The 68,411-nt window shown below is 48.7% G+C and overlaps 1 protein-coding gene across 1 annotated transcript; it reads right to left on the bottom strand.

Moving 5' to 3' along the window:
* Positions 1-14,256: 14,256 nt before the first annotated feature.
* LOC125943506 (uncharacterized) lies at positions 14,257-52,711 on the bottom strand. Its single transcript, XM_049662856.1, has 4 exons — positions 52,551-52,711; positions 21,545-21,652; positions 17,338-17,366; positions 14,257-14,620 (listed from the first exon to the last, which is right to left on the bottom strand). Exons 1-4 carry the CDS (start codon positions 52,709-52,711, stop codon positions 14,457-14,459), a joined length of 462 nt encoding a protein of 153 aa, XP_049518813.1. The 3' UTR covers positions 14,257-14,456.
* Between the last annotated feature and the right edge of the window lie 15,700 nt (positions 52,712-68,411).

The raw sequence follows: 68,411 nt of genomic DNA, 5'->3' as shown, positions 1-68,411 counted from the left end.
TCCTATCTGCCGATACCAGCTGCTCAAGAGATTACCCTGCACGTGCATTCGGACTATGTTTCTCAACACGACGCCAACTAGACTGCACGGAACTACGGTCTCGCCCAGAATTCTGAGTTATGTTCATATAGTACGTAGAACAAACCAATCAGAAGTAATTTATATGAGTTCTATTTATTCACCTGCGCTAATACCACAGACAATAACATCGTAATACGTGCTTGCACCATATACACTAAAATATTATTAAGGAAGGTTAGTTCGAACGTACAGAGGCGAGCACTCAGAGCGATTTGAAATTACGACATCATAACCTAAACGTGTGGTCTAAAGCATAGACTTTAGAGCAAGTCATATTAGGCTAGGCTCGGCATGATCGCAAAGAATATTTTGATGGCAGTGATAGCCAGTGATTCATTACTAGAACTAAAAATTCCTTTGTGTCGCCGGGTTTTTGTTTTTGTAGGGTTACGTTTACTGAATTATGTTACGTAAACTGATATCTATATATTTCATTCATAAACAAGTTGGTGATGTGTGAGTGGTCGATAGTGAGAGAGAGCTTTAGTTTTCTGGCCAACGCAGGTTGGCTAATAAGAAAGTTCATCTATTTATATGAAAAGCAATATTCGAATCAAAAGGGAAAAGGAGGCAATGTGTCGACTAAATGTCGCTTTATTTCGGCACCCGACCACGGCAGGGTCCGCCAGGTAGCTCGGCCCTCAACTACAGCGAGCCCGGGCTCCGCCCCGTTTAATAGGGTCGGGACCGGTGACGTCGGGACGTGGCCCGCCGGTCGATCCGCAGCGCCCGGCGAGAGGCCACCGTGATGGCCCGCTCCGCTCCGCTTGACGGCCCCGTCGCTCGAGCTGATCTCTCGTGTAACGCGCGCCATCCACGCGCACTCCCGCGCTCTTCGGCCCCGCACATCGAACACAAGCACTGAAATGCGCGCGCATTTCACTACTCCACCCCGCACACCGACCACAAACATCTAAAGGGCATCCTCCGACCACACTGTCCCATACATCAGAGTAATTCAAGGGTGTTTTCTTACACATTTCTAATTGACAATACGCACGGATAAGTACGTGGTATACTGTACAATGAATTGCTTCAGCTGCAGTTTCACCTTGAAGATATTTGTTGTATACTTGCGAGTTTCTGTGAAGCTATAGTTTATAGATTTCGACAAGAGGTACTTTATGACAATATTGGGAGAAACATAGCGAACTATATTGCAATAATTTTAGGCTGCATTTGCCTCTAACAACTTTATATTGTAGAAGTTGTCACTGAGCCTCCGCGGCCCTCGTGCAGTTATGAAAGCGAAATTGGATTCTTGAACACAAATTTTTTAATGTAATCTGAATTTGTGGTTTTCGAACTGGGGTGGATGTGCTACCAATCGTGCACGTACGCATTGCACAGAAAATGAACTCTGTGTATCTTTAATCATAAGTCTCGCTATATCACTCTTGTTTCCGTTACCATTACATTACCCGGTAGCACGTGACGAACACCAGCCTCTCAACGTTTACCCCATTGACATTACCCTGGTAACTTTAGGTAAAGCACTTGATTAGTTTATGTAAGAGCATAGCTTTCAAATTGTCGTTAAAAGGCTCCAGAACTATCAGCATATTGCTGCGCATCGGCCACAACTTTGACGTGAATAGGGTTGCACAAGTGGGCGACCAAGCGGAATATGAACAAGTGCGTTGCCTCTCACACATGGCAACCCTGTTGCTTCCTGATACCTTTCAATGAATTTATTTATTTCGTACCGTCTTGCTTAGAAACTTGCTGCACAATTCTCGAAGCCTCGTTTTTGACAGGCCAATACTTAAATGAAGGGCTCCTTAGGTTTAGAATGGGACTTCAAGACAGTCAATTCGTCCAATATTGAGGGGAAAAAAGGAAGAAATAACGCGTCTTTACACCATAACGCCTGTGCATGATTTTCATTTAATGGGGAATACGTCCAAGAGCAAAAAAGAATACTCGGTAGTACGGCAGTACTCTCATCTTGAGAGTGTCAGTTCCAAAGCCGAAGCTAGCTCTTGTCCATGCACGTTGTCCTTGAACGCCACCATGAAGAGTAAAGCGGCATTCCAGGAGAGTTTTTTCCATCAAAGAACACAATTGCAGCAAAGTTACAAAATGTAGAAGAACATTTCAATGTTTTCCTTCATACCATTTTTTGTGCAGGCACTAGCTCCATCAATAACGGTGAACACGAAACACAACAAGAAATTTGCGCCTGCCGACATGTAAACCAAGTTTTCTGAAAAATGCAACGATAGCATAAGGGCCTCCTATTTTACGTACAGATGACAATTCACGGAGCGTCTATAGATTACACCAGTCAGTTTGGCGACAACATCTTCACATTTAGGCAAACTTTTTCATCGTGACCACTAGTGATGGCGAACAGATTGAGCAACTAGTTCATTTCATTTATGTGAAACAATTTAATTTTTCAACAATATCACTGAATTCCTCTTACATGATTGTGTTTCTCGCTAAAGAGCTGCAGCCGAACGCAAGCACATTATTCAGTTGACAATGACTACGGGAGTTCCGTAACTTTTCCTTTGACACACCTCTCGCTAAAGGCCACATTACTTTTTCCACAGGGAACAGGAATCTGGGAAATGATTGTCAGTTGGCAAGACACATAGCTGTTTATACAGTTCGCTTCACACCCTACATGGCTCATGGCGCTGCTCATAACTCGCTCTTCACAGTAATGACAGCTAAGCATTTGAACTAGTGTTTGCGCCATCCGTCCTTTTCATTACTACGACGCCGTCTCATTGTCTTCATCGTGAGTCCACTTCATCACTCTTGGCATCCCTATCGTAGCAGTTTGAAGAAAAATGAAATTTTACCGGGACCACCACACAGTGCATTGAATTCTTGCCCCAGTGGCGCTATTTGCTTGGTAGCCGGGTGCGCTAACGACTGCCGATAGAAAATGCTTCGAATTAGTAAATTTGTGTAGGGTTTACGACACCCAGACGCTCAGAGTGGCCGTGTTCGTGCGCGGGTTTCGAAGGCGGCTCCGGACATTAGTATGGTTAGAAAAGACGACGCAGAGTGCACCACAACCAGCAGTGACCACTTCAAAAGCTGGTGGTTCTCAGTGAATGAGTTCGCAGTCAGCTGAATTTTTTAGGCTTGGGAGATTTCTTTTTCCTAAAAAGCATTAAAGCTTCTCAAAACGTTGAAAGCAAATGGCTTTCTCCGGATCATCTAACCACTTTTCTTTCTTTTAGCTGAGCCTTTTCATGGGGCGATGCGTAAGTAAGTGGACTTAAAACAAGCGTCTCGTGTACCGTTCTCGAAAGCAGTGCAGTTTATACTAGGTCTCAAAGCGCTAACTGTCACCAGGAAAGAGTGCGGGATAGGGGCGCGTAACGCACGCGCCCGACATTTGAATGCGCTACTTTGGTATATTAGAAGAATGGATGTGATTGTATTCTCATGGTGATAGCATTGGGCTGCTGTGGTGGATGGCAGACATTTGATCACAACATCGTTGCGGCAGCAACATAGGAAAACTTCGCCCACTAGAGGTGTCTAACAGAAACCTCGATGGGCGTATCCCGTATACGAGCGTGTCGCAGTGTCCATGAAATTGCAAGTTAAAACATAGAAGGTATAGAAAAGTATCTTTGATAAATCAGACAAATCTGCGGAAGCACTAAACTATCCGTTTAGATTGACAATCCTATTTGATGGTTTATGCGCACATCTAGTAATGTCATGTATATTTATTTTGCGCCATAGGTTCCCTAGGTTAAGCGAAAGCTTTTTAGAAAGGGCATTGAAACTTCGCGTGCTAACAGCAGCGCCGTAACGAAGAGCTAAGCGAGTTGAGTAAAAGCTGTACTTCGTGCCGGCAAACCGACCGCCACCCGCAGCAGTGGATCAGTCGCGTTAGCGTGGTGTCGATGAGTACAAGGCTGTGGGTTCAATTCAACGCAATGATGTTTACATTTTGATGGAGGAAATTGCAAATACGCTCACGCATGGAAAGTTCTGTGAACTTGAAAGAATCAAAGTTCGAAAAAATTGATCCGCAGCCTTCTAACTACGGCGCCCGGCCCTTATAGCCGACTGTGAAGCTTTCGGACTTTAAACCCAAATGTTTGATATAATCTTTCCCCCTATATTGCTGCACATATATGAGCAGCTTCTGACCTGACTCGGAACCGGCATGCAATAGCATGCGTTCCTTACTTCACGCATGGGAATGGACTGTGCTAGGCTGGACTCACCAGGCTAAAAGTAAGCGTCGGTAGAGGTGCGCACTTCCTTTCATTATTCAAGCTGCGCATATCTCCGCAGAGGTTCGGCATCATTACCAACTGCGACTGGTTTTCCAGTTAGACACTAAAACAACTGCACGTCTTCATGGCCACCGCTTGCTGAATGTGCGCCCAAGGAAAGATCGAATTTTTTCGGCCTTGTTTTTGTGGACGGACCAGCGTACTTTGTGCGTCATTATTAAACATGACCACTCAAACGGCATTAATATGCCTAGGGTATTCGACTGCCGTCAGCCTGGGACCCTGGTCGCGGTAGTTCTCGTGAACCTTGTCGAGACCGGCCTTCAAGAAAGCTGGTTGAACGCACGATATGAGTCTTCCATTTCAATTCATTTTGTAAATTCTATAGCTGATTTACCTAGGGCGTCCATTGGTTTCTTATGGGTTGGTCTCAAGGCTGGTTAATGCACTTTCATTTCCATAAATTTATTATTTCTTTATTTCAGTTCACAACAAAAAGTAATTCCCCCTATGCTGTCCTCGGTGTGATAGTTTGTTTGCTTCGTATGATGTGAATATTAAAAATCGGTCCAGTCGGTTTCCTTTCTTCTCCTTCATTACATAGCCGGGGTCTCGACTACGGCAGCTTTGATGTCTTCAGGTAGCATGCGTGGGTTTATTGACCGCTTGCCTTCAAGAAAAACGTTCACGTAGTAGTGGCGCTTGCGGCAGGTAGTATGTTCCACATCCACCATCAAGGTTATTATTGATGGCACTGGTTAACAATCCAATGTTTAGTTCCAGCAGATAAAACATGAGATACCACAGTATGTAGACGGGAAAATGGTGCAGCGGTTGCTCTATGGCTAAGAGAATCACATACGTAATGTGAGGCCATGGGTTCGTATCCCACCTGCAGTCAGTTGGTTTTTCATCCACCTAGTTTTCCATTTATTTAGCATTTCGTTAATTTAGGTAGAAACAAGTACTTTCCCCTATGATGTGCTCGGTGTCATTGTTTGATATGACATAATATGACTACTAACAAACGGTCTCCTTGGCTTCTATTCGACTCGTTCATGTATATATATATATATATATATATATATATATATATATATATATATATTGCGAGACAGCTGTTCAACCTCGACGGTTTATGATGCAGGCCGCACGCTGAAGCGACTGACGCTGGCCCTGATGGTGACAATATACAGATGAAGAAGATGAAGGGGTAATAAAATGCTCACACAATTACCCCCGCGCATGGAAGCGGCCAACCTGGCCGCTGGCTATGGCGGCGAACGCCGTATGAAAGGCTTTAAACGTGAAACATGCACAATCTCTGTGGTACGGCAGCGGCCGTCCAAAGGCGTAACAACGGGCGTGACACGATAGTTAACTGGCGCAGTCTGTTCCTGAACAGTGTAAGGCCCGACAAAACGGGACTGAAATTTCTCGCATAACCCAGGAACGCGAACTGGAGTCCACAGCAACACTTCGTCTCCAGGCTGGAAGGAAACGACACGGTGGGATGCATCATAGCGAGTTTTGCGGTCTTGTTGACTGGCGTCGGTCATAGCTCCAGAAGCAAGTAGTTGATGGAGCGGCGCCGCAATGGTGGCAAAGTTACGTATGAAGCGCCGGAAATACGAGGCTAGGCCAAGGAAGCTACGCAAGTCTTTGGCGCGTTGAGGCCTGGGGAAGCGCAGGACAGCGGTAATCTAATCGGAGTCAGGTCGAATGCCCTCCTTGCTGACAAGGTGTCCGAGTACTTTATTGGTTTTGCTGGCGAAGTGGCACTTTTTTGTATTCAGCTGAAGGCCAGCAGCAGAGAGGCATGTCAAGACTTCGTCGAGGCGCTGCAAGTGCTGATGGAAAGTCGACGAAAATATGACCATGTCGTCAAGGTAGCAAAAGCAAGCCTTCCACTTTAGGCCCTGTAGTACGGTGTCAATCATCCACTCAATTGTGGCGGGAGCATTACACAGGCCGAAAGGCATTACGTTAAATTCGTAAAGTCCATCGGATGTGGCAAAGGCAGTTTTTTCCTTGTCTTCTTCGTGCATGGGGATTTGCCAGTATGCGGAGCGTAGATCAAGGCTGGTGAGATACTCCACGCCTTGTAATGAATCTAACGCATCATCGATTCGGGGAAGTGGATATACATATTTGCGGGTTATTTTGTTCAAGGCACGGTAGTCTACGCAAAATCGCAATGAGCCGTCTTTCTTACGCACCAAAACGACAGGTGACGACCAAGGGTTTGAGGAAGGGCGGACGATGCTTCGTTTCAGCATGTCGGCAACGTGGGTATCGATGATCTGGCGTTCGGCGGAAGAAACACGATATGACCGCCGGCGCACGATGGAAGTTCCATCTGTTTGTATGCGATGAGCCGTTGCAGAAGTCTGTCCCAGAAGAGGAGAGTGCACTTCGAATGAGTCTTTATGCTTGGATAACAACGCCAGTAACTCTTTCGTCTGCTGTGGCGTTAGATCAGTGCTGATTGCACTAGCGAGCACAGAAGCAGGGGCTGTCTCTATAGCTGTAGGTGCCTGTGAAACAGCAGTAGTCGAGGTAAGCACAGAGACAGGCTGAGTTTCCAAGACGCAAATTACAACAGCGCCTTTAGGAACAAGTACTGGCTCAGTGGTTGTGTTGAGTACAGCCAAAGTGGCCGTACCGTTGGTGAAGCGAACAAGGCTAGGTGCCAGAGAAATCCCTTTGGATAGGCAATGAGCTGATGGTACAACTAAAACGTCATCATCGGCGACGTCACAGTTAACTACAAGAAGTTGTTCGCGGCCAGGAGGCACCATACAATCATCAGCAGTTCGTAAGTGAAGGCGCGGGTCGGGCCCGTCGTCGGAATTATCGGTCTCGGTCAGGTTAACGAGGCGTTGACGCCACGAAATGAAAGCGGACGCCGAAGAGAGAAAGTCCCACCCTCGTATAAGCATGTGAGCACAGGAAGTCAACACTGCGAGCTTAATATGGTGGCGAATCCCGTGAATCGAAACTCGAACTGTGCATTGCGCCGATGGCCGAATCACAACATTATTTGCGTCATGTAGAATAGCTCCATTGTAAGGTGTAGTAACCTTGCCTAGACGAGAGCACAAGTCAGCGTGAATAAAAGAAATAGCTGCGCCCGTATCAATCAATGCAGGAACGTGTACACCTTCTACACACACTAATAAAGTATTGGCCGGGCACACTGGAGGAATTGTAGTCTGTGCGGACCATGCAGCTTTCCCTCCAAAAACTGCACCATCTAGTTTTCCGATCGGTAGTCAGGAGCGCGGGAGGCCGGTAGCAGAGGTGATGTCGAGCGTCGGAGAGGGGAAGGCGAGCGGCGGTGCCCTGGACGGTAGTTGCGAGGCGCTTCGGGATTTGGAGGCGGAGTAAGTGAGCGTGGGGAAAGCCGGCGCTGGTAGGGATTTGGAAGAAGCATCAGGTCTCTCTCGTAAACATCGTAACCACGGCGTTCGTCCTGTTGTCGTCTTCGACAAAAGCGCGATATGTGCCCGTGAATACCGCAGTAATAACAAATGGGGCGGGGCGAAGGCCGGGTAGGGTAATATGCTGTGGCAGGTGCACGAGGTGCCAGAGTCGCCAGATGGTTGGGAGTAGCAGGAGCAGGAGGCGTTGTCTGAACGAACGCTGGTTGCATAGCCGCAACCTGAGCATACGAGGGCGCCGGCGAAGGAGGGGCCCAGCCACAGTGCAGGTTATGGAGGACAGCTCCTCTTTGATGTCGCGCAGGCCAGGAACCGAAGATTGCGGCAGAAGAACGGGAGAACTGCGCAGGCCGTACACTTGGAGCTCCTCGCGTATGAGAGTCCGAATCAGGACACGCAGGTCCGTATCGGAGGAAGGAGGCGTGTCACAGGCGACAGGTTGTAAACGGATGGCCTGCAGGACATCCAGATGCTGGCAAGTCGCGATAACATCGTTAACGGTATTTGGATTCTTGATGGCCAGTGCGTTGAACGCGACGTGGGCAATGCCCTTGAGGATATGACGAACACGATCAGATTCAGTCATGGCTGCGTCAACCCGGCGACAAAGGGCGAGGACGTCCTCGATATAAGAGGTGTATGTTTCCCCGGGACGTTGCATGCGTACATCAAGCTTTTTCTTGGCGACCTCAGAGCGGACGTTTGGGGCGCCGAAAATTTGCCGAAGCTGGTGTCTGAAAGCCGCCCAGTCAGGGAAGGAGCTCTCATGGTTAAGAAACCAAGTCCTGGCAACGTCAGTGAGGTAGAATACGACGCTCCGAAGCTTGTGAAAATCATCCCACCGGTTAGACTCACTCACTCGGTCATAATTGTCCAGCCAGTCGTCAACGTCCTCACTAGGAAGGCCAGCGAACATGGTGGGATCGCGCTGCCATGTGCTGACGGTCCATGAAGGAACGGCCGGTGGGGCAGAGACGGTGACGCTGGGGGCTCCTGGTGGATCTTCTTGGGGCATGGTGGCGGAAAGGCGGGGCAAGCGGCGACCGGAACGAAGCTCCAGGGAAACTCGAAGTCGTAGAGGACCAAGGGATCGAGAGCACTCTCCACCACTTGCGAGACAGCTGTTCAACCTCAATGGTTTATTATGCAGGCCGCGCGCTGAAGCGAATGACGCTGGCCATGATGATGAGTATATACAGATGAAGAAGATGAAGGGATAATATAATGCTCACAATATATATATATATATATATATATATATATATATATATATTGTGGCGGGGCGTCAAATAGATAGAAAATATCACAGCATATCCACGAGGTGAATGATGGTGCGGTGGGCGACGCTCCGGAGGTTATGGGTGATACCGTTAATCCTCCGAAAAGTTCGCCCGATAAAATCATCATGCAAACACGTGAGGTACGGCGAAGAAAACTTTTATTGAGGTTTCAAGTTTCCTTTATATATTACGCACTTGTGGTCGGAGAAGTGCACAGCTAGAGGTTCGAGTACCGGGTTAAGGGGAATGCCATCTCCCCGCACCGCGGGATCCTGCCGACGAGCACGAGCCGCAGCGGCCATCCGCGCCCGCCGCTGCGCATCGTCCATGCTCCACCAACGATCCGACACGTACGTCGACGATCCAAGAAATGAGAGGCGCTCGCTCCCCGCGCATCCCCGCGCAGCCCGCGCAGCAGCCAATCGGAGAGCAGCGGCACTTCCAGCGCCATCTAGTGTCGATTCACACAAGCGCCATATTGCACACAATTCTATTGGACCAACGCCATCTAGGAAATGAGACGAGAAATGGTGATGACGACACAGATTGTGTACATCGCCATCTAGAATATCGTCCCTGAGCTGCAGTTTGTATGTAGTTCTATGAGACAGCGCCATCTATTCTATTATACAGGAGATACTGCCGTTTACTGCCGGGAGATACGCCGGACAACGGAGACGTGACAAGGTTAGACTAAGAGGAGCTACGCCCCTAAAAGGGACAGTATTTATGTACAGGGATTGTTGGCATAGATGGCCAAGATGGCTGAACACGCGCAGCGTTTCCAGGCGATCGTCGTCTTCTTCCATAATTTCTTCCATTCTTCCATAATGCGTCGCCCGCTATCCCTTTTAGGACGTGACCAACCTTGTAAGACTCTGGCATGTTACTGTTAGCTTTACGGCACAGCGCCAGCACATCCTGTATGTAGGACAAGTATGATTCCGTGGACGTCTGGGCGCGAGTTGACAGCTGTTGCTTCGCAGCGATTTTTGCGACTGGAGGCCTTACCGAACAGGTCGCGGAGCTTTTGTTTGACTCTATCCCAGCTCCCAAAGTCGACCTCGTGATTGTCATGCCATAACTTCGCCGTTCCACTGAGATAAAACACCACACTGGCCAGCATGACTGTTAGGTCCCAGTGGTTGGAGTCGCTCACCCGTTCGTAAAGCGTGAGCCATTCCTCAAAGTCGATACCATCGGTACCGTTGAACGTTCCAGGGTCTCGGGATTGAACTTCTACAATCGGTGTCCGCGGCGCAGAAGCAGATTCCGGCTGGTGTGCCATGGTGGTCGCACCGCAGCGCCGACCGCTTCGGAGTTCCGTCGTCTGGCGAGAATACCCAGCACCTCCACCAATGTGTGACGGGGCGTCAAATAGATAAAAAGGGACAGTATTTATGTACAGGCATTGTTGGCAGAGATGGCCAAGGTGGCTGAACACGCGCAGCGTTTCCAGGCGATCATCGTCTTCTTCCATAATGCAAGGAGGCGGCCCATAACAATATGTATATATATATATATATATATATATATATATCACCCTTCTATTTTTATTTCCACTGCAGAACGACGGCCTCTCCCTGCAATCTCCAATTACCCTGGTCTTGGGTGAGCTGATTCCTATTTCAACCGGCAAATTTACTAATTTCATCACCCCACCTAAGTTTCTGCCGACCTCGATTATGCTTCCCTTCTCTTGGCACTGATTCTGTAACTCTAATGGTCCACCGCTTAATATACCCTACGCATTACATGGTCCTGCCCAGCTAGATTTCTTTCTCTTATTGTCAACTAGAATAGCCAGTATGCCGTTCGCTCAATGATCCACACCGCTCTCGTCAGGTCTAATAACGTTACGTCTAACATGTTTCGTTCCATCGCTCTTTGTACGGTTCCTAACTTGTTCTCGAGCATCTTTGCTAACCTCCAAGTTTCTGCCCACATGTTAGCACCGGTAGAATGCAATGATTGTACACTTTTGTTTTCAACGACAGTGGTAAGCTCCCAGTCAGGATTTGGCAATGCTTGCCATATGCACTCCAACCAATTATTATTCTGTAAGTTTTCTTCTCATGATCAGGGTCTCCTGTGAGGAAATGACCTAGACAAACGTACTCTTGTACAGATTCTAGAGGTTGACTAGCGTTCCTGAACTCTTGTTCTATGGCCAGGTTGTTGAACATTATCTTTGTCTTCTGCATATTCATCTTCAAACCCATTCTTGCACTTTCTCGATTAAGGTCCTCAATCATTTGATGTAATTTCTATCCATTGTTGCTGAATAGGACAATGTGATCTGCAAACCGGAGGTTGCTGAGATATTCACGATTGATCCTTACTCCTAAGCCCTCCCAGTCTAAGAGCTTGAATACTTCTTCTAAGCATGCAGTGAATAGCATTGGAGAGATTGTGTCTCCTTGCCTGACCCCTTTCTTGATAGATAACTTTCTACTTTTCTCGTGGAGAACCAAGGTAGCTGTGGAATCCTTGTAGATATTTGCTAAGATATTCACGTATGCCTCCTGTACTCCTTGATTACGCAATGCCTCTGTGACTGCTGGTATCTCTACTGAATCAAATGCCTTTTCTTAATCTATGAGAGCCATATAGAGAGGTTGATTGTACTCCGCAGATTTCTGGATTACCTGATTGATGACATGGATCTGATCCATTGTAGAATATCCCTTCCTGAAGCCAGTCTGTTCTCCGGGTTGACTTAAGTCAAGTGTTGCCCTGATTCTATTGGAAGTTATCTTGGTGAATATTTTATACAATACTGAAAGTAAGCTAATGGGTCTGTAATTCTTCAATTCTTTAACATCTCCCTTCTTATGGTGTAGTATAATGTTGAAATTCTTCCAGTTCCCTGGTACACTTCAAGTCATGAGGCATGGCGTGTAAAGGGCCGCAAGCTTTTCACGCATGATATCTCCTCCACCTTTCAATAAATCGACTGTTATTCCTTCTTCTCCTACCGCTTTTCCCTGGCTCATGTCTTGCAAGGTGCTTCTGACTTCATGGCTAGTTATAGAAGGAGCCTCTGTACAGGATAAAATTTTTACGTTGCTTCTGCTATATTATCAAAATCACTGATGATATTACCCTGCTTATCTTTCAGTGCATGCATCTTGCCTTGTTCTATGCCAAGTTTTCTTCTCCCTTATTTCACGCTGCGTCGATTCTTTACTGCTTCTTCAATCTTTCCCATACTAAAATTTCGAAGATCCCTTATTTTCTTCTTGTTGATCAGTTTTGACAGCTCAATGAATTCACATCTCTCGATTTGGACAGTTTCATGCTTTGTCGTTTTTTTCTTAGGTCTTTCGTTACTAGGGAGAGCTTGCCTACTGGTTGCCTTGGTGCCTTACCTCCCACTTTAGTTGCTGCTTCTGAAATCAACCTAGTTACGGTGTCATTCATTACCTCCATGATATCTTCCTGTTCTTTTTATAAAGCGGCATATTTGTTTGTGAGCACCAGCCTGAATTGATATACTTTTACCCTTACTGCGTAGAGGTTGACCTGTTGCTTGTTGACTAATTTTACTCTGTCTTCAAATTGAGAGAAATCCTAGGCCTCACTAACCAATTCTGACTGCCCTTTACCCAACCTAACACTTCTACCTCCTGCACTATGCTGGGATCGGCAGAGATTATAAAATCTATTTCATTCCTTCTTTCTCGATTAGGGCTTTTCCAGGTCCACATTTGTTGCCTGCGCTTCCCGAGGAAAGTATCCATTATTCGGAACCTATTACTTTCTGCGAATTTTAACACCTCTCCAGTGTGTTCCTAGAATCGACGCTGTAGTTGCCTAATTGCTTGTTCATCAACCTGCTTGCTTTTTCCCCACTTTTGCACAGAAGTATATATATATATATATATATATATATATATAATATATATATATATACTACACAGCACCTAAACAATTGTACGTTCACAACTGAGCAGCTGCACTCCTGTCTGTCAGCAAAGTTTAAGAAGTTGTAGATTGCTTTGAAAAAATTGTCGCAGTTTCACCCTGAAAGGCGAAGCATCAATTGCGATAGTAAATTAGTAGAGAGCTATATGGAGTAAGGATAGTAGTTTTATCAGTCGTATAAACTTGGATATGCAGCAGCACCAGCACCGCGCAGAACTGTTGTAGACACCGTCGGCGTTCTGACCGCGTTCGCGCGGAACGCGTGCGGCGTTGGTGACTGTTCTATACATGGTGACTGTAAAGGAGGAAAGAGACGCTTAATTCTGCAGCCCTTCAGGGAGCACGGCGAAGAACGCGCGTTTGCTCTCCGACGCACTTTCGCTCCCCGTGAAAGCACGCGTCCCTCGCGCCCTTTCACTCGCGCATACAGTGTCCGGAGCGCGGCGACGATTTCATCGCCGTTGACGTTATACGGAACCTCACGACGACGGCGACGCCGATGGCAAAAATCCGCTTTGGAGTGTCCATATAATTGCTGTCGCAATAAAATTGCTTCGCGTAAGTCCGTTAGCCATCGCAGAGCTTTTTTCCTGACAGGGTGGAACGCACGGCAGGCTCACACTCTTTATGTGGTGGTTGGCTCACTCACATGAGAAACACAGCCATTACAATAAAAGGATTTATTTCCCATACTAATTAAACTCTCATAATGATTTCGGCTTAACTTGTCCTAGCTTATCCGAGGCACGTGTGAAGTTCATTTAAACTGCTGCTGGATATGTCGGAAAATGTATTTTGATACCGCTACAGTTTACTACTCCCAAATACGATCAAATGATCAGCCTAAAAAATTATACTTATGAACTTGCCCAGTCATTCCTTCGGGAATGCCTAAATGTGCAATTTCGCTACACAGAACAAGCTCGCAACAGAGATTGATAGGATTGCCAAGTTAGGATTGTGGCAGCTGGAGGTGATACAGCCAGAGAAACTTGTATTAGCTAGCTATTTTATAGCACAATCTGTTCTCCAATATTCCGGAAGCTTAACTTTTCTGAGGATTTCCGGCATATCTTCTAAATGTAATGGTATGTGTCCTCTCTTCTTCAGCCAATTTTGTGACGTTGCATACTGACCTAATGAGACTGCCTCCAATTTGATGTAAGTTATAGTCGGTGCCGATTCCAAGCGGAATCGGTGGCGGCAATGATAGAGGAACAGAAGCCTTTCAAGTGAAAACCTTTCAAAAAAAATAAGGATTTGTCAAGGGTACGTAACCGAAATAATTACACAGAGATGGTTCTGGAAGTCAGATTTATTTTAAACATTCTAAAAGAGAATCTGTAGTCTTTCAACCAAGATAGTAGCCGAGGCCTATCGATAGGCGAAATCAACAGGCGTATAGCCGGCTTCATCATCAAAAATGTGCCAAAAGGCTTTTACTTCCATGTGAACCCAAAATCATCTTTTTATTAACACAATAAATTTAATTAATTTTCGCGACCGTTCTAACTCTGGGCCACATTTCCAGGGGGTACAGTGGTGTCTTCAGGTGTAGCAAGGTTGTCTTCAGCAGAGTACATATATATTGGATCCTTCACCTGTAACCACTTGCCGATCTGTTCAATCATCCAGCCCAGGGGTTCCTTCCAGTAGGAATCCACTTCATCATCTGCAGGTGTAATCAAAAATTCAAAACTTGCGGATAATCTGAGGTGGCTCTGTTTTTGAAGATTGATTTGATGAATATTTCCACAAGGTTTGAGGCAGAATAAATAATTACCGATTGTAAAATGCTGGAGGAGCATGTGTTTCTACTACAGAAGTGGCACCATTCCAGAAAAACAAGCAAGTTTCGCACAGCCTAGTTTAGGCGTGACATCATCACCCTCATCATTATTCTCAACATTATGATCATCATGTGCATAATCAGCCTATTTTATGTCCGCTGCTGGGCGAAGGCTCCTCCAAGCGATCTCCAATTATTTGTGATTTGTGCTATAGCTAAAGATGTCTTATTGCTGCAAATGTTCTAATTTCATCAAGCCACTTGATTCTCTGTCGTCCCCGAATACAGTTCCTCTCTCCTAGGATCCCATTCTTAACCTCTATTAGACCGCCGATTATTCATCCAACGCAACAAATTGCCTTCCCAGATCGATGTTTTATCTGAATGTCAGCTAGAATATAGGCTACCGCCATCTCTAACCCACATCGCTGTCTTCCCGTTTCTTAAGGTTACCCCTATGATTTTTTGTTTCATCTTTTGTTGCATGGTCACCAACTTCTTCTCAAGCTTTTCGTTAACCTCCAAGTTACTTTCCCATATGTCAATACCATTAGACTGCTACGGTTCCACTTTCTTCTTTTTTCAAGGATAGTGGTAAGCTGCCAGCCGTGACTTGGTAATGCCAACCGTAAGCGCTTCAACCCATTGTTATGTCTCTGTAAATTTCCTTCACATAATCACGGTCGCTGTAACTAATTTACTAATATAAATGCACTTTTGCAATGATTCTAGAGGCTGACTGCCAATGACGAATTCTTATTCTTTTGCCAGTCTGTTGATTACAATTTTTTCCGGCATATTAATCTGCAACCCTATTTTTACACTTTGTTGGCTAAGGTGCTCCATCAATTATTTGGAAGCCATCACCAACTCTGCGGCACAATAGAACGAAGCGATAACAGGGCAGAGTCATAGGCACATATGATAACTGTTCCCATTCCCCTCTCGGCTGGCGAAATCAAGATATGACAGCCAAGTGTCACAATTAAGCATGTACAATGCCCTAAGGCTCCTCCGATAGCGCCATTATCTCGGCATGGCAGCTGCCGCCATCGTTACAGGCTGCGCGTTCGCTTGTTACGACAGTGGTTCCGGGTCCTTCGATTTTTTATTTCGCCAGCGGAGAGGGCAAGGGGAACAGTTATCATCTTTGCCAACGCCTCCGCGCCGTTGCCACACAAAAAGTCACACGCAACAGCCGCGTAACATCAGGAAGGAGCTTTGCGCCGATCCTAACTCTCTTGCACGCATAATCATGCGAACGACAATGAAAATGTGTAGTCGGATATCTCGGAGAACAGGCACGCTAGAAGAATTCTTCCAATTGATACTGTGTCACGACTGCCTCTAACTTTTCAATACAAACACACCCACTTAATGCAGTCACCAAAACGTTAATTATGAAATTATAGTTATTTAGGCTGCTGACAGCGATAATTATCATCTCACTTTGTGCCCCTCTGGCCACATAACTTATTTGCACAGGTGGCCTTCGCGTGCCTCCAAGTGCCTAATTTGAAGAAAGTCATAAATCTTGATTTTGAGCACTCGGTATATTGTAAATACATCCTATATATGACTTCCGCATCTTAGCAATATATTGTCACGTTCTAGAACAGGCACCCATTAGTTGAAGCGTTGTGTGTGTGTGTGTGTTTGTGTGTGTGTTTGTTTGTTTGTTTGTGTGTGTGTGTGTGTGTGTGTGTGTGTGTGTGTGTGTGTGTGTGTGTGTGTGTGTGTGCGTGCGTGTGCGTGTGTGTGTGCGCGCGCGCGCGCGTGCGTGCGTGCGCGCGAGCGCGTTGCTTGTACGACGCAGAAGGAAAGTTTCCGTAACAAGTAAGTTGAACGCTTGTGATGTAGATGTTTGCTACAACAATCGACAGCTCCTATCGAACATTTCTTCGTCATGTTTATAGTAGTGACGTATGGTAAATATCCTTAAATAGTCATGCAAATAAGAAATTACAAAAATTACTGTGCCTTGCTCTATTTGCCAACAACATTCATCTAGTCGAGTCTTAGAGTCATTCGGCATATTATAAAGCACTAGTTGAAATTTGCTGCGACATCCTTTGTGCAATACAGATGCGCACCCAACATGTAGGGCGACATATACTTCCTTTGCGAAAGTAGTGTGATGTTATGTTTATAAATTATACAATAGCGTGTCACGACGCACCACGACGACAATGCCGGATAGAAATAGAAGACCGATACGTAGCCCTTGACACCTGTCCATACCTCCGCGCCATTATTTTGTGCACGTGATCGTATTTGCCAGGGCCAGTTACGGGAGCCTCGTAAAAGAATAATTCTCTACGGCTTAGGAAGTGACAAGGGATACTGTTTCTCATTCTTTTAATCTTTATGCGGAAATGTCAACAACAGCCCATCACTAGAAGCTGTACACTAGATTTCGAAACTACCAGTGTTGCATACGAATGTTTGGAAACGTTTTGCAGGCTACTACCTGTAAAACATGTGACGTATATCTCCCTCTATAGAATGCATAAGAATATGCTTTATTTTATTTTAGAACATGTAGCCCTCATAAGTATACCTGGTGCCGTTTCAACGTATTTGTGGTCAAGTAAACTTACCATTCACATATTCATTTTTGACGGGCTGACTGAAAAGAGAAAAATACAGTATTAACAAAATGCAGTCTGATCGGCGCTCCATACTTTAAAGTGCCGTTGCACATCTTGCTTCATAGAAGTGTTTTTGAGTAACTACTTAATGAAGTTCGGCGGGCGGCTACTCACTCGGACTTCCCACCTGCAACACAGACAGCAGTTGATGTAATAACGAGACTCAATGTTCCTGTTGAGGTTCTCCTTCCTTTCCTACTTACTTGCCATCGTCCATGAGAGTAGGACCGCCACAAGGAAGAAGAAAAACTTCATTTTACTGGCTTTCGCTGAAAAAAGAAAGATAAAATTCAAATGAAACCAGAGAACTGACTGTGGCTGGGGTATGCAGAATCCGCCGAATGCTTAAAATGTGCACTAAAGAAGACGACGCGTTCGACGTGGTACATTTGCTGTACCGTAGGCCGTAGCGCGACTTCAATTGCTCTTTCCAAAAAAGAAAGAATTCAATTTTTTAAACGTGGCACAGAGGGTTGCGTGATGGAGATAGCATCTTAATCTTGCAGCTACAAAATTTTTGGCCATTTATGGTTGCCGTTTTCATCTTCGATATCATCTTAACTTTCCATTACACATGTTTCGTTGCTGTCTTATTTGTTCAAACCCAGTACATATGCGCATGGGGGCCCTGCTGTCGGTTCCCTATATATAAATAGGTGTGTACCACTTCGTAAAATAAAAACAATTGCTGGAAGTTAGTGCTGTGTCCGCGTCGTACCTCTGTCTCACGTCCCTTTTCGTGCACTATAAACGTAAAAGACATGGAATAACAACATGCCCAAACTTAGGCTCTTTCTAGTTGGATATGTCTTTCCATTTCTCGTGCTATTATCGTCTGCCATTTCAAATAATCCAGCTGAAGGACACTATATATGCTATCGGCCTCAGGTGATTTTTGAAAAGTCTATCAAGCTTAAGAATGACCCCCCCCCCCCCCCTATATCAAAAGGCATAACTATACAGTCAGAAAACATTATTTATTTTATTTGTTTACATACACTGCAGCCAAATATAGAGCTGCAGTTCCTCTAGATTCTTGTTTCCTCTTGACAGCAAAATGTTGCGCTAAACACACGTAAAAAGCAACGTCTGCCAAAGGGTACATTTATAGAATGAGGCCGCATAATACTTGGTTTCCCATTTTTAATGGGATATCGTTGTAGGCGGACTTCAGCAACTTTGGAGGTATTGTTTCACTGTGTTGAAAAATATAGGCCAATGCTGGAGGCAGCGCAGCCTACCATAGCGTCACAAAGCACCAGCTGTCGTGAGTGAAGAATACAAGAAACTGGCGGGTGATGCACACGCCGGGCGTTTTAAATGGAGCGCCGGGCGGCAGTTCTCGAAGACAGAACTTCGATCGCATGATCAGCAACGAATTTCTTTATAGCATTATAGGCAGACTTCACTCAATATTGAGGCACTTAACGGAAAATTTGAAGTGCGTTTGGCGTACGCGATCACGTCAACGTGTGCACGAAATAACAACTTTGTAAAAGATATCAGGTATACACGCGTCACTTTGATAAATGAGAGTGTGCAAGGTCGCCCGTGGCGCAAGTAAGCGAGGCTGTTGAGACGTCGCAATAATCAGAAACTATGCAACAGCATAGTATGCCGCACAGTTTGCCTCGAACTTGGCAAGAAAGCTTCACTTTTTACCGAGTTCTAGGCACTTTTTGTACGTATCTGGCCTCGGACGCCAAACGGGCTTAGCGATATGTTGGCGCCATATAGGAACGGGTGAGTGAAGAAGTAGTTGACTGTTTGAACCACAGAGTTTCATATAATAATCACAAGAGAAATCTGTGGTACTAGTGGTCTGCAAGAGATTCATGCAGTGCGTTTTTCCGCCAGCGTGGGCATGATGATTAATATATTGATTTGCCTAAAGCTTGTCCTGTTAAGCTTCAAACGACCTTGTGACATTGCAGACCGATCAGTATGGCGTTATAAATAATTAGATAAACATTGATAAAATTGAGCGGCGGCAGGATTCCAACACAGGACCTCTAGTGCACAAGCCTGATATTGAAACCATTATACCACGGGCGCATGCATCGACACGCGGCCAAGAACACCCTTTCTCGAAGGCAAGCCAGCGCGTTGAGATGCTTGGCAAGTTTCGATTTGGCAAGCTTGACAGGCATTACCGCTGCAATTAGTAGCGATTATGCGAGTTTGCAGAGTCTTATTGGTACCTGCATTTAGAAAAACATAGATGGCTCTGAAATTTCTGCCCATTAAGGCATGTAAAGCGCAAGAAACACATATGCCGCTCTTTAATACGGTTATTTCTGCCTTGAAATCTACACCTCATATATATATATATATATATATATATATATATATATACATATGGTTAATGATCCATTCTAAAGCACTGCACGGGCCCGGCCCGGCCCGTGGGCCGGGCCGGGCCGGGTAGCGCAGTTTATCCACGGGCTCGGGCCGGGCTCGGGTATTTTGACGCGGGCCCGGGCCGGGCTCGGACTTTCTGGTGGTGTGCATGTAACGTGCAGTGAGTTATCCTCGCGCGCCTCGACTCTGAAAAACCTGTTGCCCCGGCGCAGCTGGAAGCTAGCAGTGCTACTCTTGTGTACTTCCCTTTTCTTCCGTCGTATTTTGCGCTGTTTGAACAGAATTTAAAAGTCCAGAAAGACCGAAGTCACCTCAAACCAAAGGATGTCATTGTATTCCTTACCTAAATCAATGTAATTAATGCTTTCGGCGCTGTGCAAGCGCATTTGCGACTTGCTGATTCGTCATGGGCGAATTGGTAAAACGATGACTCGAAAGATAAGATCATTCATCACGCGGGTGAATTATGGCACTGGGTCTATCCATGATCGCATGCATGTTCTCAACCGGCCGCCTAGCAGCAGCGCATTACGCTGCACCATGGAGGAACGAGAAGCTTTCTTTCTCCATTTACTCCATACATGCGCTGCGCACACGACTGGTCGTGGCTGCGCTTCGGCTGTGGTGTACTAGAATACGGTGGAGTAGGACGAGCGGCTGGGGCGGCGACGTGGAAAAATAATGTGGCGGCGCTGCGATAGAAGTGGACTAGGCCGCATCAAGGTCGCGCCGTTGGAAACAGCTGGCGATACTGCTCGGCAGGGTCATTAGTACTACTTCGCGCGCTGTTATTTGCGTTCATACCGCTCAAATGGTGTTCATAATTGCATATGGCATGTATTCATGCCTTAAGAATAAATTCCTTTCTTTCTCTTATTTATTTTATTTTTCCAATGCCGCTCGGTGATCTTTTTCGGTCTCGGGCCGGGTTCTAGCCGGTTTCGAGCCGGGCTCGGGCCGGGCTAGGGCCTAAGGTAAAGGGATGGCGGGCCGGGCGTGCGGGTAACGTAGATTATTTATGGGCCCCGGGCCGGACCCGGGTATCGTCATAAAAAGTTTGGTCGGGCTCGGGTGGACAGCTCAACGTAAAAACGGGCCCGGGCCGGGCTGAGAAAATCGGCCCGTGCAATGCTCTAATCCAGTCACATCAAGAATGCTTCGCTTTACGAAGATCTGAACTGGAGTTGAGCCTGCCTGCATATTTTTTCTGTTCGTTGCGGCCAACGAAGCTAGAGCACTACTGATATGTTATACTATAAACTAAAACCACGAATGACAGCGCTAAAAATAAGCCAAGACATGTACCACATAATATTTCCTTGCGTTGGTGATATAAAATATTTTGAATTTAGAAGACACTAGCGAAACAATGTTTGCTAGGTACCGTCAACAGCAAAAGTTTACGGCACGCAAGATCTGCCAAGAAGCTGAATTCTCACGAAGCGTGGTCACAAAGCCTCAAATAAATGTTCCAGCTTGTAGTAGCCTTCGTCACCTACACAGTGATTCATTAAGTTAGAAGTGCCACGTCTTAACAGTGCCGTAAGTCACATTTGCAGGGAAAATCGCATCCCGTAAACTTTTGCGGTTGACTGTACATCATCGTAGCATTACAAGAAAAATCACAGGGTCATAGCGTAGCTAATTACAACTCGATTAAAGATTCATATAGCACCAATATCTTACTGATTGCTCTTTAGCAAAGCAATAAAGGAAAAACGAATGTAAATTTTGTGCTTCGCACAACTCTTCTCGAACAGATCAAGAAATATTGTCGTACTTATGATTGATTTACCTGAAGCACGAATCCGTTGATTTGAAAAAGACGGTTTTTCCAGCAGGGCTTGGCGAAGCTGGAATTGGTTGATCTGAAATAAGTCTGCTTTTCCCGTCGGATGTGGGCCTATAAATTTATTTCTTTTGGCGTCAGAACACACATCTGCTCCTAGCGCCACGCTCGTACGTCTTCCAGTTCAAGGTGACAAGTCTCCAGCTGCGCAAATTGACTCCATAGTTGAGAAGATGCGTCATGTGTTATCTACAGATGTCACTTTTCCCATAGTATTTTAGCGTTGGCGGCACATGGTAGGTGCCCTTCACCTCATACAGTGTCCCTGCAAATAGCAAAGATCGCGCTACCTCCTCGAAGGAGCAAGGTACGATGCCTTTTTCTTGCGCTAGTTTTCGAAAACAACCGCGTCCTGTTGTCATCGCCGTCTTATGGCTCCCGATTTTCGTGAACTACGAGAAGTTTCTGCCGAACGTTTAAAAGTTTCTTTAAAATCGCCGCTTCAGTACCATGCATCTCTCGCCACGCTTACTCCACTCGGCTGCAAATGTTTTGCTCAGAAATCGACGCCCTGCACTACTCACGTTGCAGGGCTCAAATTGCTCAAATTGCCTGCAATCCACTTCTTTGAGTCGTTGTAAAGAGTACGAGAGTAACAAAACGAGGGAGTAAAGATTCTATAAGTTGGTCCGTGAGGTTGCGACGAAGTCGCCGTACCGCACGTTCTTCAAGTGTATAGTGTTAGTGTACCGCACGAACACGTAATTCAACATTTTCAACACGGGCATACATACCACGGCTTCTTAGGAAAATAAAATAGGCAGAAGGGAATGCACCCAGCAGGTGCACCGATACGCAGACAATGGGTCTAAAGCTACGCTGTTATCACGCGCTGTGCCGTGTGACCACTTATGGAGATAAGGAAACAGGCGATCCGGCCGTAGATCCTATGAAAAGCACAGTCCGCGACATCTTATCAGTGTCATCCCCGTAGTGCGCAACAGTGGGAATGGTCGCATTCAGAAACACACCACAAGACGATTATAACACCTTTAACTAAGTTGCTGAATTCGACACGCCATTAAAGCGCCTATAATACCATGATGCGATTTTACCGATTGCAATAATCACCCCATATTTGCGCGCGATTATAGCTAACAACACATTGTACGATGTCTTCAAGATAAAAACGAATTTATAGGTAGAACTTGTGTGCCAATATTTTTTGCCTTATTCGTGCGTATTCTACGTCCTTTTCTGCCTTCTGCGCCACGGCAGTGCGGACCACATTTGATCATTTCTGTGAACATGATCTTTCTCTCTATTCTTTTCTGTCTTGCGAAACGGGTGGAATAAGAAAGGGGATGCGAAAACGATTGGAAGTGGTTTGGAGAACAATGCTTCAACCTGGTCAAAAACAGCTTAGAAGACAAAGGGACTTGTATGTCTTAGTTTTATGTTAGTTGTTCCTCAACCCAACCTTTCGAAAGATGAAGACTTAAACCGCTTAAGGAAAAGAAACAATTATAGATATCCAAATGAACTGTTTATTTTCCTTGTAACTGTGCAAATTAGGTCGAGCTAAAGCATATTAAGCAAAAAAAAATATTTTGCGGGAACGTTCTCAGCAAGAGGGAGGCATATTGGCCAGGCATATCATTGGAACCCAGCTTCAGCCCAAGCCTCGTTTGGAACTTGTACGAGTTGTCCGTATATGTGCGCCACAGTTGTGCATTGCATTTGCTTGATATTTGTGTGAAACCACTGCATTTTGCGATGATGCATTGGTCGGTCTCCTTTGACCTTATTTGTTGTTGTTGTAGCCTCATTGGTTGTTGTTGTTGTTATTGTTGCCTTAAAACACGGCTCCTACCCACAGGGGGGTAGCCTCATTTGCCAAAGAAATCCAGACGCCCACTACGCCCTAAGCGCGTCCTGCAGGACCCAAATAAAGTTTGTCCAGTCCAGTCCAGCCACATTTGCCAAAGAAAGCTATTCGCGTGCCAAGCTTCTTCTTTCTCGTCATCTGTTCCTGCTCTAATTCAAGAAATGATGCTTGCTCCCTGTCATTCAGTCAGCGTTCGCTGACTTACTTTAACAAGAAAATTTAATTCCAAAGCACCACAAGGAAAAAATTCTGGCTTTTTGCCTATACGCAACACACATCCATAACATAATAAGATGTTTTTTTTTTTTTAATTTAGTGCACTGGTGGTTGTGGTTAGCCTTGGGGAAACGTGCCGCAAAAATTTCGCTCATGCATTTGATGTGGTAAAAGTGGGATCGTTGGGAAAGTTCACCGGCATTAGAAAAGATAACACACTGGTAGGCAGATGTTTTTTAGAAAAATCGCCCTTATATTTCTCTGTCTCTTGAGACCTTGCCAATAGAAAATTTTAAGATTCTGAAGGCCAATTATGCATTGTTCGAGTCCTTATAACTGGCTTTTACGAGAAGGGCGGACTGTTATCTCGTGGCGCAGCAGTATGTGACACGCACTGCTCACGGCCTTGAAGCTGACTATCGCCAAACGACAATATTCGCCCTCAAGAAACAGTGAGACTCATGCATTCTAGTAGCAGGCGGCATGTTTATGTATAGCTAACGTACCACAAACACAGTGGGCATGCAGTTATGCTTCACCATTTAGCAACTTATTAGAAGCCCTGCAGACAACACGTCAATGAAAAGTTCCGCGCACGCGGGCCCCGAACACGCTTTAACTAATGCGATCTAATGTAGGAATTTTACATCAGCAACATATGAAGCGAGTTTCTTAATGGAACCTATATAATGGTCCTCTACACAAGGAAAACCATAGGCAATAGTTACCGTCAACACGACAGAAAACAAAATCAGAGAGGTAAAAGCTTTAACATTGAGTGCGGCAAGCACGTTCAGAAAATTCGCGCAGGATGTTTGTAGGGAGATAACATACAACTCCGCTTTCAGGAAATTCGTTGCGAATTACGTATGTATGTGCAGCCTTTATTGATCATTTTTTTGTTTAGAAGTATGTAGCAACAACGACTTTATAGCGTTGTGTAATCTCACGTGATTGACGCTAGAGCATGGCGCTGCTCAATAGTATCGTGTCGCTAAGTGCTTTATCATGTCGTTAGGCTTCACATGGAGCGACCGGTAGCCATGGATTATTTTAAAATCAAAATTAACTTTTTGCATTGACAACGTGAAAACGTTGGCAGTAGCGATCGTATGGAAACATAATTCGTGTCGATGAAATCTCGTGAATTTACGTAGCACACAGGGATGCTACAAGCTGCAACAGCATCGAAAACCTAACTCATACAGTTTGAAAAGCAGAAAGCCAAACAGTGATGAAAATTGTAAAAAAAAAATCACTTGATAGTATGGTTGAACTTATTCACAACGCTAAATAGACGGTGTCAAATAACGCGATGTCTACAACATAGGCGCGCACGTAGGCGATCCCCTAAGAAGTTAAAGTTTAGGTATCTAGCTACGCAAGGTGCTACATCGCGCGTGGTGTTAGATGGCGCGAGTGCCGTTGAATAATGCTATACTGGGCGTTTTTCTTCCTTCTGTTTTTCTGGGCTGTACAGATCTTTGATAAAGAAGGCTGTGCCAAAGCACCCTGCATTTAATTAAACTGTGAATTTTCAAATTCATTGTTTCTGTAAATAAATCATCGGTGATAAGCGGTTCCTGTGTAAGAGATTTTTTTACGGTTCGGGCGCGATGAGTCTTTTTCAAGGTCGCGGTTGGGAATTATCAACCTCGGAGGCCAACATTTCTTCACCAGAAGTGACGAGCACAACAATGCCAGGCCAGCTGCGAAATTCGGGCCGAAATATTTTGTAAATTGAAGCTTTATATGGCTAGGCGAAATTGCCTGTGTACAGAAACCTATCATCATCAGCATTAGCTCGAGCGTCGTCGTCTTCTTCAGCAGCTGGCTCGTTGGCGCCCCTCGGGTTGCGCTCGTGCTCGTGCTCAGCACTCGCTCGTGCCCTTGCTCCCTCGGTCGTCGTCGTCTTCGACAGCTGGCTGCGTTGCCGGTCATCACTCCAGCGTAGAACTTCACTTCTGTCCTCGTAACTGGGAGGCCGCGTTTACAGGGGTGTGAGCCATTGCTTAAGGTGGTATGAGCCATTCATTGTCTTACGTAACGGACAGATTTAGTTTTGAAGCAATTTAATTTTTAAGAATCGCAAGCGGAAATTGCGGCCGAATGCTGCTAACCACGCCACTGAGCAAACTCGAGCCATCGAACGCAAGCGACCGTAGCAGACTGCTAGCATACAGTCAGTGACGCCGTTTTCTCCGTCGCAGCCGACCGTGTGTATAACCTCATAATTGAGACATACTTTAATGAACCCTCCGGATTAACCCAGTGATAAACATCGGGGCCACACGTTTCAGCTTCGCTGGTTAACCATCTTGACGGAGTGGGAGGGCCGACAAATTTGTTTTTCCCTGTAAATGTGGCAGTGCTGATATATCGGGCAAGGGCCACTGTAAATAGCGTAAAAAGTATGTGGCCTTGTCGTTGCAATGTCATTGTTGGCAGTGACACCGTCGATGCTTTGGTCCATGGTATGGTTGATTTTGTTTCCATGGTTGGAAACATGATTGGAAAAATCCATGGTTGGATTTTGGGTGCCATGTTTGAGGCTTATCACTGTTTTCGCGTTACCCACCTTTTTTTTCGAAGCTGATTTTACTAGCATCACGAAAAAGAATTGCAAGCTAGCACATCGCCATCTTGTCATGAACAACCTACATGCGGTGCGCACAATGTATTCCTTATCAGCTACAGTATTGCTTTTCTGGCCTCTGAAATAAATGCACAGACGTCCCCGCCTCGATAGCCTGTGTGCAACGCAGAACCACGAGCAGATCAAGTCGCGGTTGCTGCATTATATCTTTATTGATAGCTTGAATTTGATTGCCTGATGCTTGAGTGCATGCATTTCAAGTTACGTTCATTTTTTATGGCGCTTTTTTTCGTAGTGACACATCTGTCAGTTCGGTCAGCAACTGGGGGTGGGTTGCTAAAAGCGTATGTGACGAAAGCAGGTTGTAGGGTTATTGCTAATATATTTACAGCCATGGGGGCGGGGGGGGGGGGGGGGGGCTAGCCACGCGCCTGATTTTGGTATCATTGATTGGTGGAAAAAAGCCATTACTATATCATGCATGCATCTCAAGCACACATGGCGCCGTTGTTGCGCCACAACTGACACAATCGGCGCCAAATTTTGCCTCTCGCTTGACGTACAGGAAGGCATAGTTCGACGCAAGCGGGAGTTGTGCCGTTTGAGAGAGCTCTCTCAGTCATAGTAGGTATATTCCATTAAACTCAAACCTGTGCTGACCAAGAGTTATAAGTTATAGAAGTTATAGGTGCGCAATTTGTTGACGATATTTGACGCTTGCTTGGCTGTTTCGCCCCCGTGTTTAACTGGTACGGTGTACAACCTGCAGGGATCGACTGGGGCAGCCAGATAGAGGAGTACCCAACGCTTTTGGCCAAGACAGAATGTGCCCTACACCATAGGGAGCGCAAGCGCATTCGATTTAAGCCAAGCGCAGAAGCCACAACTATCTACTAGGGCAGTTTGCTACAAACAGGCTCACTACGAATAGCGAGCATGATTTCAATATTAGACTTCAAGATCTTCACTAGCTGTAAAAGAAGTTATGCACGCAAGCTTCCTCATGCATGAATGAATGTAATTTGCGTATTTCATTAGGTCATTTGTCGACCCGAGTGTCACACACCCTCGGCAGCACGCATAATATTTTTCACGCGACCCAGATCGGCTGCGTCCCTGATACAGCTTATCCGATAATTTTTTCAAGAAAGATTTAAGTGTTTAAAAACAAGAAATGGCTAATGTTCCCGGCTCCAAAGTGCACGTTTCTCAGGTAAATTCAGTTCTTATTCCAATGCTTGCGGTTGCGGAATAAAAAAAAAGAATGTGGTTGATCCCTCTTATATAGGAATCGGTATAGAACACGAAAGTGAAACGTGTCTTCACAGAAGTAGTGTAATGTTTATTGCACATTGATATATAATGTCTATTGGTGTTTTGTGGCTAAAGCGCCCTTAGGCGTTGATGCACCCACGCTGACGCCTGGTGGCACGTCTCCTCCATCACGACTACCAACGTCGATGACCATGAGCAACCGTCGTGCATATGGAAGCTGCACTACGCTGCACACGCTAGCACAACGCGAAAGACGAAGCACGTAACTGACACACTAATACAACGCGCAAGACAAAGCACGTAACTGAATCGTCACCGAGTCAAATCAGCGCGTACAGCGCGTCGTAATTGCAGCCTCCGCGATCAACTTCAGAAACATTTTCAGAGCTAATTGCGGAGGCCACGCTCCGCTGTGCTGAGTACGGTGAACGCCACCTAGTAGTGCTTCTGCGAGAACGCGTTGGTAGTGCTTCTTGATGCCAGCGTCCCTTCGAATGCTGGCATCGAGGCGTCGTAGCGCTGAGACCACCGAAGCGTTCACTGTCGGTGCGCGTTAGTGTCATAATGCAGTACTTCTCTTTTCTGCTCGTAGGCGGCGGCACCGCCCCGAGCAAGAGCGCGGGTACACGGAGGAGTGTTATACCTGTGTCACACGGGCATATTTGGAAGGCCTTCCAGTCAACGGCCTTCGAAACGCCACAACTCTATCGACTCAAAGGAGTTGTCGCGCTGCTACACGGCACATTTGAAAGGCCGTTGAGTGGTTCAGGCGTTTCTCGCAAAATTGTGTGGCGCTGCGGATCTTTATTTTCGTTTTCATGTCACCAAAAGTTAAACAACATTAAAACCACTTAAAAGCACTATAATTTCTTTTATGTTTGTTTATACGGCGAAATGGCGGCGATATGACAGCAGCCGGCAGCACATTGAGTAGAGGGAGAGTGTACTAGACAACATGGAGAAAGGAATGAACACAAGCACGTCGCTGTTGTCGAGAGTATGTACAGTTTGCACATGTCAAGTGGTAAAAATACTTTATTGAATAATTAATAACACTCATATATAGTGTTTTTAGAGCATTTTGGTTCGATTTGTTCTTTCTAACCATGAGTACGAGCACACTGTGAACGAGAGGGCATGTTCGCGCTGTTTCCGCTTCCGTAGCTCAAAGGCCATCGAGATTTCGATAGAGTTGTGGAGTGCTCCGTTGACTCGATGGACTATTGACTCGACGGCCTTCGAAACCGCTCGTGTAGCAGTTCGAACTTGACCTTTGAGTCAACTGACTATCGGTTGGAAGGCCTTCGAAACGCCCGTGTGACACGGGTATTAGATATATAAGGCGCGTCTGTGTAGCTCTCCCCAAGTGCGTTTGTGGCGCAATGGGTTAAACGCTCGGCGATCTATCGTCGCGGACCGAGAGGTCGTGGGTTCGATTTCCAAATTTTGCATGTTTGTGGAACTTTTTCTTCTGGTTTCTTTCTTTGCATTATGTTCGTGTATGTTCGTGTGACGTATTTCCGTGACGGAAATACGTCAGTGAATTCTGTTCGCTGCTTGCACTAAAGGTGCAAGGCTGGAGTAAACAGCAGAGCTGCTGATTGACCTAGCTTCTTCAAGGTTTTACTAAGCTTGGCTAAGTTTTGCTAGGAAATGCTATGTGCTGCTAGGCACGGTATTCCGAATCGGCTCGCCGCTGACGCGCAGTTTCACGCTTGGCCGCACGACGCGCTTAAATATGAGCAGCTTCTTCTTCGGGTGTCCAGATCTTCTTTGGTCGTCCCATGTCAAGGCTACATGTACTTGCCACAGAGTCAACCAGAGTTCTGCCTCCGTCACAGCGGCTCCGAGATTTATCTCCACGGTGACGTCACGGCCAAGGTGCGCCTCCACACTTGCCGGGGCGTGGCTGGTCGAAACCTGCCGAGCCGCCGCCAGAGGCGCCTGCTGCAGTCATGGACTCCGCGCGCGTTCGACGTGAACGCGGGGAAGCGGGCAAACGCGGACGGCGTCGGCAGCAGCTCTGCGCTGATGATGATGATGATGATGATCCTTTATCATGGCTCGCAATCACTGAGGGGGATAGACCAAGAATAGGGCGGCAGTAGGTAGCTAAAAAAATTATTTTTGACAATGAGATACACAAAATAAAAGACGGCAAAGTAAAGTAGTGTGCCAACGAGCAGTCAGACTAACTGAAGGGTGAAAAATGAGGCTCTGCGCGTTGCCTCGTTGGTGCTGCTACAATTTCTTTCTCTTTCTCTCTCTCTCTCGCTCTCAATTTTCTCTTTCTATCCCCCGAGCATAGCAGGCACCGTGCGCATGCTCTCCTTCCCTCTCCTTAACGTCCCATGTCAAGGCAACATGCGCACGGTACGGAGAGGAGTCGAAGCATACGCCGCTTCGCCAAGTGGTTGCTAGGCAACGCGCAGTGACGTCATCGCCAGGAGCAGTTTTTGTTCGCACTACGCGGCGCAACCGAGAGCTTGAACAGCTCCTCTGTTAAAATTCTCTTTCCCCTCCCACCTAAATTGGAGGTGAAGCTCACAGTGATGAGGTGGCCAAGCGATGACAAAATAATGTGAATGTCAACAAATGTGGCAAGCTTAACGGAATGGGCGGACGGTCAAAACAAACACAGTTTCGAGCACTTTCTGATGTCGGGGTAAAACAGGCGTAACTGGTTTGGCAACGTTTAGGATACAGCAAGAGAGAGAGGGAGAAACAAAGGAAAGAAAGAAAAGGAGGTAGCCAGTGTAAATAGCGGCTGGCTACCCTGTAGTGGGGAAAGGGGTAAAGGGAATAAAAGATGATAGAAAAAACAAATAAAAAACAAATTAAAGTGAAGTAAGAAAATTGGCGCAATAAAGCGACCCTGAGCGCTACAACTTTCAAAGCTGGTCGCACAATTCACAAGCCCTTAAGAACTTCATCAGAGCCCTTAAAGGGCAACTCCGGCGATTTTTGACCACGTCAAGGTAATGGAATATTTGGGTTCCCGAGACCCTCCTGTGACGCGCCTGATAGGAGAATTGTTCCGCAAATTCGAAAATATTTTAGATAAGCAAAAAAGCGCGAAAACGAACCCGAAACCCGACGAAGCAGCCGAGCAAACCTCTTCGTGTGACGTCACGAGTGTACCCGCGGCGGGGGATGCGCGCTGGGCATGCCGGTCTCGCCCGCGGTGCGAACGAAAGCGGTGAAGAGCAGACGCTCATCTGATTTGTGACCGCGCCGGACCTTCGGGAGACATTGTAAGCTGCACCACCTCTGCGGAACAGTGACAGCTATGATTATGACGAATTCAATAGCCACGAATCGCCGTTCGCATTCGACCCGCCACCACGAGAGCCAGCGCCTATATGAGCAACATATCGTGCTGCAACATGAAGACCAAGCGTAGCCCTAACCACTGATTTTGTACGTGCTGCTTGCTATATTAGGTGTTCTACTCCTTATCGGGGAAGTGCTTGGCACACTCTCTGCAAGATGTGGAGGACGACTTTCCGCAGTTGTATCCCGCAAGCACGCAGCTGACAGTCCAAAACACCGATCCGGTGCATTTGTTTAGATCGGCAGCTACAGCGACCGCTTGTCGTTCGCTTTAGATATAATGCTAGCCGCTCATCAGTGCCATCAATTAATGTCAGAACATAGCAAAACACGCCAATTTTGTGCACGTAAGCACCGTTGCGCGCTGCATCTGAGTTGCGCTGATATGAGCGACCACACGCCTTCGAAAACAGCGAGCTGGAGGCCGTAGTACGGGAGTGCTGTTATGATGCCTACTTATCGTTCTTCGTATTCTCTTCATGCACGCAATGTGTCCCATAAGTGTATACAGACGTGCACTTTGCGCGTATGATCGTTCATTTAGAGAACGCATAGTTTTCGCGTGGAAACGCCGATGTGACACCGTTGGCAGCCGAACGAGATGGTTGTTTACGCTGCGGTATTGAAGGGGTTTCCGCTTGCTGCCCATTTAGGGTATATGAGGTAAACAGTGCACTTTGGAAGCTAAATGAGTCAGCACAACGATTATTACGTAAAAATAAACCCATGTACGTAGTCAGATTTAATTTAGGGAAGCGCCGGCGAGTCCGACTAGCCACCTTTGAGAACGGCAACGTTCGGATGTTGATAGCGCGTCGTGTCGTCGCTTCAAGCTTTTTGCGTGTGCACTGTACGAAGTGAGGAATCATCATCATCATCATCATCAGCCTATATTTATGTCCACTGCAAGACGAAGGCCTCTCCCTGCGATCTCCAAATACCCCTGTCTTGCGCTAGCGTATTCCAACTTGCGCCTGCGAATTTCCTAACCTCATCATCCCACCTGACTTTCTGCCGTCCTCGACTGCGCTTCCCTTCTCTTGGTATCCATTCTGTAACCCTAATGGTCCACCGGAATAGTTCATTCCAAATCCGTATAGTCAAAACTGAACTACAGAAGCAGTGTTCTTCATCATCATAGCTTAATTAACTTCAGGTTAGTCGCTCAGGTCCGCCAGCAGTAGGCGCACGAACTCGGCGAGTGTGTTATAGGCTTAACCTCGGCTTACCGCGATCGGCATCGGCTCAAACTGTGTGTGCGGAGGTCGAGGGCTGAAGTTCGTGCAGCCAACAACGCAACACCATTTACCACCCCCTCGATCACTTGCCCGCGTCCACAGGGAGTGCAACTTCTTGCGACAGTAACTTCTCGTGCCAAGCACTAGCTCACGATCGTCGATTCCTCCGCGCTCTCGTCGCTGTCGTCTGCGTGATCCCGGCATGCTCCGCGTGGACCATTCCTGACGTCACTCACAACGTGGCCTGTAACTGAGGAGGAGGTAAGGTAGGGCGTTCGAGGCAGCTTGACATCGACATCCATTGATATCGTAAAATCACCGGAGCTGCCCTTTAAGGCCTTGAGTGCCGAAGCCCGTCTAGACCAGTGTCCTAAAACATTTTCCTCTGTGAGGGGGCGATTGTCCCTTTTTTTCAAGCGCAGTCGCGAGCACTTTTCTTTCCACAATGTAGCGGGGACAGTCACCGAGGAGGTGCTTGATTGTCTACTCGCACCCGCAGTTGTCGCAAGCAGGGCTGTCAGCCATTCCAATGCGGAAGGAATAGGCGTTCGTGAATGCCACGCCGAGCATATCTTTGGCAAGGTCAATGACATCTGGCACGTTACATGACGGTGCTGGCGTCACGACGATGGCATGAAGAAAACGGGATGACGACACTGGAATGGCGCCGCAGGAATGACGACGCTGGAATGGCAATGACCGTATGACGATGACGGAATAATGACAATCTTATGACGACGCTGGAATGACAACGACCGTATGACGACGACAGCAAAACGGCATCGGCATGGCGATAGAGTGACAGCATGACTACGGCAACGGCATAAGGACAACAGGATGAGGAGACTGCAATGACCACGACAGAATGACGACGATGGAGCGACCGCAATGGCATAACGACGGAGAAATGACGTAGAAATGACCATGGAATGGCAACGAGGATATGACGACCATGGCATAACGATAATATGCCGCGGATATGACAACAATGGTTTAACGACTACGATTTGACGTTGACAGCAAGGGGTAAATGGGGACGACGATGCCCGAAAAAGTTGCAGTTTCGCACGAAAGGTGAAGCATCGATTACGATAGCAAATTAATAGTACGAAGTAAGGATATTATCTTTATCGGCGATATAAACTTGCGAGCATTCGCTTACTAACTAATTAACAAGCGCAGTGTAACGCGCGCAAAGTTAAACATGAACACATCTCACTTGATGACCGCAGTGACTCGCCGTCAAAACGCTAGAGTGAGGAAGCGCGGCAGCATCACCGAGGGAATTGGCTTACTGCCTCTCGTTTCAATGCTAACGAAGTGCCTAAAGCACAGCGCATACGAAGCTACGTGCACTCGGCGCACTTTGTCCACGTCGCAGATCACTTTCGAGATACGGTACCCGTGCGGTAGCGCCGTACGCAGCAGACGCTGAAATAGAACGCCCTCGCTCTCCGTCTGTCCCCTCCCCCCGGTACCTCACGCACGACGGAAGGCGGAAATGATGAAGACGGATTGATGATGACGAATGACAACGACGGCGTGTTTGTGTTGGAGCTCCCGTGCCCATTCATGCACTTCCCCTACCACCGTTGACCACATAAGTATACACTATATTACGTGCCTGTTTGCACAATATCCGATACCAGCCAATTGTACAAGACAGCAGTAAGCAGCCAGAACCCTCAAAGTGGAAGTGGCCAAGAAAACCAACTCTATAGGCTCACTTGTGTCCGAGTCGGTGTATGCGGTATCATCATCAGCATTGGCTCGAGTATCGTCGTCTTCATCCGCAACTGGCTCGGTGGCGCCCCTTGGGTTCCGTTCGTGCGCGTGCTCGGCACGCGCTCGTGGCACTGCTCCCGCGTTCGTCGTCGTCGTCTTCTGCCACGGCTGGCGCCGTTGCCGCTCATCATTCCTTCATTCACTTCTCTTCTGACGTCGTAATAGGGAGGCCTCGTTTACGGGGGTATGAACCATTCATTGTCACACGTGACGGACATATATAATTTTGAAGCAATTGAATTTCGAAGATTCGCAAGCGGCAAAGGTGGGCGAATGCGGCTAACCACGCCGCCGAGCAGACTCGAGACGTCGAACGCAAGCTACAACAGCGACGAGCAAAAAATGGTACAACGCAACGGACGGAAAAGTTGCACGAAAGGGAAGGAAAAGTAGAAGGAAAGGGAAGGAAAAGTGGTGGGTCAGGTACACGCACGACAAGCTTCCTTACCCCCGTTTCTCGACAGGGGAAGGGCTGTTGATTTTTTTTAGCACACGTATTGAGACAATCCGATGCCGAAACCGGATAGAAGTGCAACACGCGATTTTCTCATACGTTTGTATCATATTAGGAGGCCAGTATAAGGAGGCCTTGATGATTATCTATCTATTCTATCATCATTTCGTGTAAACTTCATTGTTGTCTTTGCCTTACTATATTATGTCAACGCGTTATCTAAATTGTGTTTTCTAACCCTTGTGTGCATAAAACTGTGGATTGCGTTTAAACTGTTTGTGTATAAATTACGATGTGTTTTCGTTACCCTTCTGTACATAGAACTGTTAATACATAGTTGTGCAAATTTTTCTACACGTGTATATTTATCACCTTTGTTAGTGTATACTTGTCGTTCAGTAGCAATGTTTATTATAACCTTTTATATAACTTGTTCATTTCTTTCAATATGTTCCCTTTTTGCCCCTCCTGCTTGGTCTTCGGACTGCAGTATGTAATAAATGAAAAAAAAATAATGCGAAGTATTTTAGAATGGCAAAATGGCGTAGGAGACGCTAATGGGTAGGCAAACGTTTTATTTCCTTAGTGGTATTTTAGGTGCTTCGTTTGATGCTTCTTCATCCGCGTGAGTGCTACGAAGTTTAGGTGATAGCGGCCTGTGCATACTGAAATATGAAATGTACTCGGAAGTGGCTAGATAAACACCTCTGGTGAACACGTGGTCGGTGACATCACCATGTCGTGTAGTGGGCACTTGGTTCGTGGTGTTTGGGCTGATGCCCAACCCTTCCTCTATGTAAGGGAGTAATTAACCACTGGCTGACTGGGTTCCGTATTTGGCCACTTCGTTCGAAAGAACTCCGGGCGAGTGCGATTTCGTCGCGTGTGGCCACAAAGAACGTCCAAGCACGAGGGAACTTTCTCGTGACAAAAAACAGGAGACCACCACGGATTACTGACACTAACCGGAGTGAAGACAATGATATTGTTGCGTTGGGGGAGCTGGAGTCGAAGGCAGCCGGATAGGCGGCCTCAATCTCACGCCGGACGATCCTGGTAATATTACCAGTGTTGTTGGGACGAGGAGCGTTGGCACAGGAAGATGTCGCTGGGGTGTTGGGTAGACGGGCAAACTGCTGGTCGATACGTCGGCTTTTAGCGAGTTACAGGCGGCGACACTCTTTTATAACTGCATCCACCGTCGCCACGTTGTTGAATACGAGCAAGTTGAAGGCGTCATCGGCAATGCCTTCGAGGATGTGGGAAACCTTGTCTGGCTCAGTCATGTGTGCGTCAACTTTGCGGCACAGAGGCAAGACGTCCTGAATGTACGTGACGTAGGGCTCTGTGGACGTCTGCACACGGCCGGATAACGCCCTCTGCGCGGCAAGTTGATGACCGTAGGGGTTGCCGAACAAGTCTCGGAGCTTTTGTTTAAGCGAATCCCAACTGGTGATCTCATCTTCGTGTGTCCGAAACCAAACTCGAGGTGTGCCACCGAGGTAAAAGAGTGCGTTGGCGAGCATGATAGTAGGGTCCCACCGGTTATTGCGGCTGACGTGTTCGTGCAGGCTGATCCAGTCGTCGACGTCTTCCCCATCTTTGCCCGAGAATACGCCAGGATCGCGGGGAGCGGGGGCGCGATGTAGGTCGTCGAAGTGGCAGCAGGTGTCGGAGCCGGCTGAGTTGAGCTGTCGTCGGTGGGAGCCATGACGGAAGGCTCGACGTACCGTCCACTGCGAAGCTCAGTGACGAGGTACAGGGAACGTCCACCTCCACCAGATATGTTACGTAGGAAGACGCAGACGAAAAGCTATATACAAGTATATTTACAAAGAAATGCGCCGCACTTGGCCAAGAAGCCACAGCCCGCAGTAGCCTCTAATCTTCGTCGTCGTCTTCACACTGCTCGCCTCTTCGTCAAGGCAAATACTGTTCCGTAGCAATATGGTTGCCATGCTATGAAGATGGGGGAGTGACGACGACGGCATGACTGGAACACGATGCCGATGTTGAATTGATCCCAATGGTATGATGAAGATTGTATGCCGACATTGGTATTACAACGAAGGTGTGTCGGCGATAGCGTGGCGACAAATGGATGATGACAATTTGTTGGCGACATTGCTATAGCTACGACAAAATGACAACGATTCAATGACCACGACGATATGACGGCGACGTTGTGTTGACGAAGCGACGTCGGCAATGGCATGACTAGGGTCGAATGATAACGACGTTATGACGATGACGACTAGAACACGGCGGGATGACAACGTTGTGGTAACGCAGAAACAGCAACGGAGTAAGAAACTTGGAAGACATTTAAGCTTCGCTTTTACGAGCTGAACGCGATGGCGTTCAGATATCCCTGACTGCTTCTCACGCTTCCCGACAACTGCAGCTTACGCAACCGTTATGGTTTCCGGGAAACACTGGCGGCGAACGCTATGCACGAAGGCGAGCTTTCTGGTAGAAACGCGGCCTCTTGCGTGGGCCGATCCCGGACATAGTGCATAACCGCGCCCCTCAGAAAATCCATAATTTTCAGGTTCCCGTTTTTGTTTCGCACTTTTAATATTTCAGTCTGAGAAGAGTTAACATAAAAGGCATGCGCTGTGGGTGTTTTGTTTCGTGACATTTGTTTGTGGATTGTCAATCTCAAAATTCCGAAGAATAGCTTTGTCAAGAATGTAAGACAAGGTAGAAGCAACATTAGTGGTAGAATGGCGTGGCAATATAACCCGCATATGCAGCACGTCATATAGCAAGGCATGGCATATACATGTACCTGAATATATGCTGAAGGCCTGCGTGGTTAGGGGTGATTTTCTCGGCCGCGGTCGCTGGCGCCGACGACGGATTTTCTGCGACACAGGGCCTTAACGCTTTCGCGTTAAAATGGCGGCAAGATGACGACAAGAATACAAAAGCGACGAAATGACTACGACGGAATGATGACGAGAGCATGACAACGACGGCATGCTAGTGCTGGAGCTCGCGCCTGCGCTAAGGGCATCCTCACCTGCCACCGCAGACCGCCTTAATTCTCACTATGCCCGGTGTTTATTGGCACAATGCCCGATATTGGCCAATCAGGCCACCTTAATTCATACTAGTGTTTGTTGGCACAATGTCCAATACTGGCCAATCGAGCCACCTTAATTCGCACTATATCCAGCGTTTGTTTGCACGATGTCCGATAACGACCACTCAAGGTCACCCTTTTTCGCACTATACTCATATTGCTGCACTGTTCCGAGATTGGCCCACGTTTCACGGAGTTAAATTGTCATCAATCGCATCCTTCAGTCTGAACTTGCTGCCACCCTTGGCTCCGACTAGGCAATGAATATCCATCGAACCACGACAGAATTATACAAGTGTGTGGTCTCCTTCTACGTAATAGTCAAACAAATTTCACACATTTTAACAGCGAAGCTGTTTAAGCCAGCCGTAATTTGTGGTGCGTATGAAGAACCTACCAAGAAAAAAAAAAAAAAATTACACCATCTTCCCGTAGGGGAACCCTAAGTAGTCTGCGAAGCAGCCATGGGGTCGACTAAAGGTAGTTTTATCAGCTGTATAAACTTGGACATGCAGCAGCGCCAGCAACGCTCAGAACTGTTTTCGACGCCGTCGGCGTTTTGCCCGCGTTCGCACCGAACGCTCGCGGCGTTGGTGACTGTTGTCGGTTCCTCTGGGACGCCTACCGTCGCGCCTCTAACCTAAGCTGCTTCGCATTATCGCGCGCGGAGCCGCAGGTGTTTCCATTCGTTGCGCGATCCGGAGAGGAGAGGAGCGTCGGAGAGGGCAGGAGGCATGCCGAGAAGAGAGGAGATGGGCAAGAAGAGGAAATGAGGGGGAGGAGAGGAGATGAGACAAGGAGGGGAGTAGAGGAGGATGCGCATGCGCAGTAGGGGTGTGGACGCCGCACGGCGGAGGGAGGGAGTGACATAGCCCCGACCATAAGATGCTTCGCATCTAATAAACTTTCTTGCGGAGGCGGGATTCCGACCGACGTACTCCCGGTCCCAAGGCGAGCGTCGTAACCACTAAGCTATAAGCCACGCTTGCAGAACATGCATTTATGCGAACCATATGATTGCGTTCGAGCGCCGTCGTCTTCTTCCACAGCTGGCGCGTTCGCACGCTCGAGCTATGCGAGGTGAAGAGGTTTTGCGCGCTATGAGAGGGAGAGAGAGACGCATTCACGGAGCGGGTCTCCTGGAACGCGGTGTCGGTGATGCAAGCTGTGCTATGCAACGCGCAGTCACGGCCGTAAGTCCGAGACGCGCGAAAATAAATTATCATCATCATGAGTAATAAGATAATAAGCTCGCGCGCACTTCCGGAAAATGCTGGGCTACGATCACCCAGCTTCACTTTTTCAAGCGTTGCGCGACCGAGTGCAAGATTAAGCGTTTTTTTATTGTACGGCATAAACGTTCTCTCCTGTATTATTAACGCGACAGCGTTAAGGGCCCCGTGTCGCAGAAAACCCGTTGTCGGAGTCAGCGTCGGCGTTGAGGTCCATGAGCGAAATTTTTGGCATATATTTAGGTATATGTATATGCCACGCCTTGGTATGTGACATGCGGTATATGCAGGTTATATTGTCCCACCATTCTATCACTATATAAAGTTGCTCAACCTTGTCTTACATTCCTGACAAAGTTATTCCCCGGAATTTTGAGAATGACACCCCACAAACAGATTTCAAGAAGCAAACCATCGACAGCGCATGCCGCTTATGCTAAATCTTCGCAGACGTAAATTTTAAAAGTGCAAGACAATAAAGAAACCTGAAAATTGTGTAATTTTTATAGTGCGGCTATGCACAACCTCCGAGATCGCCTTTGGATCGGATCACGCAAGAGTCTGTGTTTCTACCAGAAAGCTCTCCCACGGCCGCTGGATAAAAGAAAATTTTTTTTTATCCAGCGGCCGTGGCTCTCCTTCGTGCATAGCGTTTGCCGCCAGCGTTTCCCACCAGCGTTTCCCGGTAAACATTGAGGTTACGTAAGCTGCAGTTGCTGGGAAACGCGAGAAGCAGTCAGAGATCTTGAATGCTATCGGCGTTACACTCTTAAAGGCGAAGCGTAAGCTTCCTCATTTTTTAGGGGCGAAGCTCCTTATAGCGGCACCCGTTCGTCCCCGTCGTATTAGGTAGCCACGTCTAGTTTATGAATTGCTCAATAGATGGCGTTGTGTGTCCGTATATGTATGTATACCCATATATACATATATATGTATACGTATAGTATAACCGGAAGCCGACTTCCGCTTCCGGTTCCGCTCCCGGTTCCGCTTCCGGTTCCGCTTCCGGTTCCGGAAGCCAGCTTCCGGCTTCCGGAGAACGCTTCCGGCGTTTTATGAAAAAAAAATTCCGAAAGTTGTGTCCGTAGCGCGGAATCGAACCAGGGACCCCTCGCTTCCGAACGCGCGGCGCTAACCACTACGCCACGAAGCGCACATAGACTCACGCACCACGATTGCAATAAATACCCAACATTAACGAAAGGCCGCGTTTCTAGCGCGTTTCTAACGCGTTTGTGCTAGCGCGTTACGGCCCGTGTAAGAAGCTGGTGTAAGACGCTGTGGCCTCTCCGCCTTACCTTCAACGCGTTTCGAACGCAATGCCCAAGGCGTGGCAAGTCAAGTTCAAGTCGAGGAGCGTTTATGAATACGGGGGGTATACTCTCTCAGAAGTCATGTGATGGCGTCGGCAAACGCGGTGCACGTTCCGGCATGTGTAAATGGCTGCGTAAGACGCTGTGGACGCTCCCCCTTACTAGAGAGTACTGCACGTTTCTAACGCGTTTGTGCTAGCGTCCCCTTAAGCGGGAGATCCGATGATTCCCTCCGGAGCTTCGCCCACTCATCATCATTCACCCCGTGGATATGCTGTGATTTTTTTTATTTCATAAGGGAAGAGCTTCTTCTGCAGACAGCACAACACGAGAATGTGAAACGTTGGTTCGTGGCAAATAATTACTTTCAGTGCACAAAATAAGAAAAGCGTGCAGAACTGTAGCAAACGCAGGTTGCCCGAATAATCCAGTTGTGCTTCTCAAGTTACGGCTATGGCAGACGCAGCATGCCGACGCAGTGGCAGATGACGCGCTACCGAAGAATCAAAGCACGGCCACAGCGTTGCCGCTTCAAGGGAGCGACTCTAGCGCCTTCCGGCTGTGTAGGTCGCCATAGTGAGCTGTGAAAGTGAGCTGACTGTAGTAACGGTGCACTGCTACCCTTGAGGCAGACACCCGGCGGCTGATGCTGCAAGCACTACCCGAAACATGTCCGCAGATTGGTCACTGAAATTACGAAACACAAACGAACATTTATTGCCAATAAAAGAGGCTTATAGCGGCATGTGGTTCAATTTTAATATTACAATATAGTCATATCCTTATTCTGCGTTAAGAGATGACAGAACCGCTGCGCAGCACGATTCCCTGTACCTACCGCGCTGCAGCAATACTGAGCACTCAAGTGTATATTTGCATCGTAGTCACGTTATTTGTGTATCTATTTCCCCGCGTACGATCACAGAATGTCTTCATTTTCTGTAGAAGCTTTAACGATTTGTTACTCCTAAAGATCCACCGCGTTCTCTCAATACACAGCTGTAATAGTGTAATTCTCGTTTATTCGCAGCTGTATCAATGCAGGACCCAAACATATTTGAACTGAGCTAAGCAGTCAAGTCACTTGCTCACTAGAGAACAGATAAATTATTCGTATGTTCGCTTTACACGACAATGCATGCTAATGTCCATCTTTTTTCGAACACCACCGTTGTCATGACCCGACCTTTCAAGAAGCACTTCTGCGTTTTGCTTGTCCACCACTCACAATCGTGGAAAAAGGCAACCGCACACTTTGAATAAAAAAAAGTCGCCCTATCTTGAAGTAGACTGAGAGGTTGAGGTGTCGGATGACGCTATTGCTCCATCAGACCTTTTCTTTGATGGCCGTCGCTCCGGAAAGTTCGCACTCGTCAGGGTAGGCCTCCGCGGTTGAGGCTCTACTATTAATGGCGTAGGGGGTGTCATCAAGAACGAAGCTGGCGGTTTACCGGTCTTCGTTTCTGTTGGTGCTTTGGTCCAAGATGGAAGGTGCTGAAGTGGTGATATTTGGCTGGTTGAGGTAACTGAGCTGCTTAGAAGGTCTTCTTGCTTTAACTGTGGAGATAACGCAACTGACACTGGAGATAACGGACCTGATGCCGCACTGCCTGTTGTGGTGCCCGATCCAGGTGGGCTTGTTTGCTGGGGCTGAAAGTCTATTGCTTTTGGAGGCGATAATAATAGCTGCAGTTGCAGAGGCACAGAAGAATTGACCTGGATCAGTGGCCCGTGTTGAGTATTAGCACCTGGTGTTGGTGAAAATGCATTAATCTCCACGAGCGGACTTTCTGGTTTCTCGGGTCTTTCAGGTGATTTTGGTGACTGTAACAGTGATCTTGTGCCTGTGCTGCTAGAGAGATCTACCGGTCGCATTGGTGATGCTAACTGCGAAACTTCGCTTGGTCTTGCTTCTATCTGCAGCGACAATCCTTGCATCTGACCGAATTCGATGGGCCTAGGCGGCGAAAGCAAGTGCAGTGACATTGGTTGGACACCCGAGAATCCTATAGGCTGAGGCGGAGTAGATAGGTTAACTGACATTGGTTGCGATGGGGAAAATTCGATGGGCTTCGGTGGCGAAAATAAGCCCAAGGACATCGGTTGGCTTAACAAGGATCCAATCGGTTTGGGGGGCGAAGATAAGTCAAGTTGCATTGGTGACGAAGTAAGAAGATCGAGGGGCCTCAGTGGAGTAAGTATATCTTCTGACATTTGGTGTGTATGTGAGAATTCAATCGGCTTCGGTGGTGAGAGCACCGCAGATTGCGAATTAATTGCTTCGGTTTGCTTTCCGTCCTGCGTTGTTGGCTGTGATGGTGTAAATTCGATGGCTGGAGGAGGCGAAATAGCGGTCGCGTCGTTATTGTCTTGATCAACCCGAGGTGGCGATTGCATAGGCGATTTCAGAACGATTAAATTCGAGTCACTTTGTGGGACATCGGAGCGCTCTGGCAATGCAGAAAGATCTGTTGGTACTTGCCCAAACTGCTTCTGACTGTCTTCCCGATGTGGAAATTTGTCGAACGTACTGCTCACCGGAGCAGGGCTAAACAACGACTTGAATCGTGGCGGCTCGATGGTGACTGGTGTGAGGCCAATACTGGAAAGCTGTGCAGGTTGATAAGCCGGCAAGTACTCGAATGCCGACGACCTCGAACCGGGGCGCCGAGACGTATGTGTCACTTCGATGTCCACGGAGCTCAGAACGGTAGTCAGTTCACGTGATCTTCTGCCGGATAATTTCGGTGAACGCTGCACGTGTGAGAACGACGCGGTCTGCGTGCAACGGAACGACGCCCCACGGCGCATAGCCACACTGTCGAGGCTCTGGTGCGAGTGGCCGCCGTAGCTGGCATTTCTAGTTGCAGAAAACGCTTGCCTTGCGTATTCTGCGATGGAGGCTCCGGATCCCGCTGGTGCCCACCCGGATCTAGACAGGCTGCGTCCCGCAAGCAAGGACGGCACCGTGCATCTTGTGCTCCTACAGCTGCCTACTTTCCGTAGAGACGTGCGATGACATACGCCCCTCCGTGTACCACTGACGCTGCCGGACGACGCGTAGGCGACGGGCTGCATAGTCGACGAAGCGTTCACGGCCAGCGGCTCTCGCCTAAGGGACACAGGCGTCGGCAGCGAGGGACCGGTGACTGATATGGTGGTGAGGGTTGCTGGTGCTGCGTTACTGTTACTCCATGAGGACTGGCGCGAAAACGATGAGTGGACCACAATTTTCGACAGGTGCACAGACGCGGAGCTCGCGGTGTTCGGGGCTGTACACCCCGAAACGCGCCGCCGCATCACAATTTTGGGGTTCCTTTGACACCGGCAAATTTTCAAGATCGTCGTCTTCTGTTCACTTGGCTTGCTGTGCAGGCGCTCCTTGTGCGGTTAGATGGTGGACGCGATTGTTGAGCGGTAATATTGCGTGTGCGATAACAGCGGCCATTGCTGACGGAGGAAATGAAGTGTTCTCGTCGTGCTTTTTCTTTTAAATGCGCTGCTTTAAAAACGCAGTTTCGCAAGAAGAACACGAGCAGGGCAGAAGAAGAAGACAACGTTATACTTTCTCATTAGAGCGATTCTTGGCATCTCTAGCACGTACCTGGATTTAATGGGAAAGATTGAAAACATAAGTCAAATCAATGCGGCTAATTCATATTTTCTGCCGCATCAAAGTGACTTTCTTATATATTTTTAATTCAGAATATGCAAACAGAGCTGCATATATTCTCAGCGTATCAGCCGGACTCAGTATTTTGAAGGCCAAGTGTTTCTTGCTACATCGAGTTTATCTATTTTAATTTATATAAATAAATATAACGCAATTTTCGACAGCCTGTCGAGGGTGCAAGGGTTCGGCATCGGTAGTCAGCGTCTTCCATAGACTAACTAGGGAGAGGGGACGTGGATAATTCGGCGGAAATCTCCTCACAATAAAGGGGTTAGAGCATATCAGACAGTTATTATTAGGCAAAGAAAGGCAGCTTACCGATAAACTTAAGTTGTAAAACAGTTTACGAGTGTATTCTGTCAGCACTCACCCTAGTGAATAAACTTTGTGCTGTTGAAGTTTCTGCATGACATGAAACTAGACGAGCGGCTCTAGTAGCACCACCATCTAATGTACATAAGCACTTAGCACTTCTCATCATCATCCTTCCCAGTACTTTCACTCCCCTTCTCTCTTCCCCAGCGCAGAGTAGCGGACTAGAGCGCACTAGCTCTGGTCGATCTCTCTGTCTTTCATATGAATAAAATATGTCATGTAGGATTAAAAAAGAACAACAGTTTGGCCCGAAGGAAGAAGCATTGGCATTGATAGCAAGGCATAGCATTGCTCTCAAACTCCTCTGTGTTCTAAGTATACGTGTTCCAACACGTTGGTGCCAGATAGCACGTAAGGCAACTACTGTATGGCAGAACGAACAACGTCATATCCGCTACCATGCGTCTCACCACACTCCCAGGGTGACTTGCGTAGACCACCACCACTGGCATTGCAGGCGTCGCATCTCGAAGTTGCACAAGGTGACACCAGTGAGAAACCCCCGGCGTTCGCGAGTACTTAGTTCAATTTTAAAGGACATTGGCTTGACGTTTACTATCGGTTCTATTCGGACAGGTTCATGCACGCAGCAACGGTCACGTCAGCAGCGGAGGGGAGAACGCTGGCCTGGCTCCACCACGAAGACGATGGAGCGGAGCGTTGATATTGTGTCCCCTTCGGTTCGTCGTTTCGTAAGCGCCGGCGTCGTTGGCGGAAATAAGCATGCCGAACATCATCATCCCGAAACACCCCAACCGGTCAGGTTCTTCGCGTGGCGCAAGGCGTTAGTGAACAAAAATTAAATTTCTCAATGTAGAATCTGTCAGAAAATCCTAAAGCACGGACTTAACCCCTACCTACAGACGTGATAGCATCGGTCTGTAATTTCAATATACGAAAAAAAAAGCCTGATAAGCATCCAGGGATCTTTGAATGCTATCGCGTTCCACTCTTAAAGGCGAAACTTAAGCGTACTCCAATTTGTTTGCTCTCAAACGCACTGTGTGTCTCTGGAAACACTCTAATCATTCGCGCACGAGCGGCACGTTAGCGGGCCAGCACGACGCCGCCGACGGCAGCGCAAATGCACCTCGAGCCTCCGAAAAATTCCAATTGCAATCAAACTTGAGTAGGAGTTAACCGAGGCAGCGATGGAGTGGAAAATTACATGTTTAATAGAGGGAGGCGCCAATACGGCCATACGCACTGCAAAGCAAGCAAGGTGCAATTTTGTTAGTCATGATAAGGATGAAGGCGAGTTGCCAAAGTCACCTACACGTGCTTTTAGGAGCGAAGCCACTTAGGCTCTCACGATGTCCGTTGTCGCCGTCGTCGTCGTAGCTCTCCGTCACGCACGTAGCGCGCATACCAACCGCGCACAGCTGTTGCGCCGGCGCCGCGCCGCTGTCGCTATACACTTCGCACTGCAGTATGGAGGAGCGCGAACGTAAGCGCAAACGTCGTGAATGTGATCCTAAACTTCGAGAAGGAGACGCGGCAGCCCAATGGCAACGCTGCGAAGCTAACCCCGAGCTACGAGCACGAGAAACAGCAGCACGCTGGCAACGGCAGCAAGACCCCGAAGCGAAAGCTCGAGCAGCAGCCGTAATCATCCAAGGAGCTGCGCTCCATTATCAGGATTTACTTCGTGGATTGGCTGCCAATTTTTAAAAATAGTTCGGTGGTCTCTGTGCTTTCCAGCAGGACTCATATCTGTGCGGCTAGACACATAGATATTTTTCTTTGACTGAGGACAGAAGTACCGTCTTATTCGCAAAATGCACAAAAATGTATTCATCTACATTATTCGTGGAAGTGGCAACGACAAGGCTACATTGTCGTGTACCACCCCTTCATTTTGACTTGCGCAGCTGTGAAGGCAATAAAAATGCTTCGGCGACTTCCGACTTCTGAAGGCAACAACGGGCTCCGCAGCCGTCTTTGATACAACGCTGATCATTTTCACTATGCCGACGACATCAACACTGGACTTTCTCCTGTCTAATTTTTATGCATTCCTATCTCCTTCACCCCCAGAACAGGTAGTCAATCGGGCTCAGTCCTAGTTAACCTCCCTGTCTATCATTTATCCTTCTCCGTCTCTTTAGCTGCCCAGGTCTGCTTTGGTGGTACGTTCTATAGGCTACATTGGCAACGAATCAATTACACCGTTTTTTCTATCCTGCTGGTGGTTTTTCAGTGAAAGGAAACGACTTTTCAAGGTTCCGCTTCATTATCTTGGGTTGGCTCTATACAGGTACTGATGTACTGTCACTCGGAGAATCGATGTCAGGATACAACCACAGGAATGCTTGTAGAGCAGTATATAATTACCTCTGACGAAGAAAGAGATTACTCTGCTAACGCTTCCCATTTTTCCACGATTGATTTATCTCTACTTTCATAAATCATAAAAGTGAAATAGAAAATGAACTATTCAATCAATCATTTTTTACCGGGCCCAGGAACAACCCTATGGCCTTAGTGGTGACCGCATGCATACATTGAAAATTAAAAAACAAAAACGAAAAGAAACAAACAAGCAAATCACAACTACAGGAGAATATAGTAAAAAAAGACAATAATTAAAACGAAACAGTTATGAAAAGTGCGCCATCACCCAGTCGCCGATGACGTCATTACTAAGGAATGTGGCGAGTGCGTCCACCGATACAATATATGAAAACAAATCGTTGGCGTGGGCATTGGCCCCACTGCGTATGCGCTACTTCTCCTGCACCGCCGCCACTATATTATAGAGAATGCGCTCCGCGCGCGCCACGCGTTCCGGTGCTCCCGCTTTCTTTCTGAACAATGAGCGACGGAACCGGTGGAAGTGATTCGTCTGCCGCAGCTGGTAAATGAGCTGCCAGAGCCTCTGCTTAGACAGCTCGCACGATCGCAATTGGACGTGCCACGTGTTTGACACCCGTATAAAATTTTGATGACTTGCCTATTCCGGTAGCGTTGGGCATCACATTTCTCACAACCACGGACGTAATCTTGGAATCATGGGCTTATTTTCATGGTGCATGTGCTTCGCAGGCCATAGTGCAGGCCGAGACCCAGCGCACGCGACAATCGCTTCATTATTGATAGCGTTCAACGTCTTTGTGCGGCGGTGACTCCCGGAGGTGTCACCACGATTTAGAAACAACAACCACCTGTTTCCAAGTTTACTTGCCGGCCACGTGACGACAGCGCACGCGCTGCCACTTCCGTCGGGAGCGCTCAAAATGACGCTCAAGATCAAGCACTGCCGGACGCGCGCGCGGCCTGAGCGTCTCCCCTCTCTAGACGCTAGGACAATACGAGCACGGCGTCGTAGATGCATGGCGCGCAGTCAGGCGTGCACGATTAGCCTCGTGTGTTTGGACCTTAAGAGCGGCGCTCTAAAAATTTGGAAGGCGATTCAACGTCTAGTTGAAATTAATAAAGGCAAAGTTTTCCTGAGCGAGTTGGGGGTGAGATAGAGGCGGATTCAGTGCGCACCGCTATCGAGTCACCGTTCGTGTGAGGAGTGTAGGAGAAGCGTCGGATAATGATGATAATGATGAAATAAACTTGATTAAAAAATAGAACCAGTTACCTTGTGTATGTCAACCTCAGATGGGTGGCTTCCTTAGTCCGGGATGCCATGACCCTTGGCTGTCCGCCTTGCTCGGTCCACCAGTCGTCGCTGGCCCTCCGGGTCAGCGCTGGTCAGCAGGTCCCCCCACAGCTCTTCAGGTGGTGCTCATTTGCTGGCACCTCCATGACAACGTTGCACTTCCAAATCATATGATAGAGAGTATTGGGTATCTTCAGAACTAACAATTGTATTCGTATAGTGTGGGATGTGTCTTGCGCGATAATGTGGCGTGTGGGAAGGAATTTGTTTGTAGTCTTCGTAGCGGCACGGCTTCCTCCCTACTAAGCGGGGGATGAGGTGGTGGGTATTTCCTTCTGTCGAATTTGTAATGTTCTATGATGTCTCTGTATCATTTTGGGATGGGCACCGGAGTACAATCGCCTCTCGGGGATGCCCGGTTGTTATGACCTCGGGATGTAGCTATCAGCTGCTATGTTCCCCGCAATGTAATCGTGTCGAGACATCCACACGATATTATTGCCTGGTGGGTTTATAGCTTGGGCAATTACCAGCGGATCCTTTTTGCCTCAGGCGTCCCGTGTACGTGATTGGTGGCGTTGGCTTACACTCCCAAGGTTAGTTCTAGTAGAGAAACGTATATGCCCCAGAAAGTGGATAGGAAAACGGTGCCGCGGTAGCTCACTTAGTAAGAGCTTCGCAAGCGTAATTAGAAGACGTGGGTTCGCATCCCACCGGCGGGCAGTTGTTTTTAACACGAAATTGTTTTTTGCCGGGTTCCACGACAACTTCCTCTAGAAGGGGTGAGGTCGGCGCCAAGGCGTAAAACAAGCCCTCGTGACAGGGATAGCGCCGCCATCTATAGGAGCGGTGAAGCGAAATACTGTATTATGACACTAACAAGCGCCGAGAGTGAGCGCTTCGGTAGCTTCAGCGCAGCGGAGGCTTCAACGCGGTGTATGGCGCTCATGCTTTGCCCAGGGGGCACTGCAAAAATGGTGCTGAAGAGCACCCTCTGTCCTGAACTTGGTAGTACCAAGCTCGGTCGTCTGCTTCGGAAAGCACGTTTACAATACGGACCCGCCAATTTCCGTTGTGTTTTACCACGGCCTGCAGCGAATATCGGGCGCCGAATATTTTTTTTAGGTGTGGCATGTTGCGTTAAGGCAAGAAATTATGTAACGCCGAATACGTGTACGCCGTTCAAGAATTAAGCGGCGAAGTTTTAGCACGGTGTCAATCGCAAGTGAAGCGCGTCGCATACGAAGTTGAACTTCAGCTAAGGTTTGCACACTGCTAGATTCAGGCGCAGAAACGCAAGGAAATACTTGCTATAAATGAATTCACAGCGGCGATAGGCAGACATTATGTGTACGGAACTGATCGAGCGCACGACGGTCCGCGCCGCGACGGCAGCAGTCTTTCAGAATTGCGCGAAACGGCGGGCCTCTTGCAATCTTTGTTGACTGCATGCCGCTAGATAAGTATATAGTTATGCTTGCGCTGTAGTAGCGGCCATCTGTCCCTTGAGAAACTGATAAATAACTGATGCAATGCATGTGAGCTCGCAGTAACGTACGTATGTACGTGCGAATCACGCGCTGCAGTCCGAGCTCGTGCGCCACTCGCTTGATGTAGCTCTTAATGACAGCGCTCGAACATCGATGTGCTGTAATCAATACTGCCTTGCTGCGCTGCGTTAACGTGTTGGCTTGAGGTCAAGGGTGTGCACATTTAACTCTCGAAGCTGTGCTGCTTGTAGTGGGGTGGTGAAGCTATATATCCAGCGCACCCGACGCTCCGCTGCGTGAGGCCTTGAAGGAAAACGGTAGAATTTGATGTTGGGATTCAGGCGTTCTTGCTCGTGGCAGCCCCCGAAGCAGCAGTAATGACGTTACGCTTTTTCGAGGCTGAGCTAGGTCTCCCCGGATCGGCGTCACCGATTCCTTCTGCTTCCAGCATTACGTCCCACGGCACACAGAGAGTCCATTTTCACAAAACTAGGCTGCGGCCAGCTCGTATAGCGTGATCGGCGTGATCTGTGAGGAGCCTTTTCGCGCTCGCAACAGGGAATAAAGCGGCCATTTATGCTTTGCCCTGCCTCAGACAGCGCTTCCTTTATGTTGAATCGGCCGCATCTGGCTGGCATTGATAAAATTGAGGAGGCGCTGCGTGAGACATGGACGCCATCTGGCAATACATCGGGAAACATGAGCTTGTCCAGAGGGTTTCCTTCCTCCATGGCAGAGGGCGCTCGTCGGCGCGCACTCGGGGGAACGTCGTTCGTCGGCGCGCATAGAATGGCATTTTCAGCGCAGTTAAGAAACTAGGGTCTTTAGAGTTACGTATCTATGTATTTTCTATTAAAGGAACACACCTCCTAATACTTACCTAGTGATGTTGCGCCTCAGATATGCGTAATATTTACTTTGTGATCGATAACGTTCACAAGTATGAACAGCCGTACCAGTTTAAGTAGTGTGGGCGGTAAGCAAGTGGTCCAACTTTGGCCGGGTGGCTGAATCGGGTGACAGACAGACAGACAGACAGACCAAATTTTCAGCGTTTAAGTTCCCCAAGAAAGACTATCGTCTTTAAAAAAGTGCGAATCAACGCAAAACTCCGGCTATTAACGTGCTTCGCCACAGCCAGGGCTCAATTCTGTCAATACTACCCAAGCTAGTTCTACCCAGATAACTTTTGTAGCCGCCACCAGGCGCCTCTACTATACCTCAAACTCCAGCGCAAGAGGCCTATATCCTAGTGTTGGCGGTGTATGCCTTCTGATGAGGTGACTACGCATTTGCCGCTCATGGTATGTCTGTCGCGTCGGAGTGCAGCTTCAACATGCACCAGCCGTGCTTTATACATGCCGCCTACTGCTTGGCTTGCGATGGCACCAACTACGAAAAATTAGGGCTGATCCCACTTTCATAGGAATCGGTAGAACACGAAAGTGAAACATGTCTTCACAGAAGCTGTTGCATGTTTGCTTCGTGAACTCACGGTCCGCCACAGAGAAAGGCGCATGATTGGCGAGTGGGCGACCGTGTTGTTGCTCGGCGCGCGGCGACCTGTCGGCGAGCGCCGTCCTGCTGGCGAGTGGCTTTGGCGAAAGTGCGAGAATTTTGATCCTGTTCCGCAGTGGCTAAGGGAGTCAATCGAGCAGCGAGGCGCTCAGCGACAGGAATGCGAGTGACAGAGTACGCACCGTGCGCCGCGAACGCTCTAAGGCGTTCTGCTTCACGCTGGAGTGTCCCTTGCCGGAGCACAGCGAGATTCGCCCGGCGACGTCATTGCCTTTCTGCGCCACTTAGCGCAGCAGTTGTCTCAGGTGGTGCCATGGCAAGCGAAGCAGCAGGCGATGCACTGCTGATGCACATTGAAGCCGCAATCTGTAGGCGACGAGGGGCCATAGGCTTATCCGACGCGAAAGCCAAACCACAGAACACCTATATGGCCAAAACATGTGCGGCAAGTGCCTACACGGGGCCACATACTCTGGCGTTGCAATTGTTCAGCCACCATGGGAATGATGGGAAGTACGTGGATTTGTCTGATCTTCGTGCTTGTGGATTTAGACGTTCCTGTGACTTTGTTAATTGCGCTTCATATGCCTTTAATGTCATAAATTTCTGAGTAATGTATACTTTACAAAGTGCAGAAGACACTGCGAACACGCACAATCGCAACTAATTACTACGGTTCCGCTTTCCGAGGTGGCCAAATCGAAACGCACCAAGCATCTCAATGCACTGGCGCGGCCGTTATAAATTCACAAGGGCGTTTTATGTCGCGTGTCCAGGCGTTCGTCCATGGCGTAATGGTTTCAACATCGGGCTTCTCTTACAGAGTTCCTGTGTGCGAATCCTGCCGTCGGACAATATAATAAGGTTTTTTTATCGTATGATTATTTATTGTACAAATATTGTATGAAACTATGCACGAGACTATACTTGGTTGTGTATTCTATGGCTACACCGCGTTGAACCGGTTGAACCCTCCACTGTGCTGTGACTATACCGAAGCGCTCCCTGTCGGCGCTCGTTAGTGTCACAATGCAGTGCTTCACTACCCCGCTCCTAGATCGCGACTATCACATCCGTTACATCCGTTGCGGGAAATCAGTCGTGAATCCCGGGATAAAACATTTTCGTGTTAAAAAAAATTACACCATCTTCCCGTAGGGGATCCCTGAGTCGTATGCGAAGCAGCACGAAGGTCGACTCAAGTTCCCATTAGTTTTCAGTTCGTCATTTCCGTTAGGTCGAGGTACGTAGCTACCGGCTTCGCGAGCCCGAAGTTCGGGATCGGCCTGTCGCCGCTGCCGTTTCGTGGCAGCGGCTCGAGCCCTCTTCTCCGCGGCGCTGTCCACGGCGCTGACACTGGCGTTGACGCTGGCGCTGTCCGTGGCGTTACATAGCGGCGTTGCGGGAGAAGAATGAGAGGAGCGGAGAGCGCGCGCGCGTTATTATACCGCGAGCTACAGTGGCGCCCCCCAGCGGAGTATGCAGCGCCTACCGTCGCGCCTCTAACCTAAGCTGCTTCGCATTATCGTGCGCGGAGCCGCAGGTGTTGCCATTCGTTGCGCAATCCGGTGAGGAGCGTCGAGAGGAGAGGAGGAATGCCGAGAGGAGAGGAAATGAGACAAGGAGAGGAGGGGGAGGAGGATGCGCATGCGCAGAGGAGAGGAGCGTCGGCAGAGTAGGAATGCCGAGAGGAGAAGAGATGAGACAATGAGAGGAGGGGGAGGAGGATGCCATGCGCAGTGCGGGTGGGGACGCCGCACGGCGGAGGGAGGGACATAGCCCCGAGCATAAGATGCTTCGCATCTAAAAATCACCACCCCTTCCACTCCGTGAACATGGCCAAACAGCAAAGCTGCCTCCCGGTACAGCGTACTAGAATACTGTACTCCCGGCGCTGCCGATGTGTTTCCCGCGTTTAGGGCGCGTACTTTGGGATCGGCCTCCCGGCGGTGTCGTTAAACTCGGCATCTCTGGCGCGCAGCTCTCGGTCGGCCCTACGACGACAAGCCCGCTCACGATCCAACTCTCGCTGACCCTCGCGGTAGGCAGCTTCTTCCTCAAGAGTACGCACTTCTCGTGGTCTTCCCATAGTTGTAGCGGGGATGGTATCTGCGGAACCACTAATCCGAAGCTCCGTATGTACAACCAACGCTAACGCGAACTCCTCTCACACCCAACTCCCCCGTTTACCTACCTTTTTTAGTATTGCACGGGACGACTTACGACAACCCCCCTCCCCGTTCGCCTTTTCATCAGCACCCTCTCACACCATTGTCACAGGGGAAAAGGGGTCACTCCAACCCCTTACCCCCCGTTGAGCCATTCTTTTCCTCCCCTCTCCCGCTAGGTCACGTGGCCCCTTTTTAGCGAAGTCCGGCGGCACAGGGTCCACATAAACAGCTTCGCTGTAAAAAAATGCTGCGCAATGCGGCGAAGAAAGGCAACGGCGTCGACGGGCAAATATCCCTTTGGTCCAGTGAGAGACAGGCCAGCGTGAAGCAGAATCTTTCAGCGCCATTCACTGCGCAAGCCTAAAACTCTGCATCTCATGTTCCTGAAGCTGGGCACGGCACAACTCAACTGGCGCAACATGGTCGCCGACCCGCAAGTCGTGCGTCTTTCGCAGCAGCCGACCGTGAGTTCAAGAAGCGATTTTGTAGCGTTAGCTACACTGGCCTAGCCAAGCCCGTTTCGCGCGGCACATAAAGAGCCGTGCTGCGCATGCGCAAAGATCAGTGATGTCACACGGCTTGCGCACCGGAGCCACCGGAGCCGGCACCTCTCGCGCACTCCGCCGCCGCCGCGCGCGACTCACCGCCGCCGGTCTGCGCATTCCAGAGGAGTGACGTCGTAGCCGTGGTAGACGCACTGGCGCCGGCGCGCGCTCGCTGTGCAGTCGCCGTCTGACACTGCGCTGGAGCCGCTGCGCTTCTGACTGGCGTTTGTGTGTGTCATTGGAGCAGCAGTAATCATGACAATCAAGCTAATCCTTGACAATCTAGACAACCAGGAAAGCTAAGAATAATCAGCTGAACCTTTGCTAACGCTACGTATATCCTGGCATAGCCGAGCTAAGCCACTGCAACATTTTTTTAACAACCCGTTCGGTTTCGCTCGGACGGTTTGCGAACGCCTGTGGTTTATGGCAGATTTGCGCAGTGCTCCGTCGCATGCAATGCAGTGTCTCCGGTGGTTGTTTCCCAGTCGCGAGTCAGGTTCGACGACTCGGTAAGGGCCTTCATACTTCGGGAGTAGTTTCAATGAGAGGCCAGGGGCGGTGAACGGGACAGAGAGCCGCACAACGCGCCAGGAAGCAAGGTGGCCGCGGAAGTGGAGTCGCCGCGAGTGCTCTTTTGGCACTCTTGGTCGTTGGAACTAAAGGCACGTGCGAGGTCGCGACATTCTTCAGCATGCCTTGCTGTGCCAGAAATAGGCGAGCCCTCTGATGCATCCGTCCGGTAAGGTAAAATTGTGTCGATGGTATGCGACGGGTGTCGACCGTACAGTAAGAAAAAGGGCGAAAAGCCAGTGGTGCTCTGAGTAGCGGACGACCGATCTCCCCCACTTCGTGTGTAGGAAAGCTCCTAGAGCACATCGTTCTCAACCGGCTACAACCATTCCTGGAGGACTCGAGGAAACTTCCAACAACGATGATAGGATGCCGTCCACACCTCTCAACACAAGACATCCTACTTCAACTGAAAGAGGAGGTGATTGTACCAGCGACACGCAACTCCCCCACGGCTATCCTCGCCTTACATCTTAAAGGGGCGTTCGATAACGTCAAGCATACAGCAATCTTACAGAGGCTAAACACGCTGGGCTGTGGGGCCAGGACGTATTCCTATACCATAGATTTCCTCTCAGATAAAAAAAGCCATCATAAAGGTCGGGGACCAAGCCACAGACCCCTTTCTACTGGGCGGGCGCGGCACACCGCAGGGCGCAGTATTATCCCCTCTCCGTTTCAATATCGCCCTAACAGGCCTCCCGCCGCTCCTCGATAACTTCCCGGGGATCCGGCATGGCCTATATGCCGACGACATTACCATCTGGTCGTCCACGGGGTCCATCGGGGCAATGGAGAGCCGGTTGCAGGAAGCGGCAGACGTGGTAAGCAACTATGCTAAGTCATGCGGCCTCAGTTGCGCCCCCCAATAGTCGAAGCTACTCCTGGTCTCACGGCGAAAGAAGCACGCATCCGACTCGCCCACTATCAAGATACAACTGGAGGGACACACCATCGTTCCGTCTCAGAGCGTAAAGATATTGTAATGGTTTTCCAGTCGGATCGCACCAACACAATATTATTTAACAAGCTTAACAATACAACAGCCCAAGTTGCCCACATGATTCGGCGAATAACAACCAAGACAATAGGCATGGGGGAGGTGGACACGCTTTGGCTTGTCCAAGCCTTCGTCGTGTCTCGAATAACTTACGCTATTCCATACGCACTACTGAACGCAACGGAATTCACAAAAACAACACAATAATCAGGAAGGCATATAAGCAGGAGATGGGCCTGCCAATCAGTACGTCCACAGAACGCCTACTACGACTAGGCGTGCACAACACGGCCGAGGAGCTGATCGAGGCACATTTATCCAGCCACCGAACAAGGTTGGCGGTTACGGTAGCGGGGAGGTCCATCATCTTACGCCTGGGGCTATCTGCTCCTCTCAGCCATCCGCCGCCTCAGACTGTTACCTTACCCCATGCCACCCGGAGCAACATCACCGTGCCTCCTCTACCTCGCAACATGCACCCAGTGCACCACGCACAGCGAAGGGAGGCCCGTGCTCGGGCCATACAGAAGCGATACGGGACTTTACCCTCTACAGCCTACACGGATGCGGGATCTTACCACAGACGCGCAGCCACAACAGCCACCGTAATCGTCAACACAGAACATCAGAGCAGCATTTCGCTCACCCGATACAATCCCCTCCAAGCCGAGGAAGCGGCCATAGCCCTCGCGCTCTCCCAAACACAGGTTGAAGTCATAGTGACCGACTCCCTACAGGCGTGCCGCAACTTCGCTAGCGGCAGAATTCATGCCACTACGCTCAAGATCATCAATCAAAAGCCGCCAACTAGATCAGTCATGATCATCTGGGCGCCAGCTCATCACGGCATTCCTGGCAACGAGGTCGCCAACCACGTGGCTCGAGATTTGACCCAACGAGCCGACGCCGAGGAATCTGAACCCGAGCGCATGCACCCCCTAGTCTCGTACTAAGACATCACACAACACTACAAGCTAACCAGCAGAACATATGCGCCCCCACACAAGTCACTACCTAGAGAGCAGGAGCAATTAATCCGAGCTCTACAGGTTAATACATTCCCTCACCCAACCAGAAAGCACCTGATAGCCCCTACACAATTCTCTCCGCAATGCCGCTTCTGCGCAGAGCCTGGGATCCTCAAACACATAGTAGGAGGCTGCAGAGGGGCACCACTCAATCCTCCGTACCCTTACCACACCAACGAGCTTTGGGAGAGAGCCTTGGCCAGCTCCGACCTCGAAGATCAGCAACGGCTGATTGCGAGGGACCAGGACGCGGCCCGATCTCAAGGCATTCTGGAAAGAGGACGCCTCTCCAAAGCTGCATTTACATATTAAAGATGTTAATTCTCTCTCTCTCTCTCTCTCTCTCTCTCTGAGTAGCGGTGTTGTGCGCGTAGGTGACGAAGGGCAGAGTGGCGTCCCAGTTCGTGTGGTCGGAGGCGACGTACATTGAAAGCATGTCGACGAGCGTAGGGTTGAAGCGTTCTGTGAGGCCATTGGTTTGGGGGTGGTACTACGTTGTTGTGCGATGGATAACGTGGCACTCTTTAAGAATAGCTTTAACCACTTCCGACAGGAAGACACATCCGCGATCACTGAGCAATTCCTGGGGTGGACCATGCCACACGATGAATCGGCGAAGCAGGAATGAGGCAACATCGCACGCTGTAGCTGCTGGGAGAGCGGCGGTTTTGGCGTATCGTGTGAGGTGATCTACTGCTACAATGGCCCAGCGGTTACCAGCCGACGTCAACGGAAGTGGCCCATACAAATCAATTCCAACGCACCCGAACGGCCGGGTAGGGCAGGGTAGAGGCTGCAGACCAGCTGGCGAGAGCTGGGGTGAAGATTTCCGGCGCTGGCAGTCGGGGCAGGAGCGAACGAACTGTTGAACGTACTTGTGCATTCCTCGCCAGTAGTAGCGCTGTTAAAGGCACTGGTAGGTTTTTAAAACTCGCGAGCGTGCGCACTGTGGATCGGCGTGAAAGGATGCCCAGATTTCGGAACGCAGACTGCGAGGAACTACTAACAACCACTGGCGGCCGTCTGCGATGTAACTGCGTCGGTAAAGCAGGTTGTCGCAAACAGCGAAATGGCGAGCTTGTCGACGCAACGTGCGAGTGGTTGACTGTGGTGATGAGTCAGCAAGCAAGTCTATAATCGAGGCAATCCACGGGTCCTTCAGCTGCTCGGAAGCGATAGTCTCAAGGTCGATTGAAGAAACAGCGAGCTGGGATAGTGAGCAGCAGGTATTGTCGTCAGGCAAGGGAGAGCGTTATAGGGCATCGGCGTCAGAATGTTGGCGTCAGTTGCGGTACAGCACGCGGATATCGTAGTCTTGCAGGCGAAGTGCCCAGGGAGCAAGACGACCTGAAGGATCCTTCAACGATGACAGCCAACATACTGCATGGTGGTCCGTGACGACATCAAATGGGCGGCCATACAAATAAGGCCGGAACTTAGTAAGAGCCCAGATGATCGCCAGACATTCTTTTTCCGTGCCAGTGTAATTGGTCTCGGCTTTCGTAAGGGTGCGACTGGCATAGGCCACGACATATTCAGGAAATCCAGGTTTGCGCTGCGCAAGGACAGCGCCGAGGCCAACACCGCTGGCATCTGTGTGTACCTCTGTAGGGGCCGTCGGGTCGTAGTGGCGCAAAATTGGGGGAATCGTCATAAAACGACGGAGATGTGAGAACGCTTCCTCGCACTCTGACGACCATGAATGAAGGGGTCCGTTGCTTCCAAGGAGCTTCGTCAGAGGTGATACGATGGCGGCGAAATTTCGAATGAAGTGTCGGAAGTAGGAACAGAAACCTACGAAACTTCGCAGTTCTTTGATGGACGTATGTTTAGGGAATCCAACGACAGCACGGAGCTTGGCTGGATCGGGGAGAATTCCATCCTTGGAAACGACGTAAACCCAGCATCGTCAGCTGCCACTCTGCAAATCGGCACTTCCTTAAATTTAGTTGTAGGTTGGCGTTTCCCTAACACGTCAAAACACGCCGGAGGCGTTGAAGGTGCGTGGAGAAGTCTGGACAAAAACGACGACGTCATCAAGGTAGCACAAGCACGTGTACCATTTCAAGCCGCGCAGAATGGTATCCATCATGTGCTCAAAAGTTGTTGGCGCATTGCAAAGTCCAAACGGCATGACGTTAAATTCGTATAAGCCGTCGGGCGTGACAAAGGCTGTCTTCGGTCGATCGTCATCTGCCATAGGTACTTGCCAATACCCTTAGCGCACATTGAGAGATGAAAAAAATTCTGCTCCTTGGAGGCTGTCAATAGCGTCGTCGGTTCGCGGAAGCGGGTATAACGTCCTTACGAGTGATCTTGTTGAGGGGCCGATAGTCCACTCAGAACCGTACAGAACCGTCTTTCTTCGTAACAAGGACGACGGGAGATGCCCATGGACTGCGGGAAGGTCGGATCACTTCGCGGCGGAGCATATCGACCACTTTTTCATTAATCACGCGACGTTCTGTAACCGATACACGATATGGGCATTGTCGCAATGGCGATTGGAGCCAGTAACGATGTAGTACGTAACAGTTGACGTCCGGCCCAGGGAAGGTTGTCCGACGTCGAGATAAGTGCGAAATTCTTGTAAGATGCACAGAATCTGGGATCGCTGGCCAGGTTTAAGGTCATCGGCAATAAAAGAATCTATGGGCAATGGGTCAGCCGTAGAAATCGAGCCGATCGTACTGTAAGGGGGACAGTATGTGGCTTCGGGAATTTCAGTAATTTGTATGTCTTCGATAGCTTCGGCACTGCCCAGACATTCTTCTCGGAGTAGCACCACAGGTTACGGGAACGGGTGACAAATAGATATATCACTACAGCCCTGTGTTATGTTCACCGTCTCAAAAGGTAGCAGTATACTTTTTCGAGTGGAACAGCGACCAGACGGAGAAAGTATTGCGACGGCGTCGGAGAGGCTGCTGCAGTACATAGAGACGACCACTGACGAGTTGGGAGGAACGGTGGTGTCGTCTCTGACGAGCAGTTTGTTCGGAAGTGAAGCATTGTCGGCGAGCGTCAAATCAGAGAGCGGTGACAGTTCTAGTTCGGCACGTGCGCAATGAATGACGGCATTGTGGCGGGAGAGAAAATCCCAGCCGAAGATAACGTCATGGGAGCACGACGAAATTACAATAAATTCGATGGCATATACAACGTCCTCAATGACAACACGAGCTGGGCACGCCGCTAACGGGTGAATACGCTGTGCGCCGGCTGAGCGGAGGGACAGTCCAGTAAGGGGCATCGTGACTTTCCGAATCAACCGACAAAGTTTTGCGTCCATAACTGATACGGCAGCTCTGGTGTCCACGAGTGCAGATGTGTGAACACCATATACAAACACGTCTATCGCATTTGTCGGGCTACCCTGAGGACTTTCGCGTTTCGCCGGCGTCACAGCCATTGCCTCGTGGACTGCGATGATTAGTTTTCCTCTTCCCGAGTTTCGGGACGAGGCCGCATCGGCGATAGCGAGAGTCGGCGAGGAGAAGGTGAGCGGCAGTATTGGGCGTTGAGCGGAACGTCGGTGACGATGCCGAAGGGTCGTCGTAATATGGGCGGGGAGAACCTACCATACGACTTGGCGCATACGTTGTAGCGCTAGGCGACTGCACGAGATTACAGCAGCGTGCGACGTGACCTGCGTAGCCGCACGCAAAACAGATAGGCCGGTTGTCAGAAGTACGCCACCGATTCGCTCTGGTGGGCCCCGTCCATGTAGGAGGACGCGTTGTGCGGGGCGGCTGGTGATATGGTTGCATGGCGGCCTGTGGTCGGGGCACAGTCAAGACGTCGGCGTAAGTGAGAGGCTCACCTTGAGGGAAGGGGTGGGGCTTGGCGACGACTTCCGCGTAGCTGAGTGGTGCAGCCGGAGGGATCTGTTTGGGCCTGGCGACAACTTGAGCGTAGCGGATAGGTGCGGTCGCAGGAACATGTGGATGGCGCTCAGACAAAATATCGTTGAGTTTGTGCGCGATGGCATGACGATGAAACATGACGTTGGATCTTGTACCGGTGGCGGTTGTGCAAAGGCCATCAAGGAGAGTTGGCATGCAATTTCCTCGCGCATGAAAGCATTCCTTTCTGCCATCAACGCTGACTGATCTGAAATGGCCGTCAAGCCAGCGAGGTGTTCGTCGCGCGATGTAGGGCGACGGGTCAATAACCGCTGCCTGCGTAGCTCCTCGTACCTTTGGCACAGTGTAATTATCTCGGCCACAATTCGAGGATTTTTGGCAAGCAGCATGTTGAAGGTATCGAGCGCAGGGCGACCAAAAGCATCCACAAAAGACGTCTTGAAGTCTGACCACGTCGGAAAATCCGTTTCATGGTTGTACCATAGGCTGGCCACACCCACGAGGTAGAAGAGCACGTGGCTGAGCTTAGCTACTTCGTCCCACTATTGTGGGCGCTTACCCGCTCGCAGGTCGTAAGCCAATCCTCAACGTCGGTGTCATCCGCGCCTGTGAAGATAGCATGGTCCCTGTGACGAGGCACACCAGAGCACGGTGCCGGTGCAGGGGGAGGCACTTGCTGGGAGGCTTTTTCAGGCATGGTCGACGGTAGGGTGCGAGATCGAAGTTCCAGGTTGCAGGTTTTGAGAGCGCAGCACGCTCCACCAATTGTAAAGAGTTTATTAGAGTTCGGAGCAGCGCAGCGGCGACAGTCAAAACGAGACACGGCTTTCAAGCACGAGCACCGTTGCCGAGCAAAAGCGCTGGACCCACTAGCGTCTCTCTTCGCTACAATATATATATATATATATATATATATATATATTCAGCAGTCACATATATATCGACCCACATTCTTCAGCTGCACAATTTCCAGGATCCCCACAAAAGCGGTTAGATACAGCCGATGCGCAAAAATGGTGGTTACTCGGTCAGAAACTCTTTTTCTGTAAAAGAACAGAAATTCAGAAGATTGCGTATTGTTCGTGCCTTCATGATGTACGCCCTGGATGCGCCTGTCATGAAAGCCCGAATAAACCCGCAAACGCCGCTTGCATGTCATGGGACAGTACGGCATGCGAGCACACGCCTAGTTGGGCACGCCACCAGAGGCCTCTTGGATGCGTTGTTTTGTTTGTGATTTGTTTTGAGTAGGATGCCAGGCAACCGCAAGTGAATGAAGCGGTGCTGGCAACCATAGGCTATTCAGACGCCCCAGTGGAGGTATAGGGAGCTTCCACACTCTCGGTGAACCTTGAGACGCCCCAAAGATCTTACGGGACCGCACGTGCGTTTTCCGGATCAGCGACCAACGCGCACCACACATTCTGCGCCCGAGCTCATGCCAAGCCCTTTGTATAGGTGCCCTTGAATCGGTGGTGATGAAGGTCCGACCACAACCGACCCCCAACGACTGACCAACAAAACGTGCGAAAGTTCCAACGAGAGCCATTCGCTTTAAAATAGAAGCAGTTTGAAGTAAGTCCCCAATCACTCACAGCAATAGGAAGATTTAGTGTTGCGCTCGAGCTCTTTAGACACTGTGTCAACTATACTCAGGGGCGACATATTGGTGCGACCCAGCATGTCAGGCAACAAAAGGCAACGAAACAAAATTCGGGCTGAGACTCCTCACTGGAGAAATGTCATATAGTGCGTGGCATTCCTTCTAATCATTACTTATGAAGGCTATACTGTACCCTGGAAACCCAGACTGTCGTACTTTGAGATACAAGAAAATCCGAAGAATATCCCGCACACTATGACGATCAATCAATCACGCAATCAATTTTATTTACCGGAAACAAAGGGAACTGGAGGGACACCTGGGCAAAAAGCTGTCGCAGCAGCTTGACGGAGGCCCAGGGTCCCTTACATGGCAGTATTACTCACATGACATATACACAGAAGGCTTTATACACAACACTTTCATGAAAGGCTTCATACACAACAAGCATTACACATCGCACATGACATTTTACACTTTAATGCAAAATACTGAAAGGTTGCTATAAAGAAAGAAAATAATCACGCAAACCACCCTTGTTTAGCGTAGCTGTGTGCTTGTATTTGTTTATTACAGTCGGTATATTATGTGTTAAGGACTGTAGGCTGTAATTGTTTCGAAACCATGGTACCTTCCATACCTCGGGGCTTCGGGCACCATGTTTTGTGTGAGTGCAGAGTTGTCAAATAATTCCTAACATATTCAGATGAGAAGTAAATTGTGTCTAGTAATCTATGTTCGTATAATTTATCTACGCGGTTTAGTCTGTATTTAAGAAATATATTTTCTGTCGCTGAAAGTCGATTAACGTTCTCTGTATACCGAGCAATTTCTTTTGAAGTATTACTAGATTTTGCAAGTTAGATTTAGATGTAGCCCAGACAAGGTAATAGTAATTTATATACGATAACAAGAGACCATAGTATATTTCAAGTTTTGCTCTCGTAGGTATAAATGTGCGGCAGCGTGCCATAGCACCGGTTATTTTTTTGTTTTGATCATTTTTGCAAGCTCATGAGTAACCCAAGGCTTTCTTACTTTTTTAGAATGTTTAGCTGTCTTCATTGGAAAATTGCTGGCGTACATATGGTTAAAAGTTCTAATAAATTCGTTATATGCCTTATCTGCATCTGTTTTGTTCAAAACATGTGTACCAATTGTGATTCATAACGTCATTATTGAACTGCTCTAAACTTGCTTGTGTTATACGCTGATAAGTGAACTGTTGAGAGGCAACAGCTGTTTTCTTAGAGTCATCGGTGTAGATTAAAATTATAGGGCAGTGGTCACTTATGTCAGACACCAATGTGCCTGTGTTGCATACAGTAGTAGAAATATCGACAATGAGTAAGTCAAGTAAAGAAGATGTATGACTTGTAATGTGTGTTGGTGTGGTGATTGTATTTACAAAACCTGCAGAATGGAGGCACGTGTTCAGTTGAAAGGATGGGTTACTCTGTTTGAGTACATCTATATTAAGATCGCCGCCACACACAAGCTTCAGATTGTTCATGGTTACATAATCTACGAATGGTTCGAAAAAATCTAGAAAAGTGACTAAATTTCCGCTCGGTGGGCGATACACCAAGATATCCAGTTTTTAACCTTCACAGTAAGTATTTCGTAGTCATCTGTTACTCTCGTATAGTCGGGTACTAATTCACAGGTCCCCAGTAAACTCGTTTTATAGTGAAGCTGTTTATGGCTAGGTTCTGGCGGATCGCGTCCACGGACAAATTAAACGACACGTGGAACAACAAAGTGGGCCGATCCTGGTGATTGTGCAGGAAGGTTCTGAGCTAATGGCAAGTATCTCCGTCAGCTCGGGGCCCTGTAACGCGCCCTTGAACTATACCCTTTCACACGTGGGACCCAAAGAGACAAAAACAATGATGCACTGAAGTGATGAACGCTGTTGCCCAAACGCTAGTCTATGACGGTGCGTGTCGAAACGTCCATGATAAAACGTAATAGTCTACGAAACTATACATGTGTCTCATTCTCTCTTGTCATGCCATTTCCCTAGCGACTTCATCAGTTGCCTCTTGGACCCGCATGGGTAAGACCAGAGTCGCTCGCTCCGAAGAGGAAGGGCGCGCCTTCAGAGGGCGCCGGCGCACTCACCAGCGCGAATGCATGCGAAAGCGACGAGAAGCCGAACGCGCAGCAGCCCAACGTGCTGCCGCCGATGGTGTAAGGTGGTGTAAATCTAGTCGCCTAAACTCGCTTTCACTCGCACATACACCGTACGGTGCGCAGTGACGCTACGAAGTTATGTGATGTGTCTTTTCAACAATTAAACGTAACCACCAAATTAAAAAAATTAAATATAAATAAACAATCAAATTATCAAATTATGGGGTTTTACGTGCCACAACTACCATCTGGTTATGAGGAACGCCGTAGTGTAGGACTTCGGATTAATTTGTACCACCTGGGGTTATTTAACGGGCACCTAAATCAAGTACACGGGCGTTTCCTGCATTTCACCCCCATCGAAATGCGGCCGCCGTGGTCGTGATCCGATCCCGCGACCTCGTGCTCAGCAGCCAAACACCATAACCACTGAGAAACCACGGAGGGTGATAATTAAACAATATCTACAGCTTCGCTGGTCTTCCATCTTCACATAGTGGAAGGGCTCTGAATTTTTCCTTGTTGAGCAGTTTTAACACTCTCCTCGACCCATACCTTATCTGTCCTGTGCCATACGTTAATCCATGTTTCGTCAGTGTAGAAAATGGGCCTGCCTCGCAGCCGCAGTTCTGTAATTTGCCGCAAGTATACTTTCGGTGACACTGTACCATGTGAGCAGCCTCAGTAAATGGGGCGCTGCGGGACCGTTTCTTAAAGCGAAAACTTTTCTTTGTCAGCATGCGATACCGTGTTGCGGGTGAAAGTGAAGGCAGCGTTTCATCCTCGTTGAAGTGAGAGGCAAGCTTTGGTACCGTAGGGTTTTCATTCCTTTTGAAATATTAATTCACTTCTTGTCGCAGTGCGCTCAAGTCGAAATCGCCGAGCTTCATTTTCCGTTCGCAATATCTGCTGCCACGGGAAAACATCTTCGGGGCCACTACCTTGTCGCTCCTTTGATGTTCAGAAGCCCACTGGTTACACGGGCGTTCGCTGGCGTTCGTGAGGAACGTGGTTCTCTTTATGACAGCATCGATACTGACGCTCTTACCGAGTTCATTTAGGGGCGAAGCTCCTTAGGGTGTGGGTCGTTCCCTCCTCTGCAGTAGTAGTACTAGTATGTAGCCACCTGTAGTTTTATGAATCGTTCACTAGATGGCGTTCCGGTTCCGCATCCACTTCCGGTTCCGGTTCCACTTTGCGCGCTTTCGGTGCGAACGCGGGCAAAACGCCGACGGCGTCGACAATAGTTCTGCGCGTTGCTGGTGCTGCTGCATGTCCAAGTTTATACAGCTGATAAAACTACCTTGAGTCGACCCCATGGCTGCTTCGCATACTACTCAGGCTTCCCCTACGGGAAGATGGGTGTAATTTTCTCTCTCGTTCCCGACGCGCACTCTCTTTATCTCTCGTCCGTAGCTGTGGTTTACCCGAATGATCCCCCGGTGCTTCGCCCACTCATCATCATTCACTTCGTGGAAATGCTGTGATTTCCTTTTGGCCGCACCAACCACATTTAGTGCTACTAACCTTGCTTATTTCCGAGAATACTTCATCTTTGACTTGTAGCGCTCCGGAGATTCATCCGACGCCCTCTCAGCGGAATCACGAAGTGTGCTATAGCGGAGTATCAAATTATTGGCGCGGTGAACAATTAGGCTTTTAGATGCGCTCGTCCTTGTCAACGCATCACCGGCGCTAATGTCGTTGCGCCATCTTCTGAGTTGACATAAAACCACTTTTACGGTTCGGCACCACTTCGGTAGTCCTAGCAGCATCAAAGCAAATAACTGATCTAAATAATAATGGCAAATGATACCTAATGCTTTGCCTTCAGCGTGAAATGAGACTAAGCGACGACGGATATTATTACTTATTTCTTGCTGTCCCGGTGGAGAGCCAGTAAAAGCACGAATTCGGATCTAAGCGAACCGTCTATGTTCATGCTGCCATGTTGATGTACGTCATCGCGGTTAGGGTGGCTATTACGCTCACCAGCCGGTAACCGCCACAATAATTCAGATTATGTGACGTGCAAGCGCGGAGGGCTTAACGCATCATTTATCGCTGTAACGTATCATGCAAAAAGGAAAGCTAAAACCGTCTTATCTCGTTCATAATCTGGCAGATACGCCACGAACTATATTCTACTGCGCAATGATATTGCCCGTGTATACCTCGCATATACCTTTGGCAGTGCTGCAAGTTAGTTGTGAGAGGGAGTATAGATGCTCGGGGTCGTTTTCTGCTCCGTTCCGCTCGTCCTTGCTTTGGATGTCCCAAAACGCCAATGCCGCCATCTATGCTTGAATACCTTAATTTCTGTTGATGCACAAACTCCTGTACGCTTACCGCGACCTACCTGTACGTGGGCGCGCGAACCTCCGAAGAGATATTTTGTCAGCCAGCATGGGAGTAATGGCTGACATATAGTTTGCCTAAATCTCGTCCTTCTGTCTTAAAACAGCATCGTGAACGCATAATGTTAAACAAGGTACTCTTTCATACATAATTAAATAAACACCATTAAAATTGTTCCTCAGCACGATCCGAACACCCGACGTCTAGTACAGAAGCCCGTCATTCAAACCATGACTTCAAGAACGCATGCATCGACAAAGGTCATAGAACACCATAATGAATTCCTCGCGGGCAAGCGAGTGCGTTGAGGTGCTTGCCGCGTTTCGATTTGGCCTTACCGAGGCGCAGTTAGAACGCAGGCGAGATCTTGCGCGGGCACGGAACGCGCGGAAAACGCAAGCAACCAGAAAATTGCGTCTCCAAGAACGGGGAGAAGATTATGAAGAGAACGCGTTGCAACTAGGGCGAGAGTTTCAGGGGGAAAATTATGGCAGAAAAACAGCACCATTTCACTCATATACCCAACACGAGATTGGTAGGGAAAGTTCAGAGCCCTTCCGGTGGAAGGTGGAAGAACAGCAAAGCTGTTGGGTCTGTTTAATTATATTTTAATTTTTCAATTTTGGTGATTATGTTAAATGGTTGAAAACACACATCGCATAACTTTGCTGCGTCGCCGCGCTTTATGCTGTATGTGTGAGTGAAAGCGAGTTTAGGCGACTAGATTCACACCACCTCGCACCATCGGCCGCCGCACGTTGGGCCGCTGCGCGTTCGGCTTCTGGGCGCTTTCAATCCATTCGTGCTGTTGAGCGCGCGGGCGCTCTCTGAAGACAGGTGGATGGTCTCTCCTTCCGTGCACCCAATGCTACCCATGCTGAAGAGGTGGCCATAGCCCTAGCTATCTCACATGACCCTTCCAAAATCATCATATCTGACTCCAGAGGAGCCTGTAGAAATTTCCAGCTGGGATGGATCTCACCCCTAGCTGCTCAAATTCTTCGACCTTGTCCGCGTGTAGGTGACCCCTCTCCCCGCTCACTAATCTGTACCCCCGGCCATCAGGAACTCAAAGGCAATGAGGCAGCCCACGCTGCCGCCCGCGCACTCATTCGCCGGGCAACTGCCTTCTCCACCGATGACCACTCTGATCCAGAATATAATCCTCCTCTTGTCACTTTTAAAGACATAAGTACCCATTATCGGGACTCTCACCGCCGCTTTCCTGCGCTCTGCAAAGGGCTCAAGAAGGCGGACGAGAGAATTCTTCGCCTATTCACGAATACGCTACTGTGCCCGGCAGCGCTCAAATACTTTGACTCTTCTTTTTCCGGCCTCTGCCAGTACTGTGGGGAGGTGGCTGACACTTACCACATGGTATGGGCATGCCAACTCAATCCTTCTCTAACCCCCAACCCCAACCCGACCCGAGAGGACTGGGAGGCGGCCCTGCTCGGCTGCCTGGACCTTCTGGCTCAACAGGCCATAGTCCAGCGTGTCACGACAGCGGCCACGACCAATGGGGTCCCTGAATAGGGACTCCACCTAGTATTGTAGGGAGCTGGCCCACTAAGGGTTGGTTTTCCCGAACAACCTCTATGTAAATAACACCATAATAAATGTTTACCACCACCACCACCACCACCTCTCTGAAGGCGCGCTCTTCCTCTTCGGAGCGAGCGACACGGGTCTTACCCATACCGAGTCCAAGGTGCAACTGATGACGTCGCTAGAGAAACGGCTATCTCGCGAGAGAATGACACACAGCTGTTGGTAGACTATTACGTTTTATCACTGTTGTTTCGACACTCGTCATAGACTAGCGTATGGGTATAGTGTAGTATATTGGGCAACAGCGCTCGTCGTTCTGGCGCATTGTTTTTGTCTTTTAAAAGCCGACCGTCAGTAGGTAACACGTTCACGAAAAATTCGCCTATCGAACACGTCAGTGCGCGTTGCCTAGGAACCACCTCGCGGAGCGGCGTGTGCTTTTCCTCCTTTCCGTGCCGTGCACATGTTGCCTTGACATGGGACATTAAGCAGAGGGAAGGAGAGCATGCGCGATGCTCGGGAGATGGAAAGAGAAAATGAGAGCGAGAGAGAGAGAGAGAGCTAGAGAGACAGAAAGAAATTGTCGCAGCACCAACGAGCCAATGCGCAGAGCTCCTGCAGACGACGTCCGCGTTTCCCCCGCGTTCGCGCCGAACGCGCGCGGTGTCCGTTTGTGCAGCCGGCGCACAGCCAGTGCCGGATCCGCCGGTTTCGACCAACCACGCCCCGGCAAGTGTGGAGGCGCAGCTTGGCTGTGACGTCACCGGGGAGATAAAGCTCGGAGCCGTCGCGACGGCTGGAGAACTCTCGTTGACTCGTTGGCGAGTACATGTAGTCTTGACATGGGACGACCAAAGAGATCAGGATACTCGAACAAGAAGCCGCTCATCTTGAAGCGCGTCGAGCGGCCAAGCGAGAATCTGCACGTCGGCGGCGAGCCGATTCGGAATACATATAT

This window comes from Dermacentor silvarum, chromosome 2 (genome assembly GCF_013339745.2).
Source record: "Dermacentor silvarum isolate Dsil-2018 chromosome 2, BIME_Dsil_1.4, whole genome shotgun sequence".
In the NCBI taxonomy this organism is placed as follows: domain Eukaryota; kingdom Metazoa; phylum Arthropoda; class Arachnida; order Ixodida; family Ixodidae; genus Dermacentor; species Dermacentor silvarum.
The sequence above is the reverse complement of the archived record's forward strand: the minus strand, read 5'-3'. Positions and strand labels throughout refer to the sequence as shown.

Excerpts from the sequence above, each read along its gene's own strand:
- LOC125943506 (XM_049662856.1), bottom strand. The coding sequence starts at position 52,711 with ATGGGAAGACCACGAGAAGTGCGTACTCTTGAGGAAGAAGCTGCCTAC. Across the intron at positions 17,367-21,544 it reads TCAACGGATTCGTGCTTCAG|TCAGCCCGTCAAAAATGAAT; the intron begins GTAAATCAATCA and ends TTCTCTTTTCAG. Across the intron at positions 14,621-17,337 it reads CAAAAATGAATATGTGAATG|ATGATGAAGTGGATTCCTAC; the intron begins GTAAGTTTACTT and ends TTACACCTGCAG.